At 45.5% G+C, this 71760-nt stretch overlaps 3 protein-coding genes across 5 annotated transcripts; 2 read left to right on the top strand and 1 right to left on the bottom strand.

The window, feature by feature from the left end:
- Positions 1 to 14147: 14147 nt before the first annotated feature.
- LOC138771069 (C-reactive protein-like) lies at positions 14148 to 17654 on the bottom strand. Its single transcript, XM_069950507.1, has 3 exons — positions 17613 to 17654; positions 17464 to 17527; positions 14148 to 14897 (listed from the first exon to the last, which is right to left on the bottom strand). The coding sequence occupies exons 2-3, from the start codon at positions 17522 to 17524 to the stop codon at positions 14284 to 14286; spliced, it is 675 nt and encodes a 224-aa protein (XP_069806608.1). The 5' UTR covers positions 17525 to 17527; positions 17613 to 17654; the 3' UTR covers positions 14148 to 14283.
- A 7273-nt stretch (positions 17655 to 24927) lies between these two features.
- LOC138771145 (mucosal pentraxin-like) lies at positions 24928 to 29940 on the top strand. 2 transcript variants are annotated; one of them, XM_069950642.1, is made up of 3 exons: positions 24928 to 25002; positions 26642 to 26705; positions 28579 to 29940. In XM_069950642.1, the coding sequence occupies exons 1-3, from the start codon at positions 25000 to 25002 to the stop codon at positions 29148 to 29150; spliced, it is 639 nt and encodes a 212-aa protein (XP_069806743.1). In that variant the 5' UTR covers positions 24928 to 24999; the 3' UTR covers positions 29151 to 29940. The 2 variants fall into 2 exon arrangements, with proteins under 2 accessions (XP_069806743.1, XP_069806744.1); XM_069950643.1 differs by having other exon boundaries at positions 24941 to 24990.
- Positions 29941 to 43552: 13612 nt separating this feature from the next.
- On the top strand, positions 43553 to 70190 carry ZC3H6 (zinc finger CCCH-type containing 6). 2 transcript variants are annotated; one of them, XM_069949865.1, is made up of 12 exons: positions 43553 to 43876; positions 52845 to 53043; positions 54930 to 55040; positions 55615 to 55831; positions 56727 to 56857; positions 58739 to 58855; positions 60656 to 60767; positions 61358 to 61467; positions 62411 to 62478; positions 63411 to 63763; positions 63887 to 63982; positions 64869 to 70190. In XM_069949865.1, exons 1-12 carry the CDS (start codon positions 43788 to 43790, stop codon positions 66329 to 66331), a joined length of 3066 nt encoding a protein of 1021 aa, XP_069805966.1. In that variant the 5' UTR covers positions 43553 to 43787; the 3' UTR covers positions 66332 to 70190. The 2 variants fall into 2 exon arrangements, with proteins under 2 accessions (XP_069805966.1, XP_069805967.1); XM_069949866.1 differs by lacking the exon at positions 43553 to 43876 and adding an exon at positions 47089 to 48011.
- Positions 70191 to 71760: the final 1570 nt, after the last annotated feature.

Genomic DNA, 71760 nt, shown 5'->3' with positions numbered 1-71760 from the left:
TAGATAGATAGATAGATAGATAGATAGATAGATAGATAGGAGATAGATAGATAGATAGATAGATAGATAGATAGATAGATAGGAGATGGATAGATAGATAGATAGATAGATAGATAATAGATGGATAATACAGTAGATAGATAGATAGATAGATAGATAGATAGATATTAGGTAGATAGATAGATAGATAGATAGATAGATAGATAGAAAGATAGGAGAAAGATAGATAGATAGATAGATAGTAGATGGATAATACAGTAGATAGATAGATAGATAGATAGATAGATAGATAGATAGATAGATAGATAGTAGATGGATAATACAGTAGATAGATAGATAGATAGATAGATAGACAGACAGACAGACAGACAGATAGATAGGAGATAGATAGAGAGATAGATAATAGATAGATAGGAGATAGATAGATAGATAGATAGGAGATAGATAGATAATAGATAGATAGATAATACAGTAGATAGATAGATAGATAGATAGATAGATAGATAGATAGATAGACAGACTTGAACTTTTCATCTACAGTATATAATATGATCTGTATTATAAATTATTATTGCTTTTTATATGGCTATAAATATAAAGTATTTTTCCTCTGTTTGCCTATTTTTCCTTACATTTCGGGCCTGATGCTGTGGCCTCCTGCATGTATAGTCATACTGTAACCTCGGGGGCACAGAGTACAACTTATTATTCATTGCAGGAAGATGTCATTATTTTCTAATCCATCTTGAACAAGTCCTTGCAGTGACAGACAAAGGCCGGGCCCTGAAATGAGCAGCGGGAGGACTGGATGTGGACGGCTGCAGGACACTTAAGCTCCCTGGGGAGATTCCACATAGGATTTACGTTACGTACTTAAGGTCTTAACACAACCAGGGCTTGTAAAGATCTCTTAATGAATTTCTTACAAGTCTCCTATTAAAGCTCTTTAGGCAGATGCATAGAGGAAGGCATTGTCATTCAGCATGGCATCAGTAATGGATCTCACACCACAATGCTATGTTCCTGCATTCAGATATCGATGTAATAGGAAGATCATTTGGATGGAATCAGATTTTTTACTTTCCTCTTAATAATAAATTTGCTAAACATTATTTATTGCCATGTGTTTTAAAGGGGCTCTCTGCTCTATATAATCCAATATTAAAAGGGTCTCCTGACAATAGGCGGATCATAAAGTGTTTAATTTCCCTTGGGGGTAATTACTACATGGCACTCATTATATCATTGAGTTGTCAGTGTAATGTAGCACTGGACAGGTCATCCAGAGAGAGAAAACTCATATATATATATATATATATATATATATATATATATATATTTATATATATATATATATAAACTACCGTTCAAAAGTTTGGGGTCAATGAAATGTCCTTATTTTTGAAGGAAAAGCACTGTACTTTTCAATGAAGATAACTTTAAACTAGTCCTAACTTTAAACAAATACACTCTATACATTGCTAATGTGGGAAATGACTATTCTAGCTGCAAATGTCTGGTTTTTGGTGCAATATCTACTTAGGTGTATAGAGGCCCATTTCCAGCAACTATCACTCCAGTGTTCTAATGGTACAATGTGTTTGCTCATTGGCTCAGAAGGCTAATTGATAATTAAAAAACCCTTGTGCAATGATGTTCACACATCTGAAAACAGTCTAGCTCGTTACAGAAGCTACAAAACTGACCTTCCTTTGAGCAGATTGTGTTTCTGGAGCATCACATTTGTGGGGTCAATTAAACGCTCAAAATGGCCAGAAAAAGAGAACTTTCATCTGAAACTCGACAGTCTATTCTTGTTCTTAGAAATGAAGGCTATTCCATGCGAGAAATTGCTAAGAAATTGAAGAATTCCTACAACAGTGTGTACTACTCCCTTCAGAGGACAGCACAAACAGGCTCTAACCAGAGTAGAAAAAGAAGTGGGAGGCCGCGTTGCACAACTAAGGGCCCTATTCCACAGTAACGATAATCGGCCAGATCGGCCCCATTTGGCCAGATTTGGCCGATTATCGTTCGGTGAAATAGAGAGAACGATCATCCGATAAGTGTGTCATCGGCTGATCGTTCATTTAGGGCCAGACCTAAAATCATTGTTCCCCCACCGCGCATCGCTATGGTTGAATAGTGGTGCACGGCGGGCGACCGACGATTTGAGAAGAAGCAGCATCATACCTTACCTGTCCAGGCTTCTTCTCCGCGCTGTCTTCATCCCCGGGTCCCGCACGCTCTATCTTCAGAATGGCCAGTCAGCTGACGGAGCGCTGAGCCAATCACAGGCCGGGACAGCCGTGGCCTGTGATTGGCTGAATGTGGCCTGTCAGCTGACCGGCCATTCTGAAGATAGAGCGCGCGGGACCCGGGGATGAAGACAGCGCGGAGAAGAAGCCTGGACAGGTAATGTATGCTGCAAGGGCTGCAAGGACATCGGTAACGATGTCCCTGCAGCACTCACTCAACGATCATCGGGCCGTGGAATAGGCCCAGTAAAGTTTAGATCGTTGATCAGGCCCTCCTCGGCCCGTGGAATAGGACCCTAAGCAAGAAGATAAGCACATTAGAGTCTCTAGCTTGAGAAACAGACGCCTCACAGGTCCCCAACTGGCCTCTTCATTAAATAGTACCCGCAAAACACCAGTGTCAACATCTACAGTGAAGAGGCGGCTGCGGGATTTTGGGCTTCAGGGCAGAGTGGCAAAGAAAAAGCCATATCTGAGACTGGCCAATAAAAGAAAAAGATTAAGATGGGCAAAAGAACACAGACATTGGACAGAGAAAGACTAAAAAAAAGTTTTGTGGACGGATGAATCCAAGTTTGAGGTGTTTGCAGGCCTGTATTTAGAGTTCATGCTGCCCTAGGCACTTTGCACGCCGAGGCGCCCCCCCCCCCCGGCACTGGCTGGTTACATGCATGATATATACCCTTTGCCGCTCTGCTTGATGCCCGCTATTCTCATCAAACAGACGTGATGGAGGAAGGAAGGAGGCTGGGGACGTCTTAGTTTGTGGACCGCTTCTGTCCAGTGTGGGACTGGGGTACCTGGGGCCCACCAGAGGAAATAATCCTTGGGGCCCATCAATATAGAACCAGTGAGACACGACACGCTGACCCCGTCCTTTCCTGGATTCATCTGTATCTGTGACATATCCCTTTTTCAGTCGAACTAAAACTCTCAGAACCCCCTCTATTTATACAGCTCTCAGGGTATGCTGGGAGTTTTAGTCTCTGAGAAGACAACCCTGTAATAAATCACTGTGTGCAGAGGCTCCTGGTGGCTGCAATCTGTGGGTGACAACCATCAGCCCTGAAGGTCCAGCAATACATCTGTCTACACTGTACTACAACTCCCAGCATATCCTGAGGGCTGCAGACTGTCAGTACATGCTGGGAGTTGTAGTGTCTGCAGCAGTTGTAGTTGGGTCCTATACACTGGATGCTTTGTGGGAGATCAGAATACATAGATCTGTGGGGGCTCAGTGCAGGGAAGTGACCCCAGAACATCACTTTTTGTTCTATCCCCTATTAGTGATGTTCTGGGGTCACGTCCCTGCACTGAGCCCCCACAGATCTATGTATTCTTATGTGCCACAAAGCATCCAGTGTATAATTCACCTAGGATCCAACTACAACAGCTGCAGGCACTACAACTCCCAGCATGTACTGACAGTCTGCAGCCCTCAGCATATGCTGGGAGTTGTAGTGCCTGCAGCTGTTGTAGTTGGGTCCTAGCTTAAAAGTTTGCGCTAGTGTACTGTAGTGACTGCAGGGCTGTGTCAGTACACTACCGCAAACAATACACTGACCCAATGGTACACAGGCTCTGCACACGATAGAAGTGATTACAGTGCAGTTACTAATGACTCACAGGTGACGTCTTCTCCGATTGGCGTCGCTCACTTTTTTGCTTTCTTCTCCATCTGGCGCAGCATCATGAAGACTTCTCCGACCATAACTAGTCTGCAGGTGGGCAGCTGGGGTGACTGTGAGGGGGAGCAGCTAGGGGTGGCAGGGGGAGAGTCTAGGGAGGCAGAGGGAGAAGCTAGGGTGGCTGGGAGAAGATGGGGCAGCTGGGGTGGCAGGGGGAGAAGATGGGGGGCAGGGGGAGTAGCTGGGGTGGCAGGGGGAGCAGAAGGGGGGACAGGCGGAGGAGAAGGGGGCAGGAGAAGATGGGGTGATAGGCAGGGCAAGAAGCTGGGGGGAAGGGAGAGCAGCTGGGGGGCAAGGGAGAAGCTGGGGTAGCAGGGGGAGCAGCAGTGGGACAGGCGGAGGAGCAGATGGGGGCAGGGGGAGAAGCTGGGGGGGGCAGGGAGAGCAGATGGGGGTGCAGAGGGAGAGGCTGGGGGGTGCAGGAGGAGAAGCTAGGGGGTGCAGAAGGACAGGCTGGGGGGTGCTGGAGGAAGGGCGGGGGGGTGCTGGGGGAGAGGCTGTGGGGGTGCTAGGGGAGACGCTGGGGGGGTGCTGAGGGTGCAGGAGGAGAGGCTGGGGGGTGTAGGAGGAGAGACTGGGGGGGTGCTGGGGGAGAGACTGGGGGTGCAGAGGGAGAGGCTGGCGGGGTTCTGGGGGAGAGGCTGGGGGGTGCTGGTGGAGAGGCTGGGGGGTGCAAAGGGAGAGGCAGGTTGCGGGGGGTGCTAGAGGAGAGGCTGGGGGTGCAGAGGGAGAGGCTGGGGGGTGCTGGGGGAGAGACTGGGGGGGTGCTGGTGAGAGGCTGGGGGGGTGCTGGTGGAGAGGCTGGGGGGTGCAGAGGGAGAGGCAGGCTGGGGGGGTGCTAGAGGAGAGGCTGGGGGGTGCAGAGGGAGAGACTGGGGGGGTGCTGGGGGAGAGACTGGGGGGGTGCTGGGGGAGAGACTGGGGGGGTGCTGGTGGAGAGGCTGGGGGGTGCAGAGGGAGAGGCAGGTTGGGGGGGTGCTAGAGGAGAGGCTGGGGGTGCAGAGGAAGAGGCTGGGGGGTGCTGGGGGAGAGACTGGGGGGTGCTAGTGAGAGGCTGGGGGGTGCTGGTGGAGAGTCTGGGGGTGCAGAGGGAGAGGCAGGCTGGGGGGGTGCTAGAGGAGAGGCTGGGGGGTGCTGGGGGAGAGACTGGGGGGGTGCTGGGGGAGAGGCTGGGGGGGTGCTGGGGGAGAGGCTGGGGGGGTGCTGGGGGAGAGGCTGGGGGGTGCAGAGGGAGAGGCAGGCTGGGGGGTGCTAGAGGAGAGGCTGGGGGGTGCTGGGGGAGAGACTGGGGGGGTGCTGGTGAGAGGCTGGGGGGGGTGCTGGTGAGAGGCTGGGGGGTGCAGAGGGAGAGGCAGGCTGGGGGGTGCAGAGGGAGAGGCAGGCTGGGGGGTGCTAGAGGAGAGGCTGGGGGGTGCTGGGGGAGAGACTGGGGGGGTGCTGGTGAGAGGCTGGGGGGGGTGCTGGGGGAGAGACTGGGGGGGTGCTGGTGGAGAGGCTGGGGGGTGCAGAGGGAGAGGCAGGCTGGGGGGTGCAGAGGGAGAGGCAGGCTGGGGGTGCTAGAGGAGAGGCTGGGGGGTGCTGGGGGAGAGACTGGGGGGGGGTGCTGGTGAGAGGCTGGGGGGGGTGCTGGTGAGAGGCTGGGGGGGGTGCTGGTGAGAGGCTGGGGGGGGGGTGCTGGTGAGAGGCTGGGGGGGTGCTGGTGAGAGGCTGGGGGGGGGTGCTGGTGAGAGGCTGGGGGGGGTGCTGGGGGAGAGACTGGGGGGGTGCTGGTGGAGAGGCTGGGGGGGTGCTGGTGGAGAGGCTGGGGGGTGCAGAGGGAGAGGCAGGCTGGGGGGTGCAGAGGGAGAGGCAGGCTGGGGGTGCTAGAGGAGAGGCTGGGGGGTGCTGGTGAGAGGCTGGGGGGGTGCTGGTGAGAGGCTGGGGGGGGTGCTGGTGAGAGGCTGGGGGGGGGTGCTGGTGAGAGGCTGGGGGGGTGCTGGTGAGAGGCTGGGGGGGGTGCTGGTGAGAGGCTGGGGGGGGTGCTGGTGAGAGGCTGGGGGGGGTGCTGGTGAGAGGCTGGGGGGGTGCTGGTGAGAGGCTGGGGGGGGTGCTGGTGAGAGGCTGGGGGGGTGCTGGTGAGAGGCTGGGGGGGGGTGCTGGTGAGAGGCTGGGGGGGTGCTGGTGAGAGGCTGGGGGGGGGTGCTGGTGAGAGGCTGGGGGGGTGCTGGTGAGAGGCTGGGAGGGGGGCTGGTGAGAGGCTGGGGGGGTGCTGGTGAGAGGCTGGGGGGGTGCTGGTGAGAGGCTGGGGGGGTGCTGGTGAGAGGCTGGGGGGGGGGTGCTGGTGAGAGGCTGGGGGGGGTGCTGGTGAGAGGCTGGGGGGGGTGCTGGGTGAGAGGCTGGGGGGGGTGCTGGGGGAAGGCTGGGGGGGTGCTGGGGGGAGAAGCTGTGGGGATGCTGGGAAAGAGGCTGGGGGGTGCTGGTGAGAGGCTGGGGGGGGTGCTGGGTGAGAGGCTGGGGGGGGTGCTGGGGGAAGGCTGGGGGGATGCTGGGGGGAGAAGCTGTGGGGATGCTGGGAAAGAGGCTGGGGGGGGGTGCTGGTGAGAGGCTGGGGGGGGTGCTGGGGGAAGGCTGGGGGGGTGCTGGGGGGAGAAGCTGTGGGGATGCTGGGAGAGAGGCTGGGGAAGAGGGAGCGGCCGGGGAGCAGAGGCAGGTGAGGTAGGCCGGGGCCGGGTCCAGTGAGCTTCCGGCGGGCACACACTGCCTCTATCACAGGCCGGAAGCTCACAGCTGCAGCCCCGCGGTCCAGGAACTTCTCTCCTGTTCGGCGCGATGACGTCACGTGCGTCGCTGCCGACCGGGAGAGAAGGACCGCGGGGCTGCAGCTGTGAGCTTCACTGGAAGCTGCACAGCAACATTTCCCCCCCCCCCCCCCCGGGGGGGGCGGACTAGGCACCCGTGGTCCGGTGCCTACGGCGGCAGGGGAGATTTTTTTTTTTTTTTTATAAAAAAAATTTTTTGTTTCCTGCGGGTGCCGCCCCCCGAAGGGCGCCGCCCTAGGCACCGGACCACGGGTGCCTAGTGGCAAATACGGCCCTGGGTGTTTGGATCACAAAGAAGAACGTTTGTGAGACGCAGAACAAATGAAAAGATGCTGGAAGAATGCCTGACGCCATCTGTTAAGCATGGTGGAGGTAATGTGATGGTCTGGGGTTGCTTTGGTGCTGGTAAGGTGGGAGATTTGTACAGGGTAAAAGGGATTCTGAATAAGGAAGGCTATCACTCAATTTTGCAACGCCATGCCATACCCAGTGGGCAGCGCTTGATTGGAGCCAATTTCATCCTACAACAGGACAATGACCCTAAACACCTCCAAATTGTGCAAGAACTATTTACAGCAGAAGCAGCAGCTGGTATTCTATCATAGGTAATGGAGTGGCCAGCGCAGTCACCAGATCTGAACCCCATTGAGCTGTTGTGGGAGCAGCTTGACCGTATGGTACGCCAGAAGTGCCCATCTAACCAATCCAACTTGTGGGAGCTGCTTCTAGAAGCGTGGGGTGCAATTTCTCCAGCTAGAATGCCAAAGGTGTGCAATGCTGGAATTGCTGCAAAAGGTGGATTCTTTGACGAAAGCAAAGTTTGATGTAAAAACAATGTTATTTCAAATACAAATTATTATTTCTAACCTTGTCAATGTCTTGACTCTATTTTCTATTCATTTCACAACGTATGGTGGTGAAGAAGTGTGACTTTTCATGGAAGACACAAAATTGTTTGGGTGACCCCAAACTTTTGAACGGTAGTGCATATATATATATATATATATATATATGTATAAAGGCTAATAACGTTTGTTTACATGGCCCGATAATCATGTGGGCAGGGCTGCACTAACAATCTCTAGGTTGTTGGTGCAGCCCATTGCTTTAATCAGCAATTGGTTAGACATCCCATATGGAAGATGTGCAGATGATTATTTTTTAAGTTAAAATTGAGAGAGTTAATAGAGTTAAAATTGAGAGATCTGCCGATGAGCTAGCTGATGGTCAGCCCTATTACGCAGGGTGATATCTGCATGTGCAGTACGCTAGCACATATCAGCACTTATTTATAGATTCTATTATAAGTCTTGACAATTATGTAGGCGGGGCTATGAGTGATCACTTGATCGTTCATTTGTTCCCTCAAATGTCAACTACACAACCCTATTACACGGGGTAATGTGCTGCCGATAATGATACTTTTATTTTGTCTAGAAGAGACAATCAGCTGATGACTGGCCCCATTACTCAGGGCGATATCAGCCTGTTGAAATACGATTAATAGTGATGCGCAGTGGATGGCTGATGATTGTAGTATAGGATAATAAAGTATTAACTTACCTTACCACGTTCCCTGGTGTGCTCAGGCCTTCTCCAGCATCGTCTTGCTGCTTCTGGGGCAATAATGACCAATGATGTGTAAGTACAGGAAAGATAACTGAGAGAGGTATATGGGTGTCTTAACCTCTTAACGACGCATGACGAGTATACCCGTCATGCAGTCGTTAAGGGTAAGCAGAAAGGGCTCCCGGCGTGAGCCCTCTCTGCAGCGTGCAGTACTTGGTTGCTATGTGCAGCTGGGGACCGCGGGTATTAGGCAGTGTGGCCGATCGCTGCTCCCGGCTAATTAACTATTTAAATGCAGCTGTCAAAGCTGACAGCTGCATTTAAATTGTGCTTGGCCCCCTGTCCCTGGTGTCTAGTGCGGAATCTCCCCCTCCGAGATGCAATCACAGAGGGGAGATCCCTTCTACTGAGCCAGCCGGGGCTTAGCGTCTTTAAAGAGAACCAATCACGGAAGAAATTTAAACAATTTTTATTTTCTAATTCAATGTAATTATTTATTTAATTAACATTTGTAAATACTTTTATTTATTTTTTCGGCCGCGTTTTTGTTTTATTCACTTTTTAATTCACTGTCTCGCGCCGGCTCTTTTCAAAAGAGCCGTCTCGAGCAGGGGTGATTCTAGCCTCTCTGCTGCCCGAGGCGAACTATAGGATGACGCCCCCCCCCCCCCGCCCCCGTCAATCCGCCCACCTTATAATCCACTACTGCCCCCCCCCCCACACACACACTGCTGTCCCCAATAAACATAATGTTTGGTCGCTTGCTGCACAGAGGATGTCAGGAGAGGAGGGGGTTGATCTTATAGGGGAGGTCACAGCAGCACAGAGGAGGTCAGGAGAGGAGGGTGCTAATCCTATAGGAGAGGTCCCAGCAGCACAGAGGATGTCAGGAGAGGAGGGTGCTAATCCTATAGGAGAAGTCCCAGCAGCACAGGGGATGTCAGGAGAGGAGGGTGCTGATCTTTTAGGAGATGGTCCCCCTCTTCCCCCCTTATAGATGGTCCCCCTCTTCCCCCCCTTATAGATGGTCCCCTCTCCCTTATAGATGGTCCCCCTCTCCCCCCCCCTTATAGATGGTCCCCCTCTTCCCCCCCTTATAGATGGTCCATCTCTCCCGCCCCCTTATAGATGGTCCCCCTCTTCCCCCCCTTATAGATGGTCCCCTCTCCCTTATAGATGGTCCCCCTCTCCCCCCCTTATAGATGGCCCCCTCTCCCCCCTCCCTTATTGATGGTCCCCCTCTCCCCCCTTATAGATGGTCCCCCTCTCCCCCCTCCCTTATAGATGGTCCCCCTCTCCCCCTCCCTTATAGATGATCCCCCTCTCCCCCCTCCCTTATAGATGGTCCCCCTCTTTCCCCTCCCTTATAGATGGTCCCCCTCTTTCCCCTCCCTTATAGATGGTCCCCCTCTTTCCCTCCTCCGTTATAGATGGTCCCCCTCTCCTCCCCCCTTATAGATGGTACCCCTCTTTCCCCCCCATTATAGATGGCCCCCCTCTTCCCTCTCCCCCCCTTATAGATGGTCCCCCTCTTCCCCCCCTTATAGATGGTCCCCTCGCCCTTATAGATGGTCCCCCTCCCCCCCCTTATAGATGGTCCCCCTCTCCCCCCTCCCTTATAGATGGTCCCCCCCTTATAGATGGTCCCCCTCTTTCCCCCCTCCCTTACAGATGGTCCCACTCTCCCCCCCCCCTTATAGATGGTCCCCCTCTTCCCCCCCCCTTATAGATGGTCCCCCTCTTCCCCCCCCCCCCCCCCCTTATAGATGGTCCCCCTCTCCCCTCTTCCTTACATATGGTCCCCCCCCCCCCTGCACAGCGGATAAAACAAAAACAAAAAACAGCACATAACTTACCTACCCTCCGTTCCCCCATTGAGCCTTTCTGGTCTGGTCCCGGCTGATGTGCGGCTGCCCGGGGTGTCCCGTCCTGTCCCCGGCAGCGCGAGCATCAGAGAGCTCCCCGTGTGCCTGTGGCTGTGACTTCCGGCGCACGGGGAGCTCTCTGATGCGCGCGCTGCCGGGGACAGGATGGGACACCTCCGGCAGCCGCACATCAGCCGGGGGACTAAGGCTGCATTCCCACGTTCCGTGATCCTGACGGACGTGGAATGCTGGTACCGGAGACCCCCGCGCCCGGACAGCATCTGTAATTAGATGCTGGGAGCGGGGGAGACTGTATTCATAAGCGCCGCGCTGTAATAACAGCACCGCGCGGCTGATTCATTACAGCACGGTGCTTATGAATACAGTCTCTGTATGCATCTAATAACAGATGCTGTCCGGGCGCAGGGGGTCTCCGTTACATGGTACAATCAGTGGCGGATTATAATGTGGGCGGCCGCCCGAACCGCCCATATTATAATCCGCCACTGAATGCCGTCCCCATGATGACAGCTGGTGGCGCCGCCTGAGGCAGACGACTCAGGTCGCCTCATCATTGCGGCGCCACTGGTCTCGAGACAGGAAGCTCCCGTCATCCACAGCGGCAGCAATGCCGGCCGCCGCCATCTTGATTACGTCATTTGCGTTCCAGTGGTGGAACGCAAGTAGCGTAATCAAGATGGCGGCGGCCGGGCCGAACAAGAGGAACAGGTATAGTATAAGATACAGACTGCAACAGCAGTCTGTATCTTCATTTTGTCTATTTATGAAGATACAGACTGCCTTTGCAGTCTGTATCTTATACTTTACCTGATCCTCTTGTCCGTTGCAGTCTGATGCCGGGCGGCGCCATCTTGAATACGTCACTTGCGTTCCAGCGGTGGAACGCAAGCGACGTAATCAAGATGGCGGCGCCGGCCTTGCTGCAGCAAACAAGAGGAACAGGTAAAGTATAAGATACAGACTGCAAAGGCAGTCTGTATCTTCATAAATAGACTGCCTTTACAGTCTGTAGCTTATACTTTACCTGATCCTCTTGTTCGGTGCTGGAAGGCCGGGCGACGCCATCTTGAATACGTCACTTGCGTTCCAGCGGTGAAACGCAAAGTGACGTAATCAAGATGGCGGCGCCCGGCCTTCGTTCAGCAAGCAAGAGAATTGGGTAAAGGGATAAGATACAGACTGCACAGGCAGTCTGTATCTTCATAGATAGACTTAGGGAGAGATTTCCTTTGATAATAGGGATAGTGATTTTTAGGTGATTGGTCCTCTTTAAATCACCCCCCTTTTCCCATTTTATATATAAAAATAAATAAATGTAAAAAATTTATATTTTTGGTATCGCCACGTGCATAATTGCCCGAACTATTAAATTATCACATTCTTGATCTTCCATGGTAAACCGCGTAAGCGCAAAACACGGCAAACGGACCCCAGGACAGATCATGGTCCGAAGGTACAAGTGGTTTGGGGGGGTCATATTGTGGGTACAGAGTCGCTTTAAGCATTTGTGTATCCATTAGTAACAAATCTGTTCTAAATGCAGTGGTCAATGTGATCAATTAGAAGATGAAGCTCCTACTCCCAGTGCTATCGACGTGATGGTTTTTCTATGAAAGGATGTTGCAAGCTAAGCAATTCTTCTGTAGCGGCTGCTGCTGGGAGGATGCAGTGTTATGGAGTAGTTAGTCAGCGGAATGGCTGTCTATGTAATATAAGAATGTCCTGTATTCTTCAGAACATGAGGCACTTGCACTGAGCAGTTTCTGACCCCCAGCTACGATGCCTATATTCTGTAACAGGTAGAGATTTCCTGCAGATTCACTACTGTAGCTTTATGGTCAGATACGCTGATATTTTCTCTCCATGTTTGACACCACCCGAATTGTTATAAATATTGCTGGAAATATCGGAAACAAATGATGTGAGAATACAGACGTTTACAATATTTCACTCCACTCCAGAACTCACTATCATGATTCCTGTAGGGATTAACCCTTAGAGGACCGGGCCAATTTCCATTTTTTCCTCCTTGTGCTTAAAAGGCCATAGCAGTTGCATTTTTCCACCTAGAGACCCACATTTTTGCGCCACTAATTGTACTATTGCAATTATTTTGCAAAGTTTATATGTGTGGTGAAATTGAAAATAAGACACAATTTTTTTTATTTGGGGGTGAGGGGTGTTTATGCCGTTGGCCCTAGGGTAAAACTGGCTTGTTATACATGTTCCTTAAGTTAGTACGCTGCTCTATTCCCAGGCTTATAGCACTTTTATTTTTTTGGTCTACGGGGCTGTGTGAGGTGTCATTTTTTGAGCCATGCTCTCTTCTTTTTACAGATACCTTGTTTGCGTATATGCAACTTTACAATTTTTTGGCATTTTATGCGACCAAAAATGTAGCGTTTTGGATTTTTTTTGCGCTTATGCTGTTTACTGTGCAAGATCAGGAATGTGATAATTTAATAGTTCGGGCGACTACGCACATGTTTATTTTTATTTATAAAATGGGAAAAGGGGGTGGTTCAGACTTTTATTAGGAGTTTTTTATTAATAAAAATAAATAAATAATAATAACAATTTTCAACTTATACATTAATAAGAAGTCCCCTTGGGGGACTTCTAGTATAACTACATTGATCTCTCATTGAGATCTATGCAGTATAGATATACTGCATAGATCAATGAGATCAGTGTTCTTTTCTTTCTTTTTTTTTTTTTTAAACTTTATTTTAAGTTAAGTGCAATACAGAGAATTTTTCACCTCATCAATAAGAGTAAATACATAGTATGTAAGGTTTCGTAGCATAGGCACATATGAACATAAGTCTGTCAATAAAAGGGGGATTTCAGAGGTGAATGGGATAGTGAAGGATATGAGGGTTAGAAAAAATAAAAAATAAACTTTCCTAATGTACTGATATTTAAATTATATCACTTGACAACGATATATACTATCTGAATTAACAACCGTTACAATTACAATAAAAAAAAAAATTAGATTAGTGTTCTATTCCTCTCGGCTGCTGCAGCCGAGAATGCAGTGTTTCAGAACTCCCCTATACAGTTAAATCATGGGTCATCTAGGGGTTAAAGGGGTTATCAAGCAAAATTCTTTTTCAAATCAACTGGTTTCAGAAAGTTATACAGATTTGTAATTTGCTTCTATTAAAAAATCTCAAGTCTTCCCATACTTATCAGTTGCTGTATGTCCTGCAGGAAATATTGTTTTCTTTTCAGTCTGACCCAGTGCTCTCTGCTGACATCTCTGTCCGAGACAGGAACTGTCCAGAGCAGGAGAGGTTTTCTATGGAGACCTGCAGCTGCGGCCACCTTTACATGTATTCTACTTAAAGGGATTTCCAACAAACCAGAAGACAACTCGTCAAATCCAATAGGGCTGCAGCCTTTTATTATTAAAACATTCATTGAGTAAAACACTTATTCAGAAAAGGTGTAATAAGAGGGATGCTATTGTATGGGAGTTATTACCTTCCAGTTTTTATGGGCCACCTTAAAATCTAATTTAATATAATAAGGAGGTTTTATTAAAATCATATTAATTACAGTACTGCAGTGGGAGACCATGAATAATGTGGTTAGTGTAATGCTTAAAGGGATTCTCCACAGGGAAAAAATGTTTTTAAATCAACTTTTGTCAAAATGTTATACAGATCTGTAAATTACTACTTATTAAAAGTCTCAAGTCTTCTAGTACTTATCAGCTGCTGTATGTCCTGCAGGAAGTGGAATGTTCTTTTCAGTCTGACAGTGCTCTCTGCTGCCACCTCTGTCCATGTCAGGAACTGTCCAGAGCAGTAGCAAATCCCCATAGAAAACCTCTCCTGCTCTGGACAGTTCCTGACATGGACAGAGGTGGCGGCAGAGAGCACTGTGTCAGACTGGAAAGAAAACCCCACTTCCTGCAGGACATACAGCAGCTGAGTACTGAAAGATTTTAAATTTTTAAATAGAAAATTTACAAATCTGTATAATTTGATCTGATAACTTTTTTCCTCCAGAGTACCCCTTTAACCTTGGCAGTAATCACATCATTTTCTAAAATAGACATATAGGTTGGGGACCTCTATGATTTACAATGAAATGCGCCAATGGTGAAATCCCCATCAGCTCCGTCATATTTTAAAGCCCTCCAATTTATTATATTACCAAGGTTTCCTTCCTTATGATAATAATCCTGGACCTCCTGTGTGGTCAGCACTCTGTCCCAGACATGGACATCTGTGATCTCTCCCACATCTAACTTCGGTTTACCACCAAGAAAGATTTGGCCCGGTCCAATAAAAATTCTAGGGTCTATGTAATTCCTTCCTACTTTCTCAAACTCTTTCTTCTCATTTATCTTTCCATTGACCCAGAGCACCATCTTGGCATTAGGAGAATCCCAGCTCAGACAGGTGCTCCTCCTCGGTTCAGCGTCATCGGTGGGAAAAGTGACATCAACTCTTCGTCCTTCCACCCAGATAAGACCAGTGTTGGCGTCAGGACCTCCGCCAAGGATGATATAGAAGTAGTCATATCGGAGTTCACTCAGCATACTAAACATGATGCTCTCGGTCATGTTTCTGCAAGACCTTAGACAGACAGTGAACTCGGAAAGTTGGCCCCCACGCCTTTCATATGTGAGTTCTACAGGAAAAGTGTAATTCTTGGAGAAGATGAATGACTTGCAAGCCATGTCTGTATGGGAACAAATAAAGCATCATTGTTTATTAATGACATATTAGCACAGTGACCCCAAGATACTTTCTTTACCCAAATCACCTCATGACTGAGGGGTATTAAAGTACATAACAAAGAGGGCATTGCTGTGGAACATTTAGAAAGGGTGAAGGCTATCTTGTTTGCCGATATCCGTCACATTAACCCTTCTGTGTTGAGTGCCACCTCTTTTTTTACTCTCGTTGGGATGGTGGGTGATGAATAGTGATGAGTGAATAGTGAAATATTCGAATATTCGATATTCGTACAAATATCTCCAGAATATTCGATCGAATATTCGATCCCATTTAAGTCAATGGGAACAAGTATTCGATTATTGAAAACATCTATTTGACCACTTGGAGGTAAAAAAAACGGAAGCTGGGGGATTTGAACGCTTATCGAAAATGTATCGAATATTCGGCGAACTATTCGATAATATTCGATAGATCGAATACCTTACTATTTGATCGAATATCTATTCGATTGAACAGTATTGATGAATATACCTGGACAACAGTTGCATACAAGACTTGGCTTGCTTACTGGTTTCTTGGCCTTTGCTACTGGACTCACCCCTAGTAAGTTCTATCATTGCCAATTTCCCATCGCCAAATTTCATGCTGCCTGAACTTGCTTCATTTCTCCCTGGCTTGTACCTTCGGATGGTTATTCTTCTCATGCGCGGAAGGAGGAGTCTATACTCCGAGGACACCAGGTGGACCAAGTACCAAGGAATAGATCTCATTTGTATGGACTAACAGTCGAAGTTCGTGGATTCCTTTCATTATAGTGATCCAGAAAATACAGAGGACTACGGCCTTGAGGTACTCAGGTACAGGTGTATTTAAAGGGAACCTGTCACCCCCCGTGCCGGGGTGACAGGCTCCCGACCCCCCGTTAGAGCCCCCTATACTCACCTAATCCCGCCGGGTCCCGCTTCTGGAGGTGGTCGGGTGATGAAGATCTCAGCCGCTGCAGCCCGGCGCGCGCGCTGAGAGATGAGTTGCCTCTCCGTCATTCTCTATGAGTGTTGGACTCATCTCTCAGCGCGCGCGCTGGGCTGCAGCGGCTGAGATCTTCATCACCCGACCACCTCCAGAAGCGGGACCCGGCGGGATTAGGTGAGTATAGGGGGCTCTAACGGGGGGTCGGGAGCCTGTCACCCCGGCACGGGTTTTTTTTATAAACTTGCAGTCCTGTGTCAAATCGCTGTGGCCTACAGTGTCTGTGCCTTAGGCTTTCACCACCTTTCCGTCCCTGAGCAGGATTTCTCTTTGTCTTAAGACTGCACATGTGCCTTAACAATCCTGCACCTGTGCACTGTTCAGATGAATAGGAGAAATCCTGGCCTGGGGCATTCCTAATGAGGAGGGTGTGGAGGAGGGACAGAGAGATGGTGCAGGCCTAGGGAACAGACAATCTAGGCTACGTCAATTTGACACAGGGCTGCAAGATTAAAAGTTGTTTTTTAGGACAATAACTACATCACCTGCCGAACGGACCCCAGGACAGATCTTGGATTATAAGCAGCTATCTGTAGGTACAAGCGGTTTGGGGGTCAGATTGTGGGTACAGAGTCACTTTACTGTTATCTACCAACTTAACCATTAAACTAGCCACAATGGGGCAAACTGAGGACCTGAATCCAAGTCATGGCAATGGACAATGGTATAGATGAAATCGTGCTACCCAGTTGATGTTTCTCTCAGTGTCGTAGGGATCAGATTATTACAGCTTCTGTACAGATTTTCCTATCTACAGGCACAAGAACATTAAAAAAAAAAAAGGAATAAGGAGAGGTCCTAATGATAATGTTGCCCATTTTTCCTGTAGAGGAGACCGGAGGGATAATGTTTCTCCTTGAGGAAAGCATCTTAGAGATGGAGACTTATAGGTCAATCATGCTCCACTGGGAATTCTGGGAAGCAGGATATGCTAAGTAGCTCTTGGATGCCACCTTTAAAGGAGAAGTCCAGATATATATATTTTTTTTTTACCAGTGTTTGGGAGGGGAAGGATAAAAGTAATAACGTGCTCTTACCACCCCCTCTCTAGCGCTGTAGGCCGCGTACCGCCGCTCCTATCCCCGGTCCCTGGCCACTTCCTGGTCTGAGCCGGGACCCGGGTTGCGACGTGTGACTGGCTGAGCGGACCACACACATCACAACCCGGATCCAAGCTCAGACCAGGAAGTGGCCCGAGACCCGTGGACTGGAGTGACGGAATGCGGCCACCAGTGTTGAAGCAGGGGAGGGAGGAGCATGTTATTACTTTTCTCCTCCCCAACACAAGTTAAAAAAAATAGCTTTGCCTGGAGTTCTCCTTTAAGAGTAAGGTAAAAGGAACAACTCTTTTGAAATGGCGGCATCAGAGAGCTGCTTTACATATCCTTCTTACTATACAAGACAGTAACAATATACACCAGTACACGATGGACCTGTTCTTCATCCTTCCTATCGCCTCTGTCTCCTACATGCACACTGTTGACCTATTATACAGTGTAGATTATATTCTCTATTGGACTTTTGTGTTAGTCAGATACCTGTCTGTGCCCAGATGCCAGAGAAGCTTGCAAAGACCAGCAGAATGATTATCGTCGCCATCTCCTACAAGTAGATGTGTATATAGAATTAATTATGACATCATCATTCATATATTACATGAGATATCACTTACAGTTTTATTACAAACCTGATCTGTGGAGTGACCTATTAGTAATATGTATTGGCAATCCGGTTCCTTCTGTACGTTCAGCCATAAAGAATTGGCCTTTAATTTTTTTAATCAAATATGAATGCATCTATAGGGGACCAGTCCTGGTGGAGTATTAAGAGGCTTTAAAACCTGTATTCATAGACATTATTTGTTTTATTTCTTTAAAGGGGGATTTCAGTGAAACAGAACAACTTTTTTTTTTTACATTTCTTTCATAAGGTTTTATAACCTTGAAATATAACTTATTATTAAAGAAAATGGTCTGCTTGGCGGCATTGAGGGGCAATATGGGTGCGGTGCTGCCACCAGTGGCTGTGCTGGTAACTGCAGGGCTGCATTAACCATAATCCCGGCATAGTATATCACCAGCGCTGCTGCATCCAGTTGTAGGGATGCTGAGCCTCCCCTATTGTCTGTTCTATTGCATATGTTCCTGACATACACTGCTTACTCAGTTGTAGTGTATATTCTAGTGCTAATATACATTAAAAAAAGACATCAGTGTAGGCTCAGTATTGCTAATGTTGCATGGGATAGATTAGCAATATCCAACTATTCTGGAACCAGGGCTTCTAAAGCCCTGCAGTTCCCAACACATCCACTAGTGGCAGCAGAGGCCTCTTGGAAACATGGAAACATGGGGAAAAAATTATTGTATTACAAAGTTATAATAACTTATAAAAGTTATTACAAAGTTATATGTAAGAAAAATGATCCTGTTTCACCGGAATGCCCCTTTAATTGGTTGCATTTCTGCAATGCCTCATGGTTCTGAACCTTAGGAATCTCGGGGCCATGACAGTGTTACATTTCACTCGTACACACGGATATGCTTTTAGTTATGGATTTACTGGCTCGTTTTTGTAAAAAAAAAAATGAAAACATGTAATGAAGATAATCCGGCCACAGAGTACAGGGAAAAGCTTCCTGTTACCTGATACCCTGAACACTCCCCTCTAAAAACACCCATCACAGCTGTCATAATAACTGAAGGAGTCTTCAGGAGCCGAGACAAAAAGACCATATAACAGAGTAACTATATCCGCTCAGAATCTCTCTGCTCCATCACCACAATGCCCACGGCTTGTTATGCTATGTACAGTATGGTCAGGAGATATCGCACCCATTGCCAACTATTCGTTTTCCTTTCATATTTTTTTTTAAATGGAAAGACTTTTCCTAAAATTAAGGGTTTTCACCTTCTCACAGGATAGGGGGTAGCAGATGATCTATGGGAGCCACTCTGAAAACGGAGGTAACTAGTACCCCAAGTGACCTGTGCACAGTCAGCACTCTATCCATTCTGTATGGGGCTTCCATTACTGAGATCAGAGCTGTAGATACCTTCAAGGTCATCAAACACCTTACATATTAGTCGGCCATATCTGCTGTTGTCTGGTCGCAGCTTAACCCTCCCCATAGAGAACACAGGAACACTCGGTAGAAGGGAGAGATAAATGACGTCCAGATGATTGTTTGGCCGGGAATTATTGAACTCTTTATGGCGACCTGTATATATTGTCCTAGTTTCTTTATATTTGAGCTTATAGATTACAGTCACATATCTCATGCCGACTATATAAGGAATAGGAACGGAATGGGCTGTGCGATCCTGTGTTCTCTATGGGGAGGAGAGGGTTAAGGCCCTATTCCACGGAACGATTATCGTTCGTATTCGGCCGATATCGGCCGCTACGGACGATAATCGTCCCGTGGAATAGAGTGCAACGATCAGCCGACATCGTTCATGTCGGCTGATCGTTGCAGTCGCTTGTTTTTCAACATGTTGAAAAACAAGCGACTGATATAGCAGCGATCTGCTGCCGTCGCTCCATTGAATAGGAGCATCGGCAGCAGACGCTGCTATTTCCTATGGGCTGCCCGGACGATCAGCGATCCTCCAGGCAGCCCCCCGCAGCTCCCCGCCACCCCCTCCCGCACTTACCCGCTCGTTGCTGCCGCGTTGAATAGCGGCGGCAGTGAGCGGGGAATGAGGAGCGCTCGTTTGCTCCTCTAGACGACCTGTGTAATAGGCCCATTAATCTCTGGCTGTAAGAGCTCTGGCTGCGGCTTACCTCTCCCCAGAACAAAGGGGTCAGGCAGTGATTTCTCAGCACGCCCAACCCCTCTCTCCACCGACATCATCTGGTGGTGGCCTGTCAAGAGAGACCCATACACCGTGAGCGGAGGGTACAGCCGACAAAAGTATAAGGTGTATAGGGACAGAAAAAAAATAAATAAATAAATAAATATATATATATATTATATATATATACATATACATTTGGGATGGTCCGAACCGAGTTCGGTTCGGGTTCGTACGAACCCGAACTCTCGGTAATAATTCCCGCTGTCTGCCCACTCCGTGGAGAGGGTGGATACAGCGGGAGGACGCCTGAAAAACTGGGATACAGCCATAGCCATAGGCTGTATCCCAGTTTTCCAGGCGGTCCTCCCACTGTATCCACCCTCTCCACGGAGCGCGCAGACAGCGGGAATCTGATGCCAAGCGTTCGGGTTCATACGAACCCGAACCTCGGCAGTTTCGGACCATCCCTAATATAATATATATATATATATATATATATATATATATATAATTTTTTTAATTTATTAACAGTGTTTTTATAAAAAATATCATAGACATTAACATATCAGTAAGTTCTCATATGGGGGCAAGTTTTTAGGGGAAATCCACTCAATGCTAGTCCTAGCAGTGACTATTGACGGCCAAGAGATGTGACCTCCGGGCAGAAGATGTCCCAACCAGACAATCCTGTCCTTTGTAACATGGAAGCTTCCCTCGGCAGATGGTCAGTCCCACAAACCCTCTATTAATATCCTTGTAGTATATCCATAGATAAGCATGTACATCATCTTCCTTTCTAACCCAGCCCCTTCATATTGCAGTGCCCTAGCCCACCCTGTTTATCATATATCCAGCGGGTTCAGGAACCTACCTGAAAGATCTGGAGAGAAGTTCCCTCTTGTGCTGTTGAACAGTATAGTCCGGATATGTGCCCTCCTCTGCTTCCCTGTATATGGGAATGGAAGTGTTGTATGAAGAAAGATTTAGAGATTATTTATTTTAGCATGTATGTTTATTTTATTGAGAACAGTCACACCTTTAGTAAAGTGCGAGGGGTTTATGGGAAAGAGGTGCAGACCTCTAATAATGTGCGACTACATAAAGTAAGAATCGCTGATCACTGGTACTGACTGCCTGATCCTGATTGTTACATAGAAGATTGTCAGTCCGACCTTATATTATTATTATAGATATATGTTTATCCCAGGAAGGTTTAAATTCAGTAAGGGCCGTATTGTCTGAGCTGATGAATCTGTAAAGAAAATATTTTGCATCTGGACCAAAAACACGATCAGCCAATGATCATTGTCTTTAGTATATGGAGTGATGATCTGCCAAATCAGGCCGATTATCACTTCATGTAATGGTGCCCTTACTGTAGATTTACCTACCACATCTGCTGGACGTTTGATTGAGGCATCTACTACTACTTTTTCAATAAAGTAATATTATGTACCCTCAGGTCATGCATTTTTTTTTTTAAATCTCAGCAGTACCTTATATATTTCACAGATAGGGTGAGTTCATACTGAGGAATTCTCGCGGATAATGTTCGCAGAATTCCGCTGTCTGTTCGCAAGCACGGCCGCGCGCCTGTCCACCGTTTCCATAGACACCGTTCTATGGGCCGGCCTATTCCGCTATCCGCCAAAAGAAGTTCCAAAGAAGTTTTTCTTTCCATGCAGTGCTGGAACTATCATCATTTTTTTTTTTTTTTTTTGCAGTTTTTCCACAATAGACTTCTCTAGGGGAGTAAAAATGTCAGAAAAAAAAATGTCTATATACATACTGGCTTTTTTTCCCCTGGTCCCTCAATAGAAATTCTGGAATTGCAGAAACCTAAAAAATAAAAAGGTAATAAATTGCAAGCAAGCCATATAGTCTGACCATGCTAAAGCCTTTTAGTGAAAGAAAAAGTCAAATTTGTCTCAACACAGTAGATTATATATAGATTCTATACAGATTCCTCTGTATAGAACATGCACATGTTAAATCAAAACTAACAGCAGGTTAGAAGACAGTAACCGGCTGTTATGTTCCTCTGGCGCTGAAAATTAAGTTTCTTACTTATATCCTCAGCGACATTTGGCCAAAGCTTCAGTTTTATTTGATATGCAAATTAGGTGATTTGGTGCCCTGGGGTAGGGACTACCACCCCAAAGTCCACCCCCCTTATGAATAATCATCCAACACTAAGCTGTGATGAAGTGAGTGAGAATTGGAAAGAGGGTGGATTCGAACAGCCACATTTACATAATAATAAAACTGAACATTTTTAAAAAATGGCACTGAAGATAAAGGCAGTATATGAGCTGGTGGCCTTCTCGGCCATTTTTAGCTTGGAAGATTAGTGTGCACAGTGTCAGAGCAGGACAACTCACTACTTTATACCAGCAACAATGCAACTTTTTTTTTTTTTACATTTTAAAAAGCATTTAGTTTAGAACTGATTTGGGTCGAACCGATTCTTCAACTCGAAATTTCGCAAACCTGTCGGACCGAACTCTCCAAACATTCACTCATCTCTTTACATCACCCACAAAGAAGTCAGCTGACATGGGATGCCATCATAGCATATGGCTGTATGTGACTCTGTGTAAGCTCTGTCACTATGTAAACCTCCTGTTGGTACATTTGGACATTTCCCAAAAGATTACATGGCCCTTTACAAACAGTGTAATCCTGCACTTATAACACAGCCATGTTGACTCTTCTCTAGAACTCCTGGACTGAGATAGGTAAATAGATTTCATGTAACAATGATGTATAACCCTTTATTACTTGAATGTCTCCTTGTACGTTTATATGGGTTTTCCAGGGCTGGAATATTGATGGTCCCTGACGACTGTCAGAATGAAAGGCTGGTGTACTCCAGTGCCATGTCCACGTCATTGTATACAATGCTGTTTTTATGCTTGTGGCTGTGCCTGATACTACTGATCAGTACCATTCACTCATCTCCATTCTACCTGGCACTGACAGAAGAATGCTGGTCCAGATATTGCTAACTCCCCCCGAGTTTCATTTATTCCCTCTTAGAACATAAAGAGGTTTTCCAGGAAAAATTCACTTTTCCCTTACGCATAGGATAGGGGAAAAGTAGAAGGTCACGGGGGGGTCCGACCTCTGCACCCCCCTGTACCCAAGCCCCACTGGCTGTGTTATGAATAAAGCTGCGGGTACGGCATGAGACCTGCAGCTCTATTCATTTTTATGGAGCGACAGAAAGAGGCGAGTACACCGGAAGAGCACTGTACCCGGCTCTTTCCGTCGGCTCCATAGGAATCAATAGAGCCACGAGTCACCTGCCGGATCTGCGTTGCTATTCTAAATTGAGCCAGTTGGACCTAATAACAAGATTGGCCGGGGGTACAGAGGTTGGACCCAATACCCCCACCCCCACAACCTCCTACTTTTCCCCTATCCTGTGGATGGGGGGAAAGTAAATTTTTACTGGACCTCTTTAAACCTTATGGGGGAGATTTATCAAACATGGTGTAAAGTGAAACTGTCTCAGTTGCCCCTAGCAACCAATCAGATTCCACCTTTCATTTTCCAAAGAGTCTGTGAGGAATGAAAGGTGGAATCGGATTGGTTGCTAGGGGCAACTGAGACAGTTTCACTTTACACCATGTTTGATAAATCTCCCCTAATGTGTCCAGTATTGATGTTTCTTATTTGCTGGCCTACATAAAAGCAGTAATCATGTCATCACATCAGGACTAAGGGCCATATTACACTGATCTTCTAGATCGGCGCTGGCTAACTAAGCCTATTACACAGCTTAATGATCAGGCAGCATTGTTTGTTAGTGATGTCTGTGCAGCCCTTACTGCCTATATAGAACATAATAAAGTTTTACTTACCTCTTCGGCCAATAAACACTACAGGCCCCCCCCCCCCCAAACCACTTGTACCTCCGGATCGCTGCTTTTAATCCAAGATCTGTCCTGGGGTCCGTTCGGCAGGGGATGCAGTTATTGTCATAGAAACAACTTTTAATCTTGCAGCGCTGTGTCTAACGGCCGGGGCTTACATTTGTATATGCATTAGGCTGGACAGAGAGGTGGTGCCAGCCTAATGCATATACAAATGTAAGCCCCGGCTATTAGACACAGCGCTGCCGGATTAAAAATAGTTTTTATGACAATAACTGCATCCCCTGCTGAATGGATCCCAGGACAGATCTTGGATTAAGCAGCTATCTGAAGATACAAGTGGTTTGGGGGGGGGGGGGGGGGGCAGATTGTGGGTACAGAGTCGCTTTAAGTCAGTAAATGAAGAACCTATAGGGGTAAGAACTCTATAACTATTACATACATTGTGTATCCTTGTAATCGTACTGACCTGCAGAGTTATGGCTTTTAAAAGTCAGGGAGAAAAAAATAAAAACTGGGTCTTGTTGAAGTGAAAAGAAAATCACTTAAAGGGAACCCCCCGTTAGAGCCCCCTATACTCACCTAATCCCGCCGGGTCCCGCTTCTGGAGGTGGTCGGGTGACGGAGATCTCAGCCGCTGGACTCTCCTGTCATTCTCAATGGGTGTTGGACTCATCTCTCAGCGCGCGCGCCGGGCTGCAGCGGCTGAGATCTCCGTCACCCGACCGGATCCAGAAGCGGGACCCGGCGGGATTAGGTGAGTATAGGGGGCTCTAACGGGGGGTCGGGAGCCTGTCACCCTGGCACAGGGGGTGACAGGTCCTCTTTAAAATCGGGAAATCCTTCACAGTCCCGCACAGTCAAACATTAGCCATCTGTCAATCATTCTGGAGGAGGCAGGGGCGGCCTAAAGACACAATGGCGGACAGAGAATGGGGTGGGCGCATGCAGTGTTACAGACCTGCCTCTGTGATGCCAGCCCAAAATTTTTTTACCAATGCGTTGGATCCTGGAGCAGCGCTGAAGGTATGTACTGTATATGTATACGATGCTGGTGTAATATGCAGAACCGTGCCGTCAGTTTCCCCTTAAGAAAACAAATCCCACGTGTGTACTCTGTGAAATGCACACTTGGGCTTTATCTTAGATTACAGCCTTTCACTATTGATAAGGGAGTCATATTTACCCAATCCTTATCATATTTACCCAATCACAAGTCATTTTAGAATTTGAGCAAATTTCTTCATAAAAGACATAATCTGGTGACCATAGCCTACTGGGCAAATGACGATACAGAGAGCTTAACCGTCCATAAATAGCGAGACCGTATACAGAAGCCTTTACTGCGAATCAATGCGGACAAGGGAGAGGGCTCTAGAAAACTGCGGTAAGGAGCATGGTAGGTCACCCCAGATATTTACCTTAAAGGGGTATTCCTCAACTCATCTCAACTAATATACTTGTGGTGCGTTCACAGATTTCATTTAAGTAACTGAACACAGCATCAAATCTGCACCATCAAATCTGCTGCAGATCCTGTAGGTGTGAACGCACCCGTAGGGTTTGTCAAGTTAAATATCTCTGCAAATAAATTAATTAATAGCAAACTTGCCTCCTTCCCTCATATGCATGCTCTTTTCTTCCTTTCCCTTTGCTGACAGATCATTGTTTGGGTGATCAACCACTACTCTTCTCTAAAAGCAATGGTCTGGATGGTGAATATAGTTATAGTATAAATAATTATACACAGGGTATATATATATATATATATATATATATATATATATGTGTGTGTGTGTGTGTCATAAAGTATCTAGCTATATCTCTATACATCTGCACTATATACATAGACCTGAGTGGTAATCCATAGAGCATGTCCCTTGTACAGAAATAATGTGCTATTAGATCCTAATTGCAGTATTATTACTGCATCAGGATGTAATAAGACATTTAGCTGACTGTAAAGGTAATTGTACAGTAGGTACAGTAAAGGTGACTGTAAAACTGTGCCCGTGCCTTCAGAAGCAGATGTTGGCTATAATATACTTATTTTTTAAAGGCTGAGATCGGATTTATCTCAGATCCCGGCTGTTAGATATGTCACCACTGGGCAGGAGACATAGCTGTCAGATGGGTGGCTGTTATATCTGTATGGTTAGTGTTACACCGAAAGGCAATAATGTTTTGGATGTTTTATAATGCAAGGGGGTGCTTTAAAAAAACAGCAGCAGCAAGATGACTCCTAGTCCCCACTGCTCATGGGAATGCCTGCTAGGCCAGTCACTGTCTGCAGCGAGTGGTGGTCTGCCTAAGCCAGGATTTGAAACATGAGAGAAAGCAATGGAAACTGCAGGCATGAAGTACCCCTTTAAACCAGTGACCAAACACTTTTAGGCTATGTTCACACAATGTATATTTTCGTAAAAGTACAGCCGTAGTTGCCGACTGCAACAACGGCCGTGATTAATACGAAAATATACGTTACGATGCCGTCTATGGAATCCCAGACGGAGTATATACACACAGTAAACGCTCCGACCGGGATCTCTAGCGCCGCTGCAAAAAACTGACATGTCAGTTTTTTGCAGCCGCTATTCATTGAATAGTGGGCGCAGAGAACCTGTCAGTGCACACAATGAAGCGCGCAGCTCCGGCTTAGCGGCGCTAAAGATCATCCAGCCAGTACTGCAGTACCGGCTAGAATGATCTTATCTGACACCAGCCATTCCGTGTCATGCAATGTGTGAACATAGCCTTAATGGGGAAAATACAATTTTGCTGATTTTTAATCATTTTAAGTAATAAAATAAAAGCCTACAAAAATATTCTTTTTTAATGTCATCATTTTTATTTATTTTTTTTAAGAAAAAGGTAATGTTCTGTTTCCCTGAAATAGGGCTTTAATTTGTATTATTTAGCAAAGTAATAAATGTAAAGATAGCACACTAGGTACTTACACAGTCCTGTACAGGTAGGATAAGGTTATATAATGGATTTTGTTTACATCTGCTTATATGATTTGTTTCCATTTGTTCCAGGAGATGAGAATGATAATCTGGGCATTGTTCTTTGCTAATGTCCCTGGGGTTGTGGGACAGATTGGTGAGTTAAAGGGACAACATCACCGACACCAAGCTTTGTATAAACTGCACATATGGGGGGGGGTCTTGATAATCCTTTCTTACCCTACATTTACCACTTTAGGACTGAACCTAACCAGGGACACAAGACTATATTCCCCGACAGGGGAGAGTCCAGAGAGTCCCAGTCTTCTTTCCTGTTCTGAAAACTTTCTGACTTGCATGTTTGAGAATAGCATATAACAGTTCAAACTGGGGTTTTAGCGCCACCTTCAGGCCGTGTCTATCAGATTCTAATAGTTTTGACAGGTTTATTGTAAGAAATGTAACTTCTGATGTAATATGCATTGTAAGCTTAGAGGGGGTCCTAATGTTTTATTCTTTGACATAATTAAAGGTGCAAGGAGGGTGTGTGTGCATATATGTAATATAAATATATATGTTTGTAGGTAACAGGTACATCTCAATGTGTTGTAGCCGCAACATATTTACAATGAGAACATGTCTAGGTTTAAGGGGATTATGCCATATATAATATTTCTTACTTATCCAGAGGAGGCTGTTTGCGCAATGAGACCTCTGTGATCATGAAGGCGGGGGAACCCAAACCCTTCACTGTCCATGGGACTAATAGAAATAGCCGATTACTTGAATATACCACTAATCCAAATATTACCCCCCCGCCCTCAGATAGCATAATTATAGAAGTAACAAAATTAGCTCATCCAGTAGGGGGCAGTGTCACTCAGTATTTCTCCATGTTCTGCTTACAACAGGGGGCATTTTAGAGGGGGCATTTTACATGGGGGGTTTGGCTATAATTTATATGGAGGGCACTCATAGAAGAAGAATGTGGTGGGCACTTTTGTTCGGTTGGGTGTGTGACTTTTGTATGTACTTTTGTATGCAGTAGCATTATGCTGACACTTGATGTGATGTGTTATGTGGCTGGTACGATAGGTACATGGCTGGCACTATATATAGTGTTATGTGGGAGGTACTTTGTGCATTGGGCACTTGGGGGTATACAGCTTTAACTGTATATGGAGTTTTGTTACTGTAAATCTGATTATACAGAACAGAAATCTATGGGTATTGTCAAAAGGGTTTAAAGGGGTATTATAGTAAGAACAACCATTGTCTATATGTCCCATTAGCTTAAAGGGATGTCATACAGAGGGCAGAGGGGTCCTACATCCAGACTACAACATAGAGAGCAGCTCCTGAAGCCATCCATGTAATAACAAAATGTCCCTGTTAAGCATAATCATCTGAAGAGACAGCCCTTTAAATCATCCTATAGGCCTTAAGACATCTCCCCAATAGGGCTTATGGAGGTTCCAATATGGGGATCTTCCACTTGCAACTCCCTTTTACATACTTACCGAGTTCAGTCCTTAAAACGGACCATGAAAGTATTAGGGTCTATGAAAAAAGTTGTTTTGGGGTACAGTCCCACAGACTGGGCTGAAAGGGATCCTGTCACCAAGACAATGCTATCTGATCTATCGCCATCATGTCATAGAGCAGGAAGAGCTGAGTGGATTGATATATATCTCTATGGGAAAGGACTTGTAAATTGTTTATTGAAATCTCTGATCATTCTGTGATAAGGAGTCCAGTGGGCGGTGTCTCTCAATGGACTGGACTCTTTAGCAGAGACTTCAATCAATAAATTACAAGTTATACTGAATCTTTTCCTATAAAGCTCCTCAGCTCCTTCTGCTCTATAACATGATGCCAATAGCTTAGGTAGAATTTTCATAGTGACGGGTTCCCTTTAAATATCCAATACATACAGATTTATAAATGTATTACATATAAACTGGATCTGTCCTTCAATTCTACTGGAAATGAAACTCATGCATTATATCTATGTTCTTCTTCCTTCGCAGACATGAATGGTAAAGCGTTTGCTTTCTATGAGAGCTTTGCTGACTATGTGCAGCTTATACCTGCTAAAACCTTCTTCACTGAGTTCACCATATGTGTAAAAACCTGCAAAAACCTGACACAGAACACGATGGAAGTAGGTTTGGGAACCGGACATGACTACTTTGGCGTTTCGGTTTGTCCCGACCCTAAGAAGCCGGTTGGATCCAATGTCTACATTCACTATAAAGGGTCTGGTGAAGCTTTCGATCTCGCTGCCGCTATAACGTGGATCGACATCTGTGTGACATTTGATTTTAGCAATGGAAAGCTGGTCCTGCTGATTGGTGGGAATAAATGTAAAAGCTTACAGCTAGGGGGCACTAAACAAACTTCTGTGCGGTCAGCGCCTGTGATTATTAGGAGGACCAAGTACGGCCAAGCTAATACGAATGTGGCTCAGATAACAGCGGTCAACATGTGGAGCTTGGCACTGAGCGTGCGTGATATACAAAGATTCAGGGAGCAAAGAGAAGGTGGTGATATCATTAACTGGGGGGCACTGGTCATACATCTGACCACCCTGTCCCTATAGAACAGCCTAGGTGTTCTGCCAACAACATGCTCTAACAAATTTTTTTCACTGAAGTACCCCTTTAAATGCTGCGACACTCTGCTTCCTGCCATGCCAGTCTATCTTGTAGCCGGAGTCAGCATTGCACCCCCAGTCACAAAAGGCCCCCATTCACATACTCACCTGGCCCGGTGCAGTTCCACAGTGTTTGTTCTCCCAGCTCCCCAGCTTCCAGGGAGCTAAAATAACGGAGGAACACCGGGGGACTGAGCCATGGTGAGGAGGAACACCGGGCCAGGTGAGTATGTGCGGGGGTGTGCGTGTGTGTGTGTGTGTGGGGGGGGGGTGACGTAGAGTTTTTTTTTACTAAGGGGCTCCATGAATCCTCGCTACAACCCTGCATATAGAAATAGTATACATATAAATATATATTATAGAGCAGTGCTTCTCAAACTTTTTCTACTGGAGCCTTGTCCAACAGACCAAGGCAATGCCCGCGTCTCACCAGATGGACCAAGAGGGTGCCTGGGCCTCACTTCATGTGGTGAAAGTCCATTAAAAAGCTAAAAATAATGCTAGGGTTACATTTCACCCGTCTCCCAAGCTCTATATACTAATAAAGAAAGTACAAAATAAATTAATAATGTTGCTAAAATTGCGATTTTTGCAAACAGCAAAAGGACTGTGCAGATCATGGTTAATTTTGTGAAAACTGGCTCCTCAGCTGGGCCTCACCAACAACTAGGGGGCACCTCACAGTTTGAGAAGCACTGCTATACAGTGTAAGTACACTATGGGGGAGATTTATCAAACATGGTGTAAAGTGAAACTGGCTCAGTTGCCCCTAGCAACCAAACAGATTCCACTTTTCCTTTTCCAAAGAGTCTGTGAGGAATGAAAGGTGGAATCTGATTGGTTGCTAGGGGCAACTGAGCCAGTTTCACTTTACAGCATGTTTGATAAATCTCCCCCTATATTCCTGAACATACACTGTATCTATATATAGTATTTATCTGACCACTGCTTCTAAAGCAGAGTGGTGGTCTGTAACCTAGACAACGAGCTGTCAACAATGGGAGGAAAAGAGCAGCATATCAGGAGAAGGACACAAGCTTGGTCAATGAATGTATTTGAAAAAGTATTTATAAAGAATCTATCAGTAGGTTTATGCTGTCCTATCTCATGGTAGCATAAACTAGTAACAGAAAAGCTGTACAGAATGACGTATCACTTACATTGTTCTGTGTAGCTCATTCAGAGATATCATCCTGAATAACATGGACATTAAGTCCTCTCCATTATGTGCATGAGCCCAGTAGTCCTGGATATTCATGAGCAGAAAACTCTGCCCACCAGCTGCTGATTGGCCGCGTTATCTATCCATGCTGTGTATAGGCAGTCAACTGTCAATCAGCAGCTGCAGGGCAGGGGAAGGGGTGTGGCAAGAATCTTTTTCTCCTGCATATTAGGAGAACTTGTGAACAGAATGATGTAAGTAATATACTGATCTGTTCAGCGTTTCTGTCACTACTTTATGCTGCCCTCATTTAAGGAGGCAGAAACCTAGTGACAGATTCCCTTCAACTTGATAGGTTCTACAAGTATAACTAAGATAGTTGTTAGGGGCATCTCTTCTACCCGCTGATAACTATGATCAATGGGGGTTTCTGAAGCCGTGACCAGATTAAAGGAATTTTACCATAGACTTTTTTATTTTCTTCTTTTTTTTGGAGTCGATTCATGTATTAAATTTAGTAGTGGATAAAGATGTATATATATTCTAACTTTGTAGGTTGGTCACTTAAAAAATGATATGGCTTGACAGCTTCAAATTCCCTCCACACAGCAGCAATAAGGGGTGCTAGCCATATATGCAGGCTCGGACTGGCCCACAGGGGAACAGGGGAATCCCCCGGTGGGCCCTACCCCTTGGTGGGCCCTTGAGCAGGAGGCCTCACTGTCTAGCAGCTCCAGAATGACATATCCAGCACATATCTTTCACCCAGTCACTTATTGCCTCTATGGAGTAACCTGGGGTTTCATAATATTATATAATGGCAGGGAGTGACTAGGGTGACAGGCAGCAGCATGTAGCATGCAGATTTAGCGTAGCCCCTCTCCTCTCCCTTGGGACCCTCCACCACCTCCTCCTCTCAGACTACCCCCATCTGCTCTATATGCTACTGCTAGCAGTTGCATACCTCCCAACTTTTGCAAAGAGCAAAGAGGGACATGTGTGCCACAGTCCCCATAGCCACACCCCCATAGCGACCCTCCATAGCCACACCCCCATAGTGACCCTCCATAGCCACGCCCCCATAGTGACCCTCCATAGCCACGTCCCATAGCAACCCTCCATAGCCACGCCCCCATAGCAACCCTCCATAGCCATGCCCCCATAGCAACCCTCCATAGCCACTCCCCTACAGTCACCACATGCTGCTGACTGAATAGTGCCCTATACAGTATCCAATCCCCCCCCCAAATGCCCTATACAGTATCCAATCCCGCCCAAAATGCCCCACATAGTATCCAATCCCCCCAATAGTGCCACACATTAAAATTAAAATTTAGACTGGTGCAAACTACCCACAGCAACCAATCACAGCTCAGCTTTAGGCTGTGCTGAAAGGAAAGCTGAGCTGTGATTGGTTGCTGTGGGCGGTTTGCACCGGTCTAAATTTTACACCCTTTGAGAAATCTCCCCCATAGTATCCAATCCCCCACATAGTATCCAATGCCCCCATATAGTGCCCCACATAGTATCCAATGCCCCCATATAGTGCCCCACATAGTAGCCAATGCCCCCATATAGTGCCCCACATAGTAGCCAATGCCCCCATATAGTGGTCCACATAGTAGCCTATGCCCCCATATAGTGCCCCACATAGTAGCCAATGCCCCATATAGTGCCCCACATAGTAACCAATCCCCATATAGTGCCCCACATAGTAGCCAACCCCCCCCCATATAGTGCCCCACATAGTAGCCAATCCCCCATATAGTGCCCCACATAGTAGCCAATACCCCCATATAGTGCCCCACATAGTAGCCAACCCCCCCATATAGTGCCCCACATAGTAGCCAATCCCCCATATAGTGCCCCACATAGTAACCAATCCCCCCATATAGTGCCCATATAGTAGCCTATGCCCCCATATAGTGCCCCACATAGTATCCAATGCCCCATATAGTGCCCCACATAGTAGCCAATTCCCCATATAGTGCCCCACATAGTAGCCAATTCCCCCATATAGAGCCCCACATAGTAGCCTATGCCCCCATATAGTGTCCCACATAGTAGCCAATGCCCCCATATAGTGCCCCACATAGTAGCCAATCCCCCATATAGTGCCCCACATAACAGCCAATCCCCATATATGCCCCACATAATAGCCAATCCCCATATATGCCCCACATAATAGCCAAACCCCATATATGCCCCACATAATAGCCAATCCCCATATATGCCCCACATAATAGCCAATCCCCATATAGTGCCCCACAAAGTAGCCAATGTCCCCATAGTAGCCAATCCCCCATATTGTGCCCACATAGTAGCCAATGCCCCTCATATAGTGCCCCACATGTTATCCAATCCCCCATATAGTGCCCCACATATTATCCAATCCCCCATATAGTGCCCCACATATTATCCAATCCCCCATATAGCTCCCCACAGAGTAGCCAGTCGCCCCATTAGTGTGGCTCCTGCGAAAAAAAAACAATAAACCAGTAACTCACCTGTCCGCCGGTCCCAGCAGCTCCTCTCCTGGCAGAGCGCGCACTCCCGTCATCCTCCGGGGCGGGCAGCGGGGTATACAGACACTGACTGTGCCGGAAGTGAGTCATGACAGAGGCTGCAGGTCACTTCCGGTACAGTCAGTGTCACTGTACCCCGCTGCCCGCCCTGGAGGATGACGGGAGTGCGCGCTCTGCCAGGAGAGGAGCTGCTGGGACCGGCGGACAGGTGAGTTACTGGTTTATTGTTTTTTTTCGCTGGGGCCACATATAATGAGGGACACTGGGTGCCGTTCCGGGACCGCGGGACAGCACCCCTAAAACGGGACAGTCCCGCGAAATCCGGGACAGTTGGGAGGTATGCAGTTGGGACACCAGAGGAGAGGAGGGAGAGGGGCTGCAGCCTGCAAAGTGGAGCTGCAAATCTGACAGCATGTGAGCTGTACCTGGTGCTTTCCTGTATCAGAGGTAAAACTGTGTGTGTGGACATGAAGTATGTACATTATGTGAGTCTGTGTGTATGGTGCATGTATTATCTATGCATATATGTATTGTGCATTTGTTTAGATGTGCGTATAGTGCACGTACTATATATACATATAGGTAATGTGCATTTCTTTATCTGTGTATGAGGTGTGTGTGTATTGTGCATATTTGTATGTAATATGTATGTACACGTTTTGTGCACACCCCTAAAACTCCCCCTCTCAAACCTAAACCAGCAGGTGTCAATTAAGCAGGGAGGGAGGAGAGGGGAGATTTTCCAGCTTTTAGCTATTAGGTTGGAGAAGCCTCTTTGCCTCTTTGTACCAGAGAATAAAAACATTTTCTATGCTATAGAAGCACAGACAAATATTTTTAAGGTACAATGTGTCTTCTTGACCTAACAGCATCTAACAGTGTCAGCAGATTCCTTTAAAGGAAAAGTCTCCTGAAACTAACAAATGACAGGCAGGCAGGGGGGTGCTGGAAGATGATAAAGAAACTATACTCACCAGTCCCCGTGCCCCTGCACCACTCTCTCGCACAGCCGCTGGAAGTCATTTTCAATCATTTCTGACTGGGTTCCGTGTATGTCATGGCCCTAGCTCCTTTAGCTGCAATGTCACTTACTCAGCTGATGGATTGCCTGCTTAGCTAGTCAATCACTGCAGCGGTGTCCATCCCCAATCAGTGATTGGCTGATTGGGCAATCCATCAGCCGAGTATGTTATGTTGCAGCTGGAGGAGCTGCAGGAGGTCGGTGGCTACCTGAGATTTGTTAGTGTCATTGGACTTCTCCTTTCTAGAAACTTAAAGAGGTACTCCGGGCTATGTGTATTTTCCCTGTATGGCCGGGAGGGGGTGGATATAGAGGCCGCCGGTTACTTACCTCCCCGGTTCCAGCGCTAGGTCCTGGATCGTGGCGCCCCGTTCTCCCGTCTGGCTGTCGCTTTCTGGTCTGAGCTGCGGCTTGAGATGTGACGTCTCAAGGCAGCCATTCAGCGGTCGTAGCGGAGTCGCTCCTCGGCCGCTGAATCGCTGAGCTGCCTTGAGATGTCATGTCTCAAGCCGCAGCTCAGACCAGGAAGCGGCCGCGCAACGGAAGAATAGGGCGGCGCGATCTGGGACCCAGTGCTGAAACCGGGGAGGTAAGTGAATGGCAGCCTTTATATCCATACCTCCCAACTGTCCCGGATTCGGAGGGACAGTCCCGATTTTGGGGTCATGTCCCTCCGTCCCGGTACAGCCCCCATGTGTCCCGCCGCCCCCCCCGCACCTCACTTACACTGGCAGAGCAGGAGATATAAGCTTCCTGCTCTGCAAAGACTCTTGTGGCCGAAGGCGTCATTCTGCCTCCGGCCACAAGAGGCCGCTCTCTCCCCCATAGCTCCTGCCAGGGCCGGATTATCACAGCTCTGTGGTGCGCCCCCTATACAGTACCTGGCAGTGAGAGCTGGTGCCGGAGGAGGAGGCTGCCGGGGTCCAGGAAGGGGGCAGAACACATGACCTGCATCACCAGGGAGAGAAGAGCAGTGGTGAGTGCTCCGGGGAGGGGGTGTCTGGGGGTTCTGTCAGGTGTCCCTCAGCTGTACATGGTGCTTATCCCCCCCTCCTCCTTCCCCTGCTCTCAGTGCCCCCTGTGCTTATCCCCCCCTCCTCCTTCCCCTGCTCTCAGTGCCCCCTGTGCTTGTCCCCCCCTCCTCCTTCCCCTGCTCTCAGTGCCCCCTGTGCTTGTCCCCCCTCCTGCTTCCCCTGCTCTCAGTGCCCCCCTTTGCTTGTCCCCCCCTCCTCCTTCCCCTGCTCTCAGTGCCCCCTGTGCTTGTCTCCCCCTCCTCCTTCCCCTGCTCTCAGTGCCCCCTGTGCTTGTCCCCCCCCCTCCTCCTTCCCCTGCTCTCAGTGCCCCCTGTGCTTGTCTCCCCCTCCTCCTTCCCCTGCTCTCAGTGCCCCCTGTGCTTGTCCCCCCCCCTCCTCCTTCCCCTGCTCTCAGTGCCCCCTGTGCTTGTCCCCCCCCTCCTTCCCCTGTGCTTGTCCCCCCCCCTCCTCCTTCCCCTGCTCTCAGTGCCCCCTGTGCTTGTCTCCCCCTCCTCCTTCCCCTGCTCTCAGTGCCCCCTGTGCTTGTCCCCCCCTCCTCCTTCCCCTGCTCTCAGTGCCCCCTGTGCTTGTCCCCCCTCCTTCCCCTGCTCTCAGTGACCCCTGTGCTTGTCCCCCCCCCCTCCTTCCCCTGCTCTCAGTGCCCCCTGTGCTTGTCCCCCCCTCCTCCTTCCCCTGCTCTCAGTGCCCCCCTGTGCTTGTCCCCCCTCCTTCCCCTGCTCTCAGTGCCCGTGCTTGTCCCCCCCTCCTCCTTCCCCTGCTCTCAGTGCCCCCTGTGCTTGTCCCCCCCTCCATCCCCTGCTCTCAGTGCCCCCTGTGCTTGTCCCCCCCTCCTTCCCCTGCTCTCAGTGCCCCCTGTGCTTGCCCCCCCTCCTTCCCCTGCTCTCAGTGCCCCCTGTGCTTGTCCCCCCCCTCCTCCTTCCCCTGCTCTCAGTGCCCCCCTGTGCTTGTCCCCCCTCCTTCCCCTGCTCTCAGTGCCCCCCTGTGCTTGTCCCCCCTCCTTCCCCTGCTCTCAGTGCCCCCTGTGCTTGTCCCCCCCTCCTCCTTCCCCTGCTCTCAGTGCCCCCTGTGCTTGTCCCCCCCTCCTCCTTCCCCTGCTCAGTGCCCCCTGTGCTTGTCCCCCCCTCCTCCTTCCCCTGCTCTCAGTGCCCCCTGTGCTTGTCCCCCCCCTCCTCCTTCCCCTGCTCTCAGTGCCCCCCTGTGCTTGTCCCCCCCCTCCTTCCCCTGTGCTTGTCCCCCCCTCCTCCTTCCCCTGCTCTCAGTGCCCCTGTGCTTGTCCCCCCCTCCTCCTTCCCCTGCTCTCAGTGCCCCCTGTGCTTGTCCCCCCCCTCCTCCTTCCCCTGCTCTCAGTGCCCCCCTGTGCTTGTCCCCCCCTCCTTCCCCTGTGCTTGTCCCCCCCCCTCCTTCCCCTGTGCTTGTCCCCCCCTCCTCCTTCCCCTGCTCTCAGTGCCCCCTGTGCTTGTCCCCCCCTCCTCCTTCCCCTGCTCTCAGTGCCCCCTGTGCTTGTCCCCCCCTCCTCCTTCCCTTGCTCTCAGTGCCCCCTGTGCTTGTCCCCCCCTCCTCCTTCCCCTGCTCTCAGTGCCCCCCTGTGCTTGTCCCCCCCCTCCTTCCCCTGTGCTTGTCCCCCCCTCCTCCTTCCCCTGCTCTCAGTGCCCCTGTGCTTGTCCCCCCCTCCTCCTTCCCCTGCTCTCAGTGCCCCCTGTGCTTGTCCCCCCCTCCTCCTTCCCCTGCTCTCAGTGCCCCCCTGTGCTTGTCCCCCCCCTCCTTCCCCTGTGCTTGTCCCCCCCCCCTCCTTCCCCTGTGCTTGTCCCCCCCTCCTCCTTCCCCTGCTCTCAGTGCCCCCTGTGCTTGTCCCCCCCTCCTCCTTCCCCTTCTCTCAGTGCCCCCTGTGCTTGTCCCCCCCTCCTCCTTCCCCTGTTCTCAATGCCCCCTGTGCTTGTCCCCCCCTCCTTCCCCTGCTCTCAGTGTAGTGGAGATACTGATCTGTGTATAGTGGATGTTGTGTAGTAATGGTATGGGGGGTATAAGTCACTATGTGGTGAAGATGTGGTGATATTTGTTTTTTACATAATGGTAATAGGTGATGTGGCTATGGGGGCGTGGTTATGGGGAGGGCGTGGCTATGAGGAGGGCGTGGCTTTAGGGGCGTTTTGCATTGCCGCGACTGTCCCTCTTTCCTCTCAGCAAAAGTTGGGAGGTATGTCTATATCCACCCCCTCCCAGGCCATACAGGGAAAATACACATGCTTTTTGCATAGAGTGACTGACAAGTTACTAGCAGTGAGCAAGCATCACTAGTCACATACACATCTCTGTGCAGAGTTACTATAGTAATGTAAAAGGTTTGGTGCTTGTTATATCTGTAAGTAGAGTGGGCCCCAAGAATTAAATTTTTAGGTGGGTGCTCCCCCTAAAAAATTTATTTCAAATCAACTGGTGCCAGAAAATTATATAGATTTGTAATTTATTTCTATTTAAAACCCGTCCCGTACTTATCAGCTGCTGTATGTCCTACAGGCAGTAGTATATTCTTTCCAGTCTGATACAGTGCTCTATGCTGCCACCTCTGTCCATGTCAGGAACTTACTCTGGAAAGTTCCTGATATGGACAGAGGTGGCAGTAGAGATCACTGTGTCAGACTGGAAAGAATACACCACTGCCTGCCTGCAATGACAAATAATTGAAACATTTTTGTTTTGCTGGAGTACCACTTTAATACTGTGAACTATTTTACTTTTTAACAACCCCTTTTGTACAGTCAGTGCAGTTTCTCCAGTGATCATCTAATCGGGTGATGACCGATTTCCTATGAAAGCCTGGGAAACGTCTTATACGTTTTACATGCCAGCCATACTGCTTGTCTTTGCTCTCCAGGTAGGGATCCCCTCCTTCCCTATTCATCTCAACAGCTTTATTAATAATATTCTTTGGCAGCCCTTTAAATATACAATTACATCAGATTGTCAGCAGTTTCCTTCATGTTAACAAATCTGCTGTATATAACCATATACTGGTGGATTCTAAACTGAGTGACCGGAAATGCTGGGAATTGTAGTGTATAGATTTGTCTGTAAACCACAAGTGTCCCTCCAAAAAGTTGGGAGGTATAGAGGAAGGGCTGACTGCAAAGCATTATGGGGAAGCTTAAAGTCATGTGTTTTCAGTCATCATCATCATCATAAACTTTTCAGCAATGGAGCAGCTTTATCAACCTGCCAGAGATTTGCCCATAGCAACCAATCACAGCTCACCTTTCATATCTTAACAAGCTCTTATTAAATCAAAGAAGAGCTCTGATTGGTTGCTATGGGCAGGTTAGACTGTCTAAATTGCGCATGGCAACCAATCACAGTTCAGCTTTTATTTAACCAAAGTAATTTGAGAAACAAAAGCTGAGCAGTGATTGGTTGCTATGGGCCACATCAAACCATATTATTTATTGCTCAGTGTGGCCTAACTATAAGCTGTTTGCTTGGTTACAAGTGTGTTTAGTGACCTCTGCAGTAAAGCTCATCGCCAGTAATTAATGGGTTAATGTTTCAGATGTGTTTACCTGCAGTAACCATGGCAACCGTGCACTATGATGACAAGCGCTTATGTCATAAAGAAGGTTCCATAAAGCAATGCACCGCGTCCTGATCAGTGCCATATTGGATGCGCCAGAGGACCTTGAGCTTGTATAATTTACTGCCCCCTACCCTTGATGGAATTTGGAGGGTCTAGCAGGGGAAAAGGGGTGGTCTGCTTTAGACTACCCCTTCATCGAGTCGCCACCTTCTTGAGAAGTGGACCTGGATCTGTGAGGGAGAAGAGCTACAGCCGCCTAACAATCAATAAGGTGACATTTCTCTCACATCCAGATTACATTTATAGTATGGTATTACCCTCTAAGCCCAGGGGAGGGGCAGCTCTCCAGCCATGGCTCCCTCGAGGTTTCCCCCACAGGGGGTTTTTCCTCACCTGAGTGCTGGATGGTGACTCTTCGTGAGTCGGGAGTCTGCCATTTTCAGTGTCATGTAATTTTAAATAAAATTGGGCCTCTTTGACACCTGATTTCATTGTGTTGTGTCTTTATTTTGCGTTCTTTGGTGTAATTTATTATGCTTGGGAGTTGGGAGTTTTTTTTCAAGTGACAGGGTCACACCAATCATAGCATATCATAGCAACATGGACACCCTCATAAATATACATCATATATACACAACCCGGTGGCTCTTGTGTGTGTAGGCATTATCAGGGACAAGACAAAGTATTGCACCCCCACACACATACATCCAGGTGTGGCCTAGGTACCTGCCCCCCCCCCCTCCCTAAAATCCACAGGATAGATATCAAGCTAATTGGTTGGGGTACCAGTGGTCACGAAATTGTGGGGAACATGTTCCCCTCAAATAAACAGTGGGGACAGTGCTCCAATAATTCTCTATGGGTGTTGTTATCCCTTATCCTGTGAATAACTTTGGCAGAGGGGTATGTTCTCATGTAATATATGGCCGTATTCAGACTAGGCATTTTTCAGAAATATGGCATTTTTGCAGGTCAAAAACGCTGTGACCAGATGTTAGCTTACAGTCAGTGGAGAATGGCGACACGCAACACCTATGGGACATTTTTCGGTTATGTTTTTTTTTTGTGAAATCATAGCAGGATATGTGTTTGGTGTTTTACAAATCAAGCAGGGACATCGACCCGGACCAGGCAGATAAAAGAGGACTTCTTCATAAGATGAAAGCAGAACCACCCAAAAATGTCAAATAAAAACGCACGTATGCCGCTGAATGTGATTAGGACACAAACATGAGCGGCATGAAAATGTATTTAATAAAAAACTATTTCAAGCGCTATGGCCTTTTAAACATGAGGAGTAAAAAAACGAAAGCACAAAAATTGTCTCAGTCCTTAAGGGGGTTAAGGAAGCGCTACGAGGGCACGGGCTCGAGTAAGTATACTTTCGTTATTCCTGAGATTTGTTACTTTCATGGGACTTCTCCTGTTCGCAGAGTGACTGACAAGTTACTAGCAGTGAACTAGCATTGATGGTCATATATACACAATGCCGTGCAAACTCACTATAGTAAAGTGAAGGTTTGGCGCTGGTTATATCTGGTATATGAAGGGTGGGCCCCTGGAATAAAATTCCCTGGTGGGCCCAAGGTACCCCAGTCCGACATTGCATATATGGATTAATATACTGAGTATTGCACTTAAAGGGGTTGTCTGGAATTATAGTAATCTGGCTAAAATGAGCATAAAAATAAACAAAAAAAACACAAACAATCTTGCTTATAAATTCCTGCTATTCCAGCGCCGCCCTTGTGTTCTCTGTCAGACCTGCAGTGATGTCATTTACATTGTTCATGTGACACTGCAGCCAATCACTGGCTTCATGCTGTACATGCAGACAACCACTAAGGCACCTACTAGGTTGCGGCGAATATGTATGTGATGTGATCAGTGCCAGCTCTGCTGGGAAAAACAAGGTAGGGGAGCAGCAGGGAGGCATTCCAGCTCTTAGCCAGGTTTTTAAAAATCCCGGATGATCACATAGAGAAAATATATTTATACACCGAATGCCCCGCTGTGATGGTGGCAGACGTGTTATGTGCATCAATGGAAAAAAAGAATGGAAAAAATGCAAAAAAATTATTAATAAAACCTGAAAATCACAGAAAAAAATAAATAGTTGAAAGCTTGGTCTGGTTTCTATTTATTAAAGGGACTATTGGTATTTTATTTTTTTATTTTTCTACCAACAAAAGACGTTTTGTGACGTGTGACAATACATATTAATGGGATTTTATTTTTACTTACTTAATTGTATTTATCATTATAATCTTTGGGGCCATATATTCTACAAGAGACAGAGAAATTCTGGAAAACCCAAGGAAGAAGTCATAGATACGTATCTGGTGTATACACACACACATGCATGGTAAGAACTCTCATTATAAAGTGAATAAATAATATTACCATATAAATATTAACAAGCTATACAGCTGATGGCAACATACTATACACAAAAATAATGGTAAACAAATAAATACCATCACACTGTACAAATAAATAATACCATTATACTATACAAATGTGAACCCAATAATGCTGGGTACACATTTCCACTGGGGATATGTTCGGGAAGCTCCGTTGAAAGCAGTAGCTTTGTCTGCTCAAATCCTGCAAAATAAACGGACACCAGACGGAAACCTGATGGACCCGACTGAAGTCAATGGGATCTGTCAGGTATCTGTCTGCATCAGTTAAAGGAGAAGTCTGGCTTAAAAATTTATGAAAGTATTGTATTGCCTCCTAAAAGTTATACAAATCCACAATATACACTTATTACGGGAAATACACATAAAGTGCTTTTTTTCCCTGCACTTACTACTGCATCAAGGCTTCACTTGCTGGATAACATGGTGATGTCACTTCCTGGATAATATGGTGATGTCACTTCCTGGATAACATGGTGATGTCACTTCATGAATAAAATGGTGATGTCATGACCAGACTCCCAGAGCTGTGCGTGCTGTGGCTGCTGGAGAGGATGATGGCAGAGGGATGCTCAGTGTCCCTCCAGTGCCCTGTGTCCCTCAGTGTCCCCTGCCATCATCCTCTCCAGCAGCCACAGCCCGCACAGCTCTGGGAGTTGGGGCGTGACATCACCATGTTATCCAGGAAGTGACATCACCATGTTATCCAGGAAGTGACATCACCATGTTATCCAGGAAGTGAAGCCTTGATGCAGTAGTAAGTGCAGGGAATAAAGCACTTTTTTAAGCATTTCCTGTAATAAGTGTATATTGGGGATTTGTATAACTTTTGGGGGACAATACAATACTTTAATTTGAAAAATTTGCCGGACTTCTCCTTTAACTTCAGATGGACCGTCTGAGGTTCCGACAATAAGCCCTGGTGAAACTGTGAAGCTAGATACTACCATACAGCATACAGAAATGCTCCTGTAATACTGGACAAATATATGTAACACATTAGAATAGAGGGGCAGGCCTTGCATGTGCTTCGCTGCTCCATTCATTCTCTATGGGAGCCACAGAATCAGCCATGTACAGCATTCCATGCCTACCACAGAGAAGGAATGGAGCACGATACACATGCGCCACCAGCTGCTCTATTCTCATGGGAGACCCCCCATTACCATTCTCCAGACTGATAGGGTCCACGGCGGTCAGACCCCTGCACAGTTACATGCTTCTCCCAGAGATCAGACAGTCTCTCAGCACTCAGACCGCACCTGATACATGTATGTATACAGCCCAATGTGTGGCAAAACAAGAGTAAGGGGGCATTCCCCGAAATCACGAAACTCATGGCATCATGTATCATTAGGAAGAAGGGAGCTCCGAATCAATTTAAGCCTTTGTGCTACTGTACTGACACAGCCGCAAAGCTGTACCAGTACAGAACCGCAAAAAATGTGAATTCCCTTGTGAATGCCCCCTAATGCTGGGCCTACACTGCATATCCCACCAGCATGCCCAGGTGTCTGTATCTCGCTGCCTGTCACGCCACCCCTTCACCCATACGGTGCAGCAACTGCGGGTGGAGGCCGCCTATGGATCGCAGCGAGACCTGATTCACTTGTCAAGGGGTCATGTGATCAGGCATATACACAGTGATTCCTGGTCACAACACTGGGGTTCGCCATGTAGCCCCGGCGTCATAGCTTCAGAAACTGAGGAGCCAATCTCAAACATGTCGGGGTCCGTCCAAACCCATGTGAGACATTTGATTACCGGCGGCTGAAGAAGTTGGATGCAGCCCTAAGGCTGCCTGGAAAACATGGATGTGACCATAGGCCATAGGCTGTATCCATGTTTTCCAGAACTCCCTAGGGCTGCATCCTACTTCTTTAGCAGCTGGTGCGGACGGACCCGTGTGCTCGAGATTCCCCCATCTCTAGTGAGGAGGAAAAATCCAAACATGCTGCGTACTGAAGGGGTTACTATGGTGATGCTTTATTAAAGAGTTTCTCATGCTTCTGCTATTGCAAAACTACAACTCCCATCATGCCCTGAGAGCCAGAGGCACAGACTGGGAAATGTAAAGAGACTGTCCCTGTTGTTCATAACAACCAATCACTGTGCAGCTTTCATTTTTGAATACAATATAAAAGTTGCTCTGTGATTGGTTGCCATTCCCTAAATCAGTACTGACTCCTCCCACACACTGTGGGCACAGGGCGCACCCTTGAAATTCCAACTTGTCAATTTGCAAGTATTCTGGAACTTGTAGTCCGCCACCCCCTGTGAACCCCTCCACCAATACAGCCTGCTCCCTCACAGACCACGGGGGGCGACATATAATAGTAGACAGCACACGATTGGCGCTATCCACAACCAAACTACAACTACCAGAATGCATTGCCAGCAGATTCTCACAATCTATGTACAGCAAGAATTCTGGGACTCGTAGTTCCGGAGCTCGAGTGAACCACACAATAGCTCAGCCCCACCTTTTAATGCGGCCGACCAATCACTGTCCACTTCACATAAACCGCCACGCCCACTTCTTTCTAACAGCCGCGCTCCTATTGGTCAATAGCTCTAACCCTCGGCCGCAAGGCGGGAATTGAGAAGAGAAGGACCGGAAGTGGTCATTCTAGCTCCCCTGATTGCTTCCGGTGGCACCGTATTCACCCGTTACACGGCGGCGGCACTGAACGGTGTTGCACCGGCTCCGGCCGTGCAGCAGGGATGTATGCTGTACACGGCCTCCTCCTCCTCGTGGTTTCAGTGTAAAAAAAAAGAAAGAAAAACTAAAATTAATAAGAAAAAACCGTAAGAGTAGAGAGAGTGTGTAGGGCAGGCGGGCTCCCAGCAGACATGGCCTTTGAGAGCCTGTTCTCCAGACCCCCCAACCCAGCCCCAGACCCCCACATGACAGAGGGGCAGCATGCAGGGGACATGGAAAGGTCGAGTAATTACTTCTTCTTCTCTTCTTCTTCTGTCTCATGTCTGGGGGATGGGGGGGGGTCTCTCATCTGTCTCTATGGGATGTGTTGTGTATCATGTACATGTACTGCTGTCAGCCATCTCCAGTGCTCCTCTGTATTACCATGGCTACCAGCTCTCCTCTATGTCCATGAGCCTCATTCATTGTGGGACACTGTAATGGATGTGTATCTAAGGGAGGGAGGGGGGGGGTCGATACCTATATGTCGTGTATTGTGAGGAGTGGCAGGGAGGGAATGGTATGGCGGCCATAGATGTCAACAATTCTGTTCATGTATTACGACCATTGTGGTGGGTATGGTGTAAAAACCTAGATCGGTGAGAGAGACGTGTATCAATTTATTTTCTGTGCATTATTTATTCTAATTGTATATGTAATGGATCGTGGATATAAAGCGCGGGGTGTGGTATTCTAGCGGATGATCAGGTAGGCCTGAACATGAGAGGGAACTGGTCATATGTGATGTACAGATGTGGTACAGTTGTATAATGATGGGCTGTATGTGATGTACAGTAAGGTACAGGTGCATAGTAATGGGTTGTGTGATGTACAGGTGTGTAGTAACTGGCTGTATGTGGTATACAGTAAGGTAGAGATGTATAGTGACTGGCTGTATGTGATATACAGTAAGGTAGAGATGTATAGTGACTGGCTGTATGTGATGTACAGTAAGGTAGAGATGTATAGTGACTGGTGTGTGATGTACAGTAAGGTAGAGATGTATAGTGACTGGTTGTATGTGATGTACAGTAAGGTAGAGATGTATAGTGACTGGTGTGTGATGTACAGTAATGTAGAGATGTATAGTGACTGGTTGTATGTGATATACAGTAAGGTAGAGATGTATAGTAACTGGCTGTATGTGATGTACAGTAAGGTAGAGATGTATAGTGACTGGTGTGTGATGTACAGTAAGGTAGAGATGTATAGTGACTGGTGTGTGATGTACAGTAAGGTAGAGATGTATAGTGACTGGTTGTATGTGATATACAGTAAGGTAGAGATGTATAGTGACTGGTTGTGTGTGATGTACAGTAAGGTAGAGATGTATAGTAACTGGCTGTATGTGATGTACAGTAAGGTAGAGATATATAGTGACTGGTGTGTGCTGTACAGTAAGGTAGAGATGTATAGTGACTGGTGTGTGATGTACAGTAAGGTAGAGATGTATAGTAACTGGCTGTATGTGATGTACAGTAAGGTAGAGATGTATAGTGACTGGTGTGTGATGTACAGTAAGGTAGAGATGTATAGTGACTGGTGTGTGATGTACAGTAAGGTAGAGATGTATAGTGACTGGTTGTATGTGATATACAGTAAGGTAGAGATGTATAGTGACTGGTTGTGTGTGATGTACAGTAAGGTAGAGATGTATAGTGACTGGTTGTGTGTGATGTACAGTAAGGTAGAGATGTATAGTGACTGGTTGTGTGTGATGTACAGTAAGGTAGAGATGTATAGTGACTGGTGTGTGTGATGTACAGTAAGGTAGAGATGTATAGTGACTGGTTGTGTGTGATGTACAGTAAGGTAGAGATGTATAGTGACTGGTGTGTGATGTACAGTAAGGTAGAGATGTATAGTCACTGGTTGTATGTCATGTACAGTAAGGAATGGGTGTGGATGTCTAGTGGCAGTGATGTAAATGTATGTAGTGTTGGTTTGTGTGTCATGTACAGTAAGGAATGGGTGTGGATGGGTAGTGATGTATAGGTATGTAGTGATGGGTTGTATGTCACGTACAGTAAGGTATGGGTGTGGCTATGTAGTGACAGTGATGTATAGGTATGTAGTGTTGGTTTGTGTGTCATGTACAGTAAGGTGTGTGGATGTCCACGGGTGTGGATGTGTAGTGGCAGTGATGTAGAGGTATGTATATGTCATGTACTGGGTGTGTAGTGAATATGATGTAGAGGTATGTATATGTCATGTACTAGGTGTGGATGTGTAGTGAGAGTGATGTAGAGGTATGTATATGTCATGTACTGGGTGTGGATGTGTAGTGATGGGTTGTATGTGATGTATACTAAGCTGTAAGTGTAGATGTGTGGTGATTAGAGATGAGCAAATTTACTGTAGGTTTTCTCCATCCTAGTAGTGATGTATATTCTATTGTACATACAATCCATCACCACACATCACACCTACTTTACATGCACAGAGATGGCTTGTAAGTGATGTACAGTAAAATATACTCCAGCTCAAGTGTAGTTTGCAATTAAGCTCTATTCACTTCAATGGAACTAATGGTGTGTTTACACAGACAGATTTATCTGACCAATTATTGAAGCCTAAAGGGGTTATCCAGTGCTACAAAAACATGGCCACTTTCACCCTACTGTTGTCTCCTGATTGGGTGAGGTTTTGAAACTCCGTTCCATTGAAGTAAATGGAGCTTAATTACAAACCGCACCTGAACTAGAGACAACAGTAGGGGGAAAAGCGGCCATGTTTTTGTAGCGCTGGATAACCCCTTAACCCAGTCTTTCCTTTATAACCTGTTCTCTGTTTATAGTTTATTTCTGGCTGTGGCTTCAATAATCTGTCCGTGTAAACACACCCTAAGGGCCCTTTTACACAGAAAGATTATCTGCCAAAGATTTGAAGCCAAAACCAGAAACAGACTATAAATAGAGATCAGGTCATAAAGGAAAGACTGAGATTTCTCCTCTTTTCAATTCCATTCCTGGCTTTGGCTTCAAATCTTTGGCAGATAATCTGTCAGATAATCTTTCTCTGTAAAAGGGCCCTAAGTTGCAGAACCCCACCCAAACTGAAGACAAGAGGGTGCTGTTTCAGGAAGAAAGTGGCCAGGTTTTTGTAGTGCTGGATAACCCCTTTAAGGCCCTTTTACATGGACTGTCCATCCATGGCCAGTGATCAGCCAATGAACAAGCAAACTGGGTAGTTCGCCAGCTGACTGATTCTTTTGTGCGGCCCAGTCAGGGCATTGTTGTCAGCCGCACATCGCCCTATTTAGACAGGTTATATGTGTCTGACAATGATGAATTGAATTGATCGTCTCTTGGTAAGGCGCAGTAAGCAAGTGTGGAACACAAATGTTGGCACATGCTGGCTGCAGCCTATCTGCCTGTGTAACAAGGCCTTTACTTTATATCACATAGAATCTATTACTGCACGTACATACCTGTACCTTACTATACATTACATACATACCTGTACCTTACTGTGCATTACATATAATCCACCATCACTACACTCCTAATCCTACTATTTGATATACTATATATCACATGTGATCCACCACTACACATTTACACCTGTACCTTAGTCTATATCACACAGACTCTATTACTACACATACATACCTGTACCGTACAATACATACAATCCCGTACTACACTTCTATACAACTACCATACACTACATACAATCGTACTACTGTACTATTTATCACATATCCATCTCTACACGTCTACACCTATACCTTACTGTATAACACATAGACTATTACTACACATACAATATATCACTACACTTCTATACTAGTACTATAGATTACATCCAATCCTACTATGTGATATACTGTGTATCACATGTCATTCTTTGCTACATGTCTACACCTATACCTTACTGTATAACACATACAGTCCATCACATCCATACATGTAGCTTACTATACATCTCATACAGTCCCCACCTATACCTTCCATGTGTAAGGATGGTTTCTATGTGATCTACAGAGTAGTACGTGTTGGTGATGTATATAATGCAGTACGGTATAGGTGTAGCTATGTAGTATCAGTGTATAGTAGTAGTGATATAGCTTGTATGCAGTGTATAGTAAGGTATCAGTATAGAACTGTAATGATGGAATATAAAAGTTGTATAGTAAGTTAGAGATGTGTAATGTATAGTAGGTTCTAGGTGTGGATGTGTATTGTGTGTATTGTACAGGAAGTTGTCAGACATCAGTAGTCAGTAATCAGTTTACTTGAAGGTATAAGCCAATCTGGACAGCCCCGTCACCCACAGCAGCCATCTCTATTATCAGCTGGCCTCTGATTCATTGAAATGGCTGCTCAGTGTCTTGTGGAGCAGGAACCCAACGCACTTACAGTAGAAAGAAAAAAGTAAGTGAACCCATTTGAATTACTTGAATTTCTGCATGGACTACTTAGAAAATGTGGTCTGATATTGTCACAATAATTGACAAACACAATCTAACTAAACTAGTAACATACAGCCATTAGTACTGCTCATGTTATCAAACATACTGCGTAAACATCCTCAGTGCAGGGAGAAAAAGTGTGTGACTCCTCAAACCTTTGTCGTACTGAAACACATTGCACAGAAGATTGGTCCGGAAATTCTCAGAAACATTGCATACATTTTATTTGCAGCTACTGGAAATATTAGGCGGAGGCAGCTTTTACAGATTATTAAAGGGGTATTCCAGAGAAAATGTTTTTAAATCAACTGGCGTCAGAAGGTTATACATATTTGTAATTAACTTCTGTTTAAAAATCCTTTAGCCTTCCAGTACTTATCAGCTGCTGTATGTCCTGCAGGAAGTGGTGTTTTCTTTCTAGTCTGACACAAGGCTCTCTGCTGCCACCTCCGTCCATGTCAGGAACTGTTCAGAGCAGGAGAGGTTTTTGTATGGGGATTTGCTACTGTTCTGGACAGTTCCTGACAGACAGAGGTGGCAGCAGAGAGCACTGTGTAAGACCGGAAAGAATACACCACTTCCTGCAGGACATACAGTAGCTGAAAGGTACTGGAAGAGTTGAGATTTTTATATAAAAGTAATTTACAAATCTGTCTAACATCAGTTGATCTACATTTTTTTCCTCTGGAGTACCCCTTTAATAACCTGTAAACCGCTCTGTAGCAGCAGCTGCCTCCACCCAACATTTCCAGTAGCTGCAAGTGAAATGTACACAGTGTTTATGGGAATTTCTGGACCAGTCCTCCCTGCAATGTGTCAGTACATTTCTGGGATGTCTGGCATGCATCTGCACAGCTCATACCACAGCAGGTCAGGACTCGGCCATTCCAACACATAACCATCTTCTTACACTATGCTTTAGTGCTTGTGTGCTTCGGGTCATTATCTTTGCATTCTCCTATAGAATTGATATGTATCGATCTTATTGTTCTCCTAATGATCACCTCAATCACAAGGTGGCTAAAGTGGTATTCCAAGATAAAATGACTTGTCCCCTATCCACAGGATGAGGAACAAGTGAGAGATGGCGGGGGGAGGGCTGATCTCCATACCGCCTGGCGATCTCTGTATTGGCACACGTCTCCTTTTGTTTTGAATAGAGCCGCGGGTACAGTGCGTGACCCGCACCTCTATTCATTCCTATGGAGCCGTCAGAAGGAGCAGAGTACAGCACTCGTCTCTTTCCGACAGCTCCATAGGAATGAATAGTGCTGTGGCTCTATTCAAAACAAAGGAGCTGCATGAAAATATGGAGGTCGGCACCGCAATCTCTTACCTGTCCCCTATCCTGTAGAAACAGTCCTGATGTACTTACAAGTCTTTAGTGGTGGTGTGTTCACACATTCAGGTTTTTAATTGCAATCACTGAAGCCAAAGCCAGAAACATATTATATATGGAGTGCAGGTTGTAAAGGAAAGACTGTGACTTTTCCTTATTTCATATGCATTCCTGGCTTTGTTTTCCTAAATTGCAAATAAAGACCTGAAAGTGGGAATATACCAGTATACATAGCTTGGAAAACACATTTTTTGTTAATTTGCAGGGCCAAAGATTGCTGTGAATTTCTGTAAAACACGAAGCTTTTTCAATGCATTTACACCCAGCCTATAAGGCAAAGCACCTGTAACGCCTCCCCTGCCAGTTTCCTCTCCTTTATTGAAGTATCTTTAGGCTGTACTTCATCATTTCTGTGAAGACGCTGCTGTACCTTAATAGCACTGCAATGACACTCCCAACATTCCTTGTTTGAACACAGCCTTTGCCACTGTTATTCTTGGAGAAGTCATAAACACACAGGTACACTTCCTTTTTCTCCCTGCACTGTGGATCTTAACCCAATACGCTCCATACAAGCCACGCATGGTACAGTTGTATGTATTGAGCCACATTTACACGGGACGATTATCAGCAATGAGTGTTGCTAAAAACCTTCCTTTGATAAATGACACATGCAAAAGTGACAGCGATCAGCCACGGAGCGAGAAACTGCCCGATCCTCGGCTGATCACATCTTTTGTGTGGTAGGAAAATTCCTCGCTTTTGGGCGCACATCTCCCTGTGTAAATGGGATGTATGGCCGATAGCAGGATATTTCAGGATATATCGTTCATGTGGCCTGGCCGCTCAATCACTTTGGCCTTCTGAAGGCGCTGTCAATGAGCGCCCTTCTGGCTTACGTCCTTGCACGGCCTCATATTTAGTTAGATCTTGTTTGTGTAATTGTCTCTTATATAATATCAGATCACGCTTTATAGTAATCGGCAGAAATACAGGTAATTCCAGAGGGGTCACTTACTAACATTTATGGGAAGGAATGAGAGATGGGAGTTATTTTATAGTGTGATCTGGCTTATAATATTCCTGCAATGGAGGTAACCCATCTTCCATACCATCCTATTGATATTTATTGCATTTGTCCTTATAGTAATAACATGTCCAGTATCTGTTTATATCCAGGGCATTTCGCTGCCTAGTGTGCCGGCTTATTCCTGACAACCCTCCAGCAGCATAAGCAGTCACGTGTTAGTGTCGGCCTTGTATACACCCAGACTATTAGCTTTTACTACTTTCTGGCAATCCTGCTGCCATCACTGTATTTTCTACCATGTATTTTTAGTTCTACCATGTGCCTTATATCTGCTTTGTTCGTCTATTATGACGTTTGCTTTAATGGTTAAATTCCTCCAAGTCATTGGGTATCCTGGGTATATGTTGGATAACTTTTTGCTGATATCCTGACTAGAGATGATGGAACAGTGCTGATGTTCAGGTTCGTAATAACTCGAACCATCGGTATTTGACTCCCACAGTCTTCCCGTTCCATGGGGAAGGTGGAGACAGCCTGAGTCCCACCTGGAAAAAAGGGATACAACCTATGGCCCAGGCTGTATTCCTGTTTTCCAGATGGGACTCGGGCTGTCTCCACCTTCCCCACGGAACGGGAAGACTGCGCTAGTCAAATACCGATGGTTCGAGTTCGTACGAATCTGAACATCAGCGCTGTTCCATTATCTCTAATCCTGACGTGTCGCTGAACAATTTATAAGCTCTCCAAATATATACCTGTAATCCCCTTAAAGTGAAAATCCTGGATCATCCTCTCATAGCTCTGTGTTGTACCGTCCACCTGTTATTTTTACTGTGAATCTATGTCTAAAAAGCCATCTGGGTGTTACCATGGGAGGACACGCCCCTCCACTGGCTGACACTATCCAATCATAACTGAGGAACATAACAGACCTATGACCAACCTCCCCCCCCAGACATTGTCTAACCTGTGTTTATTTTATTGGAGGAGAATAGGTTGTGATGGTAAGATAGTCCCTTTAAATCCTTGTTATGTACGTGTAGCCTTATTACTCAGAAGGTGATTGATAACTCTAACCAGTGTGTGGTAATAATAATAGACTAAATAGTCAGGTTTTGTGACACCAGAAGACAGGGTGGCTGGAAAGAACTATATATTCCCCAGTCTTTAGGGGCAGATATGGGGATTCAATATCTTTCTCACTGTTCTACCCTGGATTCCTCTTGTGAAGTATTTTTTTCATAGATCTTCATTTGGGATTTACTGTACTTTGAAATGTCAGAAAATCTGACTGGTTGGGGTCCCCCCACCTCTCCCCTCGCTACATTAGATCCATAGACTTACTCAAGAATCAGTCCCCTGCAGCGAGCAGAGAGGTAGCGAAGTGCCTTGCTGAGCGCTTCTCCCTACCTCACCCAGTCTCAGCACCCAGACCCTGACTGAAAAATATTTCACAAGCCTCTATGACATGTTTAAGGAGCTGGGAGAAGCATTCCTGTAAGCACTTCTACCCCACCTCCCTCTTCACCGCAGGAGTAAGCGTCCTATTACACAGAGCGATTTTTAACAATAAACGATCGCAAACGAGATTGTTTATCGTTAACCTAAAATTGTTCCCCATATTACACAGAACAATGGTTGTTAGTTCCGATCGTTATTGCGATTGTTACTATGATCGTTTATTCGTTCTCATCCCAGCAAAACAATGAACAATGTGCAATTACACTGAATGATTAGTGAACCAATGTGGAATTACAGTGAACGATTAACGATAATTTTAGGTACAAATCTAAATCAACGACATACAAACGATTTTTCGATCGTTGCCTGCAATTACACAGGAAAATTATCGTTTAAATTCAAACTATAACGATTTTTCGCACGATAATGTAATAGGGCCCTAAGGCTCCATAAATTTACTTTCGGATCTCCTGGACTGCAGAGAGATGGGGAGAGAAGAGAAGAGCTTCGCTCTAGTCTGATAATGTAAGAAATAGCTATGGTAGTGCGGTTCTTTCGAGAACTGTATCCATAAACAATGGAACCATAAATAGCTGAGAAAAATTTAGAGGCCATACATGTACTGGTAATTATGTTTGTCATATGGACGCCATAAAGAGGGACCTGGACTGTTCAGGATCAGTAGCTCAAATGGCCAAGATATAATGCATTTCTCCTGCAGGTAAAAATCTAAGACTAGCTGCAGGTTCCAGGAGCCGGACACATGGCGATCAGCTGATTGACAGCTATATCACCACCAGTATTATAGGGGCACAGAAAGCCAAGGTGGCAGATTTTCAGTGGTTGCATTGTTGATGGTCCCACATGACCCCCAAGCATTGCATCACTATGGAGGGATCAGCAGGGATTGTTTCCTTTGTATTATTAGTTGGTCTTTAACATGAACTTGTTTTGTTTCCTTACAGAAAGGAGGGTGAGTTGGAAGACGGTGAAATAGATGATGCCGGGTTTGAGGAGGAAAAAACTGAAGAAGTAAAGGAAGAGGTGAAAGAGGAAGAGGAAGAGCCGCAAGAAGAAAGGTCTCATAAAAAGTCAAAAAAGCGGAAAAAGAGCAAAAAAGAAGTAAAAGTAAAGAAGAAACGCCGCCATAGAACCAAGCATAAGGTGGATACTGCAGCTCTGCATGTTTTATTTTTGGCACTCTTATCTCCCTGTATTTCAGCTGTTTATTAGAGATGAGGGAATTGGGTTCGAGTCCATCCGAACGATCGGCATTTGATTAGCTGGGGCTGCTGAACTTGGATAAAGCTGTAAGGTTGTCTGGAAAACATGGATACAGCCAATGACTATATCCATGATTTCCACATAGCCTTAGGGCTTTATCCAACTTCAGCAGCCACCGCTAATCAAATGCCGAAAGTTCGGGTTCGGATGGACTCGAGCATGCTCCAGGTTTGCTCATCTCTACTATTTATCCTTCACAGGTTTAAAGGAGTTACCTAGGATTACAAATGGCACTGCTACTTTCTTGTAGAAACGGCACCACCCATGTCCTCAGTTTTTGTGTGGTATTAAAATTCAGCCCCATTCACTTCAGTAGAACTGAGCTGCAAAACCTACCCCCAAACAGATGAGAGGACGGGTACTGTTTCTAGAAGAAAGCGGGCATGTTTTCTAAGTCTGAATAAACCCTTTAACCTCTTAAGGACATAGGACGTACCGGTACGTCCTATGTCCTCACTTGCACTTCAAAGCGGGGCCGCGCGGCGGCCCCGCTTTGAAGTGCCGCGATCCCGGGTGCCGCGTGTAGCCCGGGACCGCCGCTATTAGCGGGCACGGTCTGATCGCCGTGCCCGCTAATTAGCTAATCGGAGGCAGCTGTCAAAGTTGACAGCTGCCTCCGATTACCGGAGGCAACGTTTCCCTGGTGTCTAGTGGGGGAGATCGCTCCTCCGGGACCTTGTCCCGGAGGAGCGATCTCCGTTACTGATGCCGGCCGGGGACGCGTCCAAGATGGCGCCGTCCTCGGCTCGGCACTCGTTTACTTCCGGCTGCAGCAGCCGAAAGCAAACGAGTGCCGATCTCATGGATCTCTGCAGCATATCTATGCTGCAGAGATCTCAATGAGAGATCACAGTGTATATACTAGAAGTCCCCCATGGGGGCTTCTAGTATATGTGTAAAAAAAAAAAAAAAAAGTGTTGTTAATAGTAAAAAGCCCCCTCCCCTAATAAAAGTCTGAATCACCCCCCTTTTCCCAGGTTTTAAATAAAAGTAAACAAATAAATAAATAAATAAACATGTTTGCTATCGCCGCGTGCGTAATCGCCCGAACTATTAATTAATCACATTCCTGATCTCGTACGGTAAACGGCGTCAGCGCAAAAAAATCCCAAAGTGCAAAATTGCGCATTTTTGGTCGCATCAAATCCAGAAAAAATGTAATAAAAAGCGATCAAAAAGTCGTATATGGGCAATCAAGGTACCGATAGAAAGATCACATCATGGCGCAAAAAATGACACCTCGCACAGCCCCATAGACCAAAGGATAAAAGCGCTATAAGCCTGGGAATGGAGCGATTTTAAGGAACGTATATTGGTTAACAACGGTTTGAATTTTTTACAGGCCATCAGATACAATATAAGTTATACATGTTATATATCGTTTTAATCGTAACGACTTGAGGAACATGCATAACAAGTCAGTTTTACCCCAGGGTGAATGGCGTAAAAACACATTTCCCCCAAATAAAAGAAATGCGTTTTTTTTTTCAATTTCACCACACTTCGAATTTTTTTCTGGTTTCGCAGTGTACTTTATGCAAAAATTCAGCCTGTAATTGCAAAGTACAATTAGTGACGCAAAAAATAAGGGGTCATGGGGGTTTCTAGGTGGAAAAATGCAAGTGCTATGACCTTTTAAACACAAGGAGGAAAAACCGAAAACGTAAAAACGAAAATGGGCCATGTCCTTAAAGGGTTAAAGCCTTGTTTACCTCTGCCTAAAGGCTTCCTATGTAATTAAAACTTCCCCCCTCATGTTTCTCCAGCACAGCGCACCATCCAGCGATGAGAGCTCGGACTACAGCTCAGATGATGACCACTCTGAGAGGCCACGGAAACCTCCATCATACAGAGATTATGACTCCCATTATAAACATGTAAGCTCTCAGTGACTTTTATTATGCACATAAGTAATATACCTTTGTGTTAACAAGTTATTTGTTCAACCTAAGCTAAGGATTTTATGTGCGTATAAGTGCTGTGTTTATACAGTATTAGGCTATGTTCAGATGCTGTAAGAGATTGGCCGTACTGGCCGGTTGATCTTTAGCGCCGCTGAGTACTGATGCAGGCGCATCCGTGCACGCCCGCATCAGAACTCCCCACAGCACACAATGGAGCGTGCATAGTGTGCACTGACATGGTTCTGTGGCCGCTATTCATTATTTGTACATGAAGGTGTGGAGAGGACCCTGACACAACAGATATAATCCCGGTCATTCATCCATTTAGATGCCGCAGTCAATAGCAACCATAGAACCTATATGGTTTGACATTGGCTTGGGGCATGCCAAATAATTTTAAGGCTGTCTCTCACATCTTGTTGGATGCATGATTGATACTCATACACATTAGATTTTCAAACGATTGTAAAATATCAGTGGCCAGCTAAAGTGTATGTCTAATGCATTGTATCAGAAGCGTGTAACTTTCAGTTTTACCATCTTACAGCATGGACATGGCAATTACATGTCCTCCTCAAAATCTATGCATAGCAAGAAAAACCCACCTGATTATGACAGCTACAGCAATTACAGTGATGGGAATTACAATGAAGAAGACGAGGAGGATTATGCTGAACAACTGAAACACTACAGACAAGCGAAGGAAAACCCTGACGTAAACGAACCTCCGTATAAGAAGCCATGCATGAAAGGCATGCCAACAGGTAACCACTTAAAACACACTCACTTCTACTCATTGATCCTTGTCCTGTTTATAGTGAAGACCACATGCTGGCAAGTTTCTCTGATTGGATGCTTTAACCTTTTCACCACCAAGGGCATATCTAATATACTGTAAACTTTGCGGCGATTTGATTTCTTACTTCTACGATATCAAGGGAGCAGGATGAAAAGATATACTCCCTGGTTCTAAAGGCCCTATTCCACGGAATAGGAGTGTCGGCAGCAGACGCTGCTATATGCTATGGGCTTCCCGGCTGATCAGCGATCACCCGGGACCCCCCCCCCCCCCGGACTCACCTGCTCACTGCCTACATGTGGAATAGCGGTGGCAGCAAGCGGGGGAACATGGAGCAGACGAACGCTGACAGCGCTTGTTTGCTCCTCCAGTCGGTCCGAGGAATAGGGCCTTAAGACTCTGTAGTTAAGAAGGGAGCTGCTGTTGAGAGCGGGAAGAAAACTCCCATTCTATGTGGTATTTTCTTCTCTATGGTCTTCTAGTGATGCAATGGATGTGAAAGATGAACTTTTGGTTGAGAGAAGACGCAGGTTTTTAGTTGGTGTTGTCTTTTCACAAATTGTTACACTTCTCAAAAACCCTGCCCCCACTTTCTGTGATTTGTCTTAATCAAGCTGTAACTAGAGACAAATTTTTCCGGACAAAAGAAGTGGACCGCAGATTTGAGGGAAGGGAGCCACCTAGTTGCTGTGACTTTATACATGTTTTTGTGGGGTAAAGAGTAATTTTTGGTATATGAAGTGATTTATAAATATAATAGGAATCCAACAGGCTGTCAATGGAGGGAAGTTGTTTGAAAAAAAGAAAAAAAAGGGGACCATTTAAATAACTTGCTTTTCTTTACAAATGATATTTTCCAGGACCAGAACAGAAAGGGTTTTATTATGGACGTGGCCTTGGTCCACACAAGAAAACAATACATAAGGATCGAGGCAGAGGAAGAGGTGGTCATAAAGGTCCGAACCCTTATTATCAGGACGGCTTCCAGGAGGTTGGTATCACACGTAATGTCAGATAATTTTGTGCTTAATGTATAAAGAGTCCTGAATTCAGTTAGACTAGTGTAGTAACATAGCCAAATATTAATGGCTTCCTGGATCCTTCATTAGATTCAGATTACCATTCATTAATTTTGCATTCGCACTCAATAAGTATTAAAAGAAAAATCTTAAATAATTCATTAGGAAAGTGTTACTAACATAGTATTGGTACAGTATGTCAGAATGTGTTGCAGTTATTGTGAAGACTGTATAAGACATGAAAGACAAACTCTTATGCTGCTGGGGTATGGAACAAATTTTACCCTTTTGACAGACACAAAAACTGAATTATAAAATAAAAGGTCATATTATAACCACATGCATGTATAATTGGGGTGTAGACACCTGGTACACCCAGTGGTTTACAGTCACTGGTGCCTTGTCATATGAGCAGCACCTTGTGACGCTGTGCGTTTGCTAAAATTGCACGTGTAGGTTTTACATGTGTCTCATATATATATATATATATATATATATATATATATATATATATATATATATGCAAAAAAGGGGTCCGTGGAGCCTCAGTTACGAGTCTCAAAACACAGGAATAGCCAGATATCCCTCTCTCCAGAGAAGGAAGCCCATTGCCAAGGGGTGCCACCTAGGGGGAGAACACCAAACCACCCTGATACGTAGTCCCTCAAGTCCTCACTCTGTTGCGAGCTTTGGGACCTAAATAGGGAAACACCAGGGTGGCCCCTGTGAGTCAAAGTCTAACTCTGTGGCGAGTATAACGACATAAGACAAGGGTTACCAAGGCTAGGCATCCATCCACAGACTGCAGTTTAGGGGTATTTGCCCCTCATCAGTGTGGAGCAGGATTCTGGCTACTGGGGCAATGATAAATAGACCAACAAAACACAACAATTACTGAACTCAGGGAGAACAGTGAAAAATTCCAATGGAGTACTCATTTACGGGTCTCCATTGATTGTCCCATACAAAATTTGAATATGCAAAAAAGGGGTCCGTGGAGCCTCAGTTACGAGTCTCAAAACACGGGAATAGCCAGATATCCCTCTCTATATATATGTATATATATACACATACATACATACATTAGTTTACAAAATTACCTGAATAAAAGAGATCATAAGTCTCCATGCAGATTCCAGCAAACATGTTGACAAGTGGTGATTTAAGGCACAAGGGTAAGAAGCAGTGCAACTACTTGTCTTCTTTGCCCTTTAGTAGATATAACGGCACATATATGTGATAGTATATAGCCTGTGAATTCCACAGAGTGGGTGCAGGTCTGGCAGACAAAAGTGATAAGAAAGCTATAAGATAGCAGATGAGAATGGGGATGTTTGACGGGGCTGCATTTTTTAGGGGGTAATGCATTTGTACAGTATATCAGAAATGGCAGCTATTTAGCAGTGGGTTACAGCAATTCAGGTTATAAATGATTAGAGACTAAACTAGTGGTAATAGCAGGAAGTTATGGGGGGTGATACAATGACTGGCATCTCCCACATCAGTCCTTAGTAAACCCTCACCAGTGTAAGATCACACAGGAAATCTTCCCCCCTTTATCATAAGCCCCTCCCACTTGGCAAGCATGGCGGACATCAGTAAAAAGTTGTGAAATTTTGCTCCATTTTACCACTCTGCGCCAGGCGCATAGTATCATGAATTCTGCTCTTTGTGTCCTAAAATCCCTTGTGCTCCTGTGAAACAGACTCTGACGATCAGTTCACATTATATTTTATACTGAGACTATGCAGTGGTGGAAAAAGCGTCTAATTCCATATAAATCGTTATTGCTGCTGGTCAGGAAGGAGAATTTCCAGTATTGTAGCACTAACAGTCTGCTCTTTGTTTAATAGGAGGGCAAACCTGTGAAGAAATGGGTGGCAATGAGTCAAGAATTCATTAACCAGCATACAGTGGAACGCAAAGGGAAGCAGATCTGCAAGTATTTCCTGGAGGGACGCTGTATCAAGGTAAAATACATTCAACCTACACAAAACAGGTGGGAACTTAATGGCCGGGAGTAGTAATTATGTATCATAGTCAAGTCACTAATTTTGGCAAGATTGAAGTGCTGAAAGTGGTCTTCACGAGATGTCTGTACTAGCATACTCTTTACACATGTAATATCTATCTGATCTATAACCCCAACTGATTATAAGATTTGGGGGGGGGGGTACCTGGTCAGTGTCCCACGCGTTGAAGTGCCTGGACAGTCGCTATTAAAAATGTAAAAAACTCATATTAGCCCTGTCTTTCTGAACAACAGTCATCAAGTACCCCCAACGTGGCATGATGTGAGGTTACAAAGAGAACCTGATGCACCAGCTGTAATTATATCACATGTGAAATACTAAGGAGATGCTTCAATCATGATCTGTTGGGAACTAGAGTTGTATTGATCGCAGTCTTTTGTACTGAAACACTTGTATAAGGCAATGTGGGCATGTGATGGCATAGTATCAGAATATGTTATTAATATGTTTGCTAATCAGTGGGGTCTAACCAATAATAGAAATCTGTAGTAAACCACTAACTGTTTTCCCCAAGCTTTGCTTGCACCGATAACTAAAAATGGGAGGAATTTACTAAACTGATCACTCACACACTCCTGCCAGTGTAAGATGACATGGGAAACCATGCTCCCTTTGTGGTAAGCCGCACCCCACTTGTTGAGGCCAAGGGCCGTATGAGTTTTGCCCGAGCAAGGCTTGGAGTTTATTGCGAGGGCACTGTCGCTTTGCCTCAGCGGTTTTACACTTTACATACGACAGTGGATAGCAACTGCGCCATGTTATGGAATTAAAAAACAGTATTATGTGATTAATAAAAAAAGAAACGGAAATAAAGTCTTTCTTTATATAAAGGTTTTATATTGTAACCGTTAAAAAATATACATGTATATGGTATCATGACAGCTGTTTAACAAAAAAGGGAGAAAAACCTTTGGAGTAAACCTTTTTTCTATCCCCCAAAAATATTATGATTATGATTCCTTGAAATGACAAAGGAAAGTTTCACAAAAGTTATGTTCCTACCTAAGGGGTATGTTCACACTGAGCAAATAGGACGGAATTCCGACGCGTCATTGACATGTGACTAGAGATGAGCATGCTCGAGTCCATCGGAACCCGATCGTTCGGCATTTGATTAGCTGGTGCTGCTGAACTTGGATAAAGCTCTAAGGTTGTCTGGAAAACGTGGATACAGCCAATGACTATATCCATGTTTTCCATATAACCTTAGGGCTTTATCCAAGTTCAGCAGCCACCGCTAATCAAATAACGAAAGTTTGGGTTCGGATTGACTCGAGCATGCTCCAGGTTTGCTCATCTCTACTTGTGACATATCAATTCTTTGCGCGGAGAGTGGCTGGAGCGGAGGTGCCCGAGCCCTCTCATAGACAGGCTATGTCACACCAGGCAAGGTGGAATTTCACTCTGGATCTTTCCACCCCATTTGCTCAGTGTGAACATACCTTAATGTCTGAATTGCAAAGATGTAAAACAGACTAAATGAGTTTGGTATTTTGTTCACAGTAACGATTCTATGTTTAGTTAGATCTTCGATGCGTCCTTGGCACAGAGCTCAGGATTTATCAACCATGCCACTATAACCTTTCATGTTAACTTTTGCTAAAATCTGATTAACTATGCAAGGAGGCACAATACGAGGTATCTGACCTGGGTGTTAGACAGGACTGCTATATTCATGTTGGTCACTTTTCATCAACGCTTGTAAATGAGTTTAATATTTTTTTGCTCTTATTTCAGGGAGACCAGTGCAAGTTTGATCACGATGCAGAAGTAGAAAAAAAGAAAGAAATCTGTAAATTTTACATACAAGGATATTGCACAAGAGGAGAAAACTGTATTTACATGCATAATATCCTTTTTTGTCAAGTGTCATGTGCTTTTTATTATATAGAGATCAGAGAGGCAGTCATACCCAACTCCCTCCTATGAGGTCTGGATACAGCATTAGTTCTCTGGCTCATGGCTCAGCCATAGCTGTAAGAATAAGACACGATACCTCTTTACACATAGACTCATCACCCCAATAAACCTTCCATAAAGCCTGTGGACACATTTGACATGGAATAATTGGTTTCTGCCTTTATTGTGGTTGTCTTGAGACTCGCCAAGTTTCAGTCTGCAGTGTTAGTTTTATTTCATTTTCAGCCCCCCTAATATTTAGTTTGCAGCTATCTTCTGGGCTTTGGTTCTTCTCGTGTGGAGCTGTCCTCCTTGTAATACATGCTTGATGTGTGAGGTCTGTGTGTTTAGGTGTTCTGTGGCTGCTCTGCTTTCTCTCTGCTCTTTTACACACCTCTTGTGGTTCTCCCCTTCAAACTGTCTTCTGTCTGTTTTCCTCCCTATCTACAGTCTGTGTGAGCTGCCTTCCATTTATACTCGCTACACTTTGAATTGCTGAGTACAACCTCTCCTTATTGTACTTAACATTTTGTGCCATACGTGAATTTCCTTGTAAGTTCCACCATACAGGAGCAAAATGCTACCAAGGAGACAACTGCAAATTTTCTCACGACCCTCTGACTGATGAATCCAGAGAATTACTACACAAGGTAAAGGCCTAAGGCGCAGACGCTATACTATATACTATACTATACTAGACACTATATTGACTACAGAAGGAGCTGTGAACAGATGTGTGATGAATAGACCTTTGTATTATTGAAGGGAGTTAAAAATAGATGCACATGAGTGACCCTCCATTAATGCAACTCAAATCCATGCTTACATATAGATATAGTGAAATTTTAGATAGCAGCTTATGGTTGGTTCTTTGAGCTGTTGGATCTGGATCTAAGTTAAGGGGTTGTCATCTTAGGACAACTCTTGGCATTTGAGCTATTTGATATCTCCTGAACAGATATAAAGGTATATTATCCTCAAACATAACTTTTCATATGTTTGAGGGGTTAGACTAAAAATTAATCCATACATGTTAATATTTATTCAGTCCCCTTCCCCCAGTTCTGATCTGCTGCTTTCCGCTGAAGACACAAAAAACTATGAGCTTTTTCTTCCAGTCTCCCCTTCTCTCCTCTCCGATACGGCTTATGTAAACAAGTCTCTGGCAGGCATTATCTGCAACTTTTTAGCTTCTTTGTAACACTGTGAGGGTTAATCTGAGGTCAAGTTGCTGATGAACTCACTGCGATTACTCCTCTTGGCATTACTAAGTTACAGATAGGGACTTGTTTACATCAGCTGTTTGGGAAGGGAGGGGGAGGTGAAGAGAAATTTACGCACATATTTTTTTGTTTTCAGCAGAAAGCAGCAGCTCAGAGCTAGTAGAAAGAAGACTAAATAGATAATAAAAAGTATGGAATTACGTGTTAATCTCACTATGGGTAGCACAATACAGAAAGTTATGTTTCAGCGGAATACCCCTGTAATGCATTTAGTAAATTACTAAATTACTACATTAGTAAATTGTAGTAAAAAAAATTTTCTACTTGTCACTGGATTCTTTACTGATGACATTACCTTTGTTCCCTGCAGGTTTTAAACACTGAGGAAGAGGCACAGCATGATCTAGAAGAGGAGATGGAGGAAGTGCCAAGACATGGGTGAGTTTTATAAACACATACAATCCTCCTGTTTCATTTTTTTCTCTTTGACAGCAGATCAAATAATTGCTTATAGAACAGAACTCCCTTAGGAAAAATTAAAAATAAACTAGTCCTCCCCTAATGAAGATTCTCTCCCCTGCCCCTTTTCCATTTTTCTAATTAAAAAATGTAAACAAAAATAAACTAATTTTCAATTGTTGGAACTATTAAAATGTAATGTAATCAATCTGTTTTGGTCACATTACATTTCAGAAAAAAATCTATTGAAGAGTAGTGAAGTAGAAAATAAACAAAATCTATGTAAATTGGAATCATGCAACCTGTGTAATCGTGGGTTAAAAATTGAAAATGTAAAAAATTAAATTGTTAGAGTAGCAGAAGGGTTAAAGTAACCCATTACATCCTCCTGTGGCCTTTGGGAAGGTAACCTGCGTAAATGTTTGTGCTCACCACTGGGGGGGTTATTATAGATCTACTGTAAGTCAGTAACTATAGGAGCTCATTTTTAGATTTAGTAAGTGGAGTTGGTGTCAATGAACATCACTTTGATGACATTCACCACATCGTTGCGATAAGTATAGTGCTCACCGCTCACACTTTAGCCCATTTTACTTGTCCTCATCTGTCAGAATACACAAGCTTCTCATTAGAAGCAGAGTAGGCCTGTAAGACCAATGACACATGGCCTAGAGCACTGAGCAGATTGGCAAGTGGAGTTCCTCTCTCTGTTTTTGTGGAATGTACTGTCCAAACCTTTTATCTAAGAAATCTGGTATCAGAAATGTCAGGTGACTTGTATTGTTCGATCATTGTGGACAGACTGTCAGGTTGGTAGGGAGAGCTATATTAATCCGAATGGTTTTATGTTATGCTTTGTTCATTTTTGTCATTTTCTAAGTAAAACATGTAAATTGTCCCCTTCCATGCAGGTCAAAGTTTTATAACCAGCCATATATGGGAATGCAGTACCAGGGAAATCACCCATCTATGTACAACTCTGAGCCCCTGCCTGAACCAGCACCCCTGCCTCCGCCACCAATGTATGGAAATTCTGGCATGAACGCACCATTCAACTCACCTGCAGGCCCAGGCCATGGCATGAACCATCAGAGAGAGGGTCCCAATGTACACATGCCACCCTACCACCACAATATAGATGAGAAACCACATGGCATGCAACAGCAAAACAGTTACCAATCTGGCCAGAATGCACCTGGATACTATGAGAACTACTACTCCCAGCAGGCTGTTCACAATGTGAAACCTTCCAGCGTACCTGAATGTAAGTTTCTTTCTATCATTGACACTTTGTAGACATGATTGAATGTAAGGCATTTGTCAGGCAGCGTTCAGATGACATAAAGAACGGCTCACATTTACACAGTGTTTTTTTGTTTTTTCTTAGCTATGCATAAAGTTTTATTTTCAAGAATCGGAAAAACAATGGATGGTGCGGACACTAATCAGCCTCCACCACAGCGATCCATGAGTAGAGAAGAGGGTATGTATGCCATGTACTTTGCAGTATGCTAAAATATGCCAGCCCTTCCTCCTTCACGCAGGTGTTTACTTCTCTTATTGACAAAGCCTGTCAGATTGGATGACTTATGCGGATGAGTCATCTGAATAGGTCATCACTTTACAGCTCCTATTAGCCAAAACTGCACAAAAAAAATGTGTGTTTTGGCTTCTAGAAGGGATGAATAAATATATTTTAATAAAACAATAGAAAGAAACGATCGGCACTACAAGTCCCAGAGTAGGTTACCAACAATGTTTCACTGGATATTGACGTGGTGACTGGATACTTAGTGGTGCTCACCAAGCAAAATGTGTCCATAACGGTAACAAAATTCAAGTAAAGAAACAGTAGTGGCACTCACTGATGAAAATGCTGGTGAAGATTTCTTTTTATTAATAACGCATGGACATACACTGGGCAGACCCCTGATAGATGCAGTTTACAAGCTTGTTTCGCGCGACTGCGCTTCAACAGACCCCTGTTGAAGTGCAGTCACGCGAAACAAGCTTGTTACCTGCATCTACCTGGCGTCCGCCCAGTGTATGTCCATGCGTTATTAATAAAAAGAAATCTGCACCAGCATTTTCATCTGTAAGTGCCACTACTGTTTCTTTACTCGAATATTTTAATAAAAGTTATGAGTCTGGTTGTTCATAAGGAGATGGTGGGTTGATGGCTGGCTGTATATATGTGTACACACAGCAGCCTGTAAATCATCAATCTCTGTGAATCTTGTATTTTGCTATTCCTTCTATTAGCCAGTTGGTAAAAAGGTACCATTGGGAATTTAATTTTTTTTCTATTGACGTCTTTTTTTAATGAAGTGATTTGTACAAACATTAACTATCCTCTTGTTTTATTTCAGATGAATTTGTGAATTGGTACAGCAGCGAGGAAGAGGATGGTAGTGGTGTTAGCTCCATCTTAAAAACACTGCGAAACCAAACCAAGCTGGCGAGAAGTAACTCCGCAGAGCAGCAGTCAGCCCCTCAAACTTGTGACCCAAGGTTAGCAAAAGACAGGGCCGTTCCTGGTCAGACATTTGATCCTAGACTAAGACTTAGCCAGGGGCAAAGTCCTGCACATCATGTTGAGAGTGCCATATCTGACCCAAGGATCGCACGTGACCCAAGGAAGGTAAAGCCTGATGTTTCTAATGTTAGTCACCCTCCTCACCCTGGAGGTCATGTCAAGCAGAAAGGGATGGATGATGAGGATGAAGATGCTGAGAGGGAGCTAAGAGAGAAAACCGCCATCATACCATTAGACACGTTACCAGGAGTAAGTTTACGGGACCCCCGCTGTAAGCTGAGGCAGTTTAGCCACATTAAAATGGATATTGTACTGTCCAAACCCAACTTTGCTAAACTTGTTGTCTGGGCTCCAGAGGATCTGCTGCCTGTTCCCCCTCCAAAACCTGACCCTGTTTCTTCCATAAATTTGCCATTACCCCCACTTATTGCTGACCAGCGGCTGAACAAATCCAGGTCCCTTGTCACGGAGGTGCATCAGTCTGGCTCTGACCCAAGACTGGAAAGGGTGGATCCAAGACTGGAACAGAAAGCTAAACAAGTGAGCGTTTCAGCTAAAGGCAGCTATACCGAACCAGCAGATTCCCATGTGATTATAAACAAAATGAACGATCCTCGTCTCCAGAAAAGCCTCCAGTCCAGGCTTCACAGGTCGCCCAGCTCGGATAGCCAGCATGGGGCACCAAAGGAGCCTAAAGTTGATCCTCGCTTGGCAGCAAGGTCATCAATAAGTTCACCGCCAACATCCATTAAACCTGCCCAAGAAGTCCTTTCATCTTACGCACCTAAGGTGTCGCCTTCTAGTAGTAGGTTGAGTAGCCCTGGGTCTATACTGAAAAATATCAGTCTATACAGTCAGCGAGACAGTGCCACAAGTTCTGCCGATTCTGCTCCGTTTCCTATAGGCGAAAATGGAGATCATGAGAAAAAGACTGTCGATGCGGGCAAGCCATGCAAAAGCGAGTCTGAGGAAACAGAGGAGGTGCAGGAACCCACCCCAGGACCAGCTGTTAAGAGTCAGGATGACACTGAGGACAAAGCTGAATGTCCTGATGACAAAACGGAGGCAGCAAATAAAGCGTCAACAGCACAGGCATGCCCCCCACCAGCAGTTCACAACCTCCCCATCTCTGCTTTGGCCGGACTCATAAGGCCTCAGTACAGCGATCCAAGGCAGAGCAAACCAGCAGCTCCTGTTAGCCAAGCCCAAGACACTAAAGCTGAGGGAGAAGGTGACGACAAGCCTCTGAAAGACGTTTTCAAAACCTTTGACCCCACGGCTTCTCCATTCTGTTAGCGCCACCCCCTGTTTCACCCAGGAACCATTTTGTATTTTCTTTCCTGTTTCTGGCTTCTTCCCTTATTTATTTGTACAGTAAACCTCACACCTCTTACTGCTCCCAGTGTAGATATTGGCTATGCTGACTGCATTTTCTGTGGTATTGTATTTTTTTTAGTGAATTATTTGATAGAGAAAGTGATAGGCTACCATAAAGCACTTTCATTGTAAATAGGACCTAATGTGAAGAGGATACATGTATACGGTATGTGCTGTGCTCATGGACTGCCGGCACTATCGATTCACTGCCTGGTATTGAGCAATACAGTGTAAATTAGATATCTCAGCTTGTAACCAAGCACATGGAAATCTAGTCACCATATAGCTATACCAGCCGGGGAGGTCTAAGCTCCATTTCTGTGTATATGATATTTCATAGTCGTCAGGAAGGTTTACTTTGCTTTACTACGTACAGCGAGTCATGCAAAAGTGTCAGTGTTGTAAATGGCATCTGTGTAGATGTTATACAGAACTTAAGGGGGATCCCACTATCATGTAAATAAACTCTGCTCCATGTAAGATGAAAGGGACTGCAAGTTTTTAACATATTTGGTCATTCTGTTTTTCATTGTTCTCAAGGTCTCTGTCTCCTGTCAGTGAATGTTAGTATTAGACATGAGCGAACCAGGTTCGAGTCGATCCGAACCCGAACGTTCGGTATTCGGATCGACTCGAGCATGCTCCATTCTTTGCATCCAGAGCTTGAAATCCTGTCGTGATCATGTCCACAGCTTTGGGCTCTGATTCAACCAGCCTGACGTTGGTTTACGTGATCAGATTTTCAGCCTCTTTGTTTACTGACTGGAAGAAGAGATCTTGGTATCAGTAAGGACTTGGAGCATAACGTTTATTAAAAAGTTGCAGATCCTTTTATTATATTATGATTAATTATATAATTATGTGTCATCTAAGTAGATGGTCCAACCCTGAGAAAACCAAAAAGATTTCCTATCAGGGTCTCGAGCCTATAAAGTGAGGTGTTTATTCATAGCTATAGGATTCTATAGGATCAGTGCTCGTCTGCAGAACCTTTACATGGCTCTTATGTGGCACAATCACCGCAACGTCCATGCTGCCTATTAACTTCATGATAGTCACCTCAAGTTCCCATTTACATGAGAAGATTTGTGGGTGACTACAGATGATTTTAATGGACAAAAGAGGCGATTCTCTGATGAAGGAAATATTTCTCCTTCGTTGGTTGGTCGCTGACCCTTTTACACAGGCTGATTATTGGCAAAGAGGATTCCCGCCTGCTGATAATCAGTTCTTGTAAATGGACTTCATGTGTGATCCCAGACGCAGGGTATGTTCACACTAGCGAAAGAAGCACTGTTTGTGATAAGGAAAATGTGCCCTTTCCCACTTGCCCCAAACCCTGTTCCCATTGCCTTCAATGAGAGCCGGAGAAACACATGAAGCAGCAATGACATCATGTGGTTCAGCACTGAAACTCCCATTGAAGTCAGTGTGAGTATTAGGGCCCATGGTGTGGCGCTTCTTTGGTTTGTGTGAATGTTCCCTTATAGGAAACGGGAACAGTGAGCTGAGCTGCTTGTCATATATGCCGTTACCATACATACCCCAGGCAATCTCCATCCATGCTGAGAATCCGGCAGAGTTAGTACATGAAGGCCTATGAACCAACACTTATTCCAGGGTGACCTCAATTAGGGTGGGGGATCCTTATAAAGGGTGACCATTGGAAAGAGAGTTTATGTGTGTGCCTGATCATGCAAAGTCATTATTCACTTCCAGCAGACCTGATGCCTCTGTCTTGTATTATATGTAACAAGCAGATTAAATGGGCACTGTCATAAAAAAAAGAAAACTTTTGACCAGTCACAGAGACGTGTCAAAAGTTTTTATTGATCGGGGTCTGAGTGTTCAGACCGTGAGTGAGCAAGGAGAAGTCTATTCACTCCGAGCTCCTGTGACCAGACAACAGACCCCGACCGATCATGTCTCTCTAATATGTGAAAAGTTTTTTTTTGTTTTTTTTACTGACAGGTATTCTTACAGGCTATGTTCAAATATGCATCAGACGCTCCATTGCAGAATTCATTCAAATGGTCAGACAAATGTAAAAAATTCATTAAAAAGATGGAAACCAGACAGAAACTCCACAGACCCTATGTAATCAGTGAAGTCCATCAGGTTTATTGGCATACCTTGTGCAGTGGACTGGCTGCCTCTGTTTACCACTGAATGCAGTCTGCAATGGGGGCTCTGACACGATTGTGATCTGATATGGTTAAAGTGTACCTGTCCTTATAACTTTCAAAATGTACATCAACGGGAGATGTGATAAAAAGCAAGTTTGTAATTTACAATTTTTTTTTTTTATAAATGTATTTATCATGCTGTAAAACAAAGCTTAAAGGGAACCTGTCACTGGGGACGCAGGCACAGAGCCTTCCCGACCCCCCGGATACTTACCCTTTCCGACGAGTCCCGTTCCTGGGACAAGATATCAGCGCCCGGAGCCGTGAGATGAGTCCGACACCCATAGAGAATGAATGTAGCCGTCATTCTCTATGGGCATCGGACTCATCTCAGCGGCGTGCGGCTTCAAGCGCTAATATCTTCATCCCGGGACCGGCTCCAGGAACGGGACTCGTCGGAAAGGGTAAGTATCCGGGGACTGCACCAAGGGGTCGGGTGGACGCCTTCTCTGTGAGTGCAGATGACCTGGGAAACACTGGACTTCTTGTGTTTAGACTCTTTGAAGAAGAAAAAAAAAAGTCAGAAAACAGGAAGTGCCGTGTTTTCCATGATAACTAAAAAAAAAACAAAAAACTAATGAATGTAAATTGCAAACTTTCTTTATATCACATCTACTGCTGCTGGTTTAGGTTTTGAAAGTTATAACGAGTGACACATTAAATCAGCTCCCCCTAGTGGTTACTTCATTAACAATACAACTGCTGAACAACACGCGGGAGGCTTAGCCCAGGGCTATAATGTACAGTATATGGGTGATATGTAGTAAAGCAAACTACAAAGAAGAATTCTTTAAGATAAGCTCTAACTTTTTAGCCAAGTTAATATTAGAGGATAGTGAGCTGTTTCCTAATAAAAGGTAACAAAAGGCTAGCTTTCCATACGTCCACCTATAGACGCTGTATGTATGAAGAGAGGAGAGGAGTATTGTGACGGCTGTGTAGTAGGTCACAACTCTTTTTCCCTGTCCGTGTAATGTGGGAGCTATAAATGCTGCTTGTAAGGTACTTAGAGGGTAACTATAGGGATCCTGACCTCTGACGCTGCCTTCCTCTATTACCCTCATGGGTACTCACTCTGTATTAGGAAATCACTCGGAATACAAGTCCGTGACACATCCGTTGAAATGGCTAAGGAGATGGAGCGCCGCCATAAGTCCTATATAAAATAATGACCGTGCATTCTTACAGGTGAATGACGTTTTAAGCAATTTTATGATATAAATGTAAAGTGAAGAGAGAAAGTTCTAGAGGGAGAATTGGACAGGATTTTTTTTTATATTCTGAAAACATTTAGTTCTTGCCGTCATTACCGTGTATTGTATAGTGTAGATGATGATGATGAACTCTGCATGGCATTTTGTACTTACCTATTTTGTGTATTTTCAGTACTTATTAATTCCGCTGTTTTAACTAAATATTTAAGCTGCGACATTTCCCGGTTTTAGAGCACAGCTTTGGGTTTTTTTTTTTTTTTTTCATGGTTTACGGCTTGTAAAACTATTATTGGAAATATATGTTGTACTATTTTGTATTTGTGCTTCTTTTCACCTGTGCATGGATATATATGCTCATAAAGTGTAGATACGTTTAAAGGAGCCGTTCTCTTGTGCAGTTTTTTTTTTCCCCGAAGTCTGAATAGAAGGTCCACAGCTGTGTTCACCAAATAGTCCAACCAGAACAGATACATGAATGTACCTCAAGGGGGCACAACATGGATTCAAGACCATAAAATGCTTCACCCCTCACAGGTTACAGTACAGAATGGTGTATTTAACTTTTTGCTTATCTTTCTTAAATGTATTTATGTGTATGGTGCACAAGTGGTAAACCTTAAGGGTACAAACCCACACACCGTATACGCAGCAGATTTGAAGCAGATTTTATGGTGCAGATATGATGCTGTGTTCAGTTATTTAGATCTAATCTGCTGCGTATTTGCTCTGTATCGCAGCAGTAAATAAGCTGCGTATACGGTGTGTGGGTTTGTACCCTAAGTGATAAACCTCAGTGTATTGAAGAGTAAAGGCCCTATTTCATGGAATGATTATCGTCCGTATTTGTCCGTTACCGCCTATAATTGTCCCGTAGAAATAGAAGGCAACAATTAGCTGACATTGTTCATGTCGGCTGATTGTTGCAGTCAGCTCGTGTGTAGTAGCGGTGGCAGCGAGTGGGGAACGAGGAGCAAACAAGCACCGATAAACGGACGATAATCGTTTAGCGAGGGATGCAGGGACATCGTTACCGATGTCCTTGCAGCCCTTGTTTAAACACCATACATTACCTAAACATGTTGAAGAGCTTCTCCTGCGTTCCTTCTCTCCCGGTCCCGCTAGAGCATCAGCTTCGGTCCGGCCTGTTTGAGCTGACAGACCGCTCAGCCAATCACTGGCCGCGGTGGTCCTGGCAAGTGATTGGCTGAGCGGTCTGTCAGCTAAGACAGGCCGCACCGAAGCTGCTGCTGCTGCACGCGGGACAGGGAGGAAGAAGGAGCGCAGGAGAAGACCTGCAACATGTGTAGGTAATGTATGGTGCTTGTGAGATAGTCAGGCACCGACCGCGCAACGCTATTCGACGCAGCGATGCGCGGTCGGTGCCCGATGATTTTAGGTTTGAATCATTGTCTCTATTCCACGGATCAAAATTCGGCCCAATCGGCTCCGTGGAATAGGCCCCTTAGAGTACCTGTCATTAGAAAAAACTGTCTCTTTTAACTTGATAAGGAGGTACTACACCTCGAAACGCGTTGTTTCTGAGACAATAAATCATCTCTTCAATATACCTGTTTGAACTAAAGTACCGTTCAGCGCCGAACAAGGTCCTTTTACTCTAGCCCGGCATAACTCTGAGGCTGTGACACATCTCTATTCTCCGGCATCAGGATCTCGTGGCTCAGGATCCTCGACAGCAAACTCTGGGACTGGCTACTGCGGCGGTTACTCCGTCTATCTTCGTTGATAGCCCTACAAGGTGTTGTACTCTTTGTACAACACAAAAAGGTGAGCATAACCATATGTGCTCCCCCTTCCCACCCGAGTATTGATGTTATTACCCTATAGCGCCTCTCTCTTCCTTTTAGCCTGCTTCATAGAAAAAACTTCTGTCACAGATACATGAGGAGAGTAGTCCAACCAAGAGTTTAAAACGATGCATTGCTGTACC

Source organism: Dendropsophus ebraccatus, chromosome 13, assembly GCF_027789765.1.
Source record: "Dendropsophus ebraccatus isolate aDenEbr1 chromosome 13, aDenEbr1.pat, whole genome shotgun sequence".
NCBI lineage: Eukaryota > Metazoa > Chordata > Amphibia > Anura > Hylidae > Dendropsophus > Dendropsophus ebraccatus.
The sequence above is the reverse complement of the archived record's forward strand: the minus strand, read 5'-3'. Positions and strand labels throughout refer to the sequence as shown.

Excerpts from the sequence above, each read along its gene's own strand:
- ZC3H6 (XM_069949865.1), top strand. The coding sequence starts at position 43,788 with ATGGCCTTTGAGAGCCTGTTCTCCAGACCCCCCAACCCAGCCCCAGAC. Across the intron at positions 53,044-54,929 it reads GCCATAGAACCAAGCATAAG|CACAGCGCACCATCCAGCGA; the intron begins GTGGATACTGCA and ends ATGTTTCTCCAG. Across the intron at positions 61,468-62,410 it reads CCAGAGAATTACTACACAAG|GTTTTAAACACTGAGGAAGA; the intron begins GTAAAGGCCTAA and ends TGTTCCCTGCAG.
- LOC138771069 (XM_069950507.1), bottom strand. The coding sequence starts at position 17,524 with ATGGCGACGATAATCATTCTGCTGGTCTTTGCAAGCTTCTCTGGCATC. Across the intron at positions 14,898-17,463 it reads TGGCATCTGGGCACAGACAG|ACATGGCTTGCAAGTCATTC; the intron begins GTATCTGACTAA and ends GTTCCCATACAG.
- LOC138771145 (XM_069950642.1), top strand. Across the intron at positions 26,706-28,578 it reads TGGGGTTGTGGGACAGATTG|ACATGAATGGTAAAGCGTTT; the intron begins GTGAGTTAAAGG and ends CTTCCTTCGCAG.